Here is a 72,089-nt window from a genome sequence, read left to right as displayed (position 1 = left end):
ACCTCTTCATCATCTCTCCCCCCCCCTCTCTACACCTCTTCATCATCTCCTTCCCCCCCTCTACACCTCTTCATCATCTCCTCCCCCCCCTGTCTTTAATGAGACACTTGTGGTCTCTCCATTTGGCGCACAATAGCAGGAATGTCAACTTCAATGTTTGTGCATGCAATCTGTATCAGATGAAATAATGTTTCATCCGACAGCCTGTTTCTCTCCTTTGACTTGATGTGCTTCATGTTTGAGAAATTGCTCTCACGTATGTATGTGCTCCCAAACATACTGGCCATAGAGAGGGCAAAGTCCCTGAGGAGTGGGAAGCGGGGCTCAGGTAGCAGTTTCCAAAACGAAATTCCCCTCTCATTTCTCTTTGCTTGAAAAAAAGGATCTGACTGTAGCTCGCACAGTTCAAGCTGCAACGGTGGGGGCTGCTCTGACACCGTAGCGGTGAGGGGGCCGGCAAACAGCGCTATCCGTGACTGCATGCCGTTGAAATCTTCAAACCGATCATTGAATTGCATTTGCAGTGTTTCAATGTCGCTCCTGTACTTTCCGACGGCTCAGCCATCGGATTTCTGTGTGTAGCTGCAAGTCGCCATAATCAGTGTCCATCTCTTCCAAAAAGGAGACAAACTTTCTATGGTTTAGTGACCTGTTGCCTCCACGAATTAGATTGGTAACCTTGGTAACCAAATCCATAACATGGCTGTATTCAAGCTTCTTGGCACAGAGAGCCTCCTATATCAGATAAAAAAAAATAAAAACGATTTAACGACTCTCGCATATAATTTGACTACACTCGACTCACATTGGTCATTATAGTGACGCACAATAGATGGAAATTATGTTAGCGAACTTACCTGATGTATAATGCAGTGCAGTATTGGACACTCAACACCACTCTGCCTTAGAAGCCCGGCGAATCCATCGGTAACAACAGCCGACAGTTTATCAAAACCCCCATATTGCTGCACGGCACTTTCAACAGCGTTGAATATGTGCACACTAGGGCTGACCCCTATTAGTCAAATAGTCGACTAATCGATCGAAAGGAGCCATAGTTGACTGCCAACTCTTCTTAGTCGAATACAATACAAAAAAATTAAAAATAAAAAAATATTATACTTTTTTTTTTTTATATTGGCCTGGGGCCGCATGGAACGTCGGTGAGGGCCGCATGCGGCCCGCGGGCCGCCAGTTGCCCCTCCCTGGTCTAGTGTGTGAAATCCTCTTTCAGTGCCTCTGTGCCCGTTTTCTTAGGCAGTTAGCCTCGCTGGTATGCGCGCCATTAGCGTTAGTCACGCTTCTAGGCCTCTTTGCTTTTGGAAAGAATGATTTATAAAAATAAAAATTATAATCTCTCTTTTATTTATTTTTTGCATTCGACTAAGAGGTTGGCAGTCGACTACGGCTCCTTTTGATCGATTAGTCGACTATTCTACTAATCGAGGTCAGCCCTAAACATTTGTTGTGTTGGAATACAGCTACCATAGCATTATCTAAAACAGGGGTTCTCAACTTTTTCATACCGTGACCCCATTTTATTTAGGATTTTTTTTGGGGACCCCACACTTCATTTCAACGAATTAAGGATTATCAAAATAAAAGCACACATTGTTGAACTTGATCATGCATATTTATTAGAAAATGTAATATATATAGATTTATTTTATTTTATTTATTATTATTTTTTAATGCACTGTCACCTACCCGTGACCCCAATTTGGGTCGCGACCCGTACAGTAGTTTGAGAACCACTGATCTAAATATATATGATATAAAGATGTGCATTTCCAAATTCTTCACATAGCCTTCATAGAATATTGATATGGACAGATAGGCTTAAGTTGTGGTTAACTTGTGCTACATGGACTAAAACACTTTTCTCAAGAGTCTCCCTTCCTCTGACGTCCTCTGTGTCCCCCCCCCCCCAAACAGCCAAGACGAATACGTACAGAGAGAGTACCATATACCAGTATTTTTTACTCAAGTACTGTACTTAAAATGTCTAGCTACTTGTACTTTACGTGAGTATTTTCATTTTAGGGAACTTTATATACTTTTACTCCACTACATTTCAAAGTTCAAAGGGACGTAACAAGCATAACTGGACCACATACATCACCTTTAATGAGAGCAGCATAACTGGACCACACACCACTTTAACATGACCTTTAGACGTCAATGGATCGAGGGTTGAATGCTCCCAAGCACTGGAATACACAAACATCATGTAGAATGCACACTTTTACTTTAGATACTTAAGTACATTAAATAGCAAGTAGTTCTACTACTTTTATTTACTTACATAGAATTTGAATGGAGGACTTTTACCAGAGTACTCATTTATCTGGGTATTTCTACTTTTACTTAAGTAAAGGAACCGTGTACTTCCTCCACCACTGCCATATACAGTGATATACTACACTACTACTACTTATTATACTTATGTAACAGGTACTGAGACAGGCAACATAGAAAACAACAGTTCTGCTGCTATTATGATTGCACTGGAGAACCAATCGATTCATTGTGATTCATTCGTGACAGTGGCTCAGGAGGTAGAGCAGTCGTCTGGTAATCCGGAGGTTCCCGGTTCGATTCCCGCTCCTCCCGGGCAGCGTGTCAAAGTGTCCTTGAGCAAGACACTTAACCCCTAATTAGAGCTGCCGCGGTATTGCTGTTTTCCTTACCGCACACATTTGCAAAATATTTCCTACCGCTGCGGTATTACAGCACACAAAAAAAAATAAAAAAAAGTTTGAATGCATTTTTTTTTAGTAGTAGTCTACTCTTTATAGCATATAGCCTGCCTCTAGTCTAAATGTCTATCTTTAGAGGATGACTTTGCAGCATGAATATTGTTTGGGATTCGGCAAGCACGCATTAGTTATTGAAAGTGAAACACGGATTCGAAGTTTACCCTCTGGTCGTGCGCAGTTCACTCGGTGTCGCGGGCAGGGCTGGTTACCCCCCCCGACCCTTTCTTATTATTATTACTATAAAGTTACTACTTTATAATAAAGGCATTCGTTTTGTGGCATTAACATTATATAGTTATACGTTCAATAACATCACTGAGCGTATTTACCGGACGATAGCAAGGCAAGCAATACTCTATTCATATCTCAGTTCCTTTCTTTGCTCAGAGCGTGCTGAGTTGTCCCATTCTGCGGTCTGTTAATAAAGTTTTCAATCAGACAAGTGTATAGAACGAAGGGCTTTTATTATAACATTCGTTGCAGACAGTAAAATCATTATGTCTCGTTTAGTACTCCTGAAGAGCGATGGTAGTCCACGCCGGCGGAGACTTAAAGCTAACGTTATTAGCCATGTTGTGATGAGCTGACATTCAGGACGTAAAAAACGTGTGACGAGTCTCTCTTCTGACCAATCAGTGGTCTGCAATGTTTCACGTGACTTTTCTGGTACCCAATAGGGTCGCTTGGAACCTCGATAGAGAAGTAGGGTATATCTGCAGAGCCGCAAACCCAACGAGAGGAGGGTAATTTATTATTATTATTATAAAAAACAGCAGTGACACTGGTATTCAGCCTACTCTGCGGTGGCCGTGATGTAACAGCGATACCGCGGTAATGCGGTAATCGCGGCAGCTCTACCCCTAATTGCTCCCAATGTGCAGGTTGGCACCTTGCATGGTTGCCTCTGCCATCGACGTGTGAGTGAATGGGTAAAAAGATGTGAGGGGAAAATTGTAAAGCGCTTTGGATAAAAGCGCTATATAAATGCAGCCATTTATTTTCTACACACACACACACACAAACAATTGTGTCCAGCTCATGTTTACATTTGACAAAGCGATGTGCGCACCTTCATCAGCACCAATACTTAATACATCGGCAACGTTATGACTTCCTCAAGTTTCCATCTCAAGTCTGGAGAACAAAGGCCGACGGGCCGGAGCCAGAGGACAGCTCTCTCTTTATGTCCTGAGGTGGTTGTGGGACAGACACGTCCTGTTTGTCTGCACTAATCTCATCTGGGAAATACTTCTGAGCACAAACCTACCTCTCATGACCGACACACACGAGTACATGTCCACACACACACACACACACACACACACACACACACACACACACACACATGCTGGGCTTGCACCACACAAACACACAAACTACATATACGCAAACACACACACACACCTGTGTCCAGGTGATTTCTCCACCTGTTCTCAAGTCAAGGGTTTAGCGCCATCTGCTGGCGTCTCAGTGGCGCTTTAACCGTTAACCCTTTCACTACCACAGTACCAAAGGGCTAACCGTTTCACTGTCACAATACAGAAGGTTAACCCTTTCATTGCCACGCGACAAAGGGTTAACCATTTCACTACCACACTACAGAAGGTTAACCCTTTCACTACCACACTATACAGACGGTTGGGTTAACCTTCTGTAGTGTGGTAGTGGAAGGGTTAACCGTTAATAGAAACTATTTGACATTCTGTGATCCTTCCAGGACTCAAGCGAAGGCCTACAGGGCTCTAAACTTAGCACTGACTGCATGATAACGAGTATGAGCTTCACATTATCCCCTGCTTTGAATCCATAGAGGAATTGAGGATAGATATATACATACAAATAAAATAAAAAAGGATGTAGGGTGTGTGTAGTTATAGCACTATTTGATTGGCTGTTGTGTCAATATTGAGCCTTCTGATTGGGTGAGTGAGTCCAGAAAATAGGGAAACCCTTAAGACTTGTAAAAATTATAATAATTAAATACAATTATTATGATGAAATAATAATAATACATAAATAAATTATTATAAATATATATATATATATATATATATATATATATATATATATATATATGTATATATAATAATAAAATAATAATTTTCTTGTGTACATTTCTCTTCTACTTTCTCCTGGTCACACTGCCTCTCTTGCATGTACACACACACAGGGAGAGGAGTGTAAACATGCCCTTGTGCTTCAACTTGATTGGTTTATATGATCTTCCTTGAAATCAAACAACATAAGAGAGCGAGGATCATGAAAATGCACTTTGTGGAGGTTGTATGAGATTGTATGAGGTTGTACGAGGGAGGACCTTTATTCAGCTTGAAGACTACAGAACAACAAACAGAAAACTGTATTTGGGTGGAAACATGAACATAAAAGCGAGCCGTTTAACTGTTGGATACTTTTAAACACGGACCCTGAGTCTCTCTTCATATTTTCTCTCTCTTCACCCCATCTCTCTCCATCCCTCCCTCTCTATCTCTCTCTCATGATCTGAGAGTTTGCATTCATATTATTTACCAACCGATTAGCCACAAAGCTCGAACATGACGAATGGGATCCGTCCTCGCTAGACCTCATTTAAGGCCGAGCGACCTTATCGACCGGTTAAAATCCGGCCTTTGGCAAATCAATCAGGATCTGCCCTGGTGTCTGTCTCCCTCCCTCCCTCCCTCCCTCCCTCCCTCCCTCCCTCCCTCCACACAGATAGAGGAGAGAGAATGAGCTCAGAGGATGCTGTGTGCAGCAGCTAGCAGCCTATTTGTTTACTTTTGGCAGGAGGTTGCGGTTAAAGAAAAAACAAGAAACAAACAAACAAACAAACAGACACTTATTCCCCTCTATTTATCCCCACCACTCTTTTCATCCCTCCATCCCTCCTCCTCCTCCTCCTCCTCCTCCTCCTCCTCCCTGAATGTGAGCACAGACGTCGGTATCAAAGTCGGCTAGTTGTGCTCGACACAACAGGGGAAGACGCGGCCGGCTAGCATGGCGGCTAACAAGCGGCCCTTGTTTGTACACAGAGCGTCCAGCAGCGGGCCGGCCCCAGTTCTCATAGTGCCTGTAGTGTATTTACTGGGTTATTTTGGTCCAGGGGGGGGGGCAGGGCCCGGCCTAGCCCCCAGCTCATAGGCTGGGAAAGCCGCGTTCCTGTTGTGTCTGGCCAATCACAAGGCCCCTGTGTAGGAGGGGAGATCACTGTCCAAGACAGCCTTGTACTCTTTTGACAATGGCCTATGGAGAGAGAGGAGGCCGAACGCAAACACAAAACACACACCCTCAGCAGTCAGCACGCATATGCACGCACACCTCTGCACGCAAACACACCTCTGCACGCACACACACGCACACCCTCAGCACGCATATGCGCGCGCACACACACAAACACTCCACAAGCCCTTATCTACTTCTCCAACGTGCAAGTTGCCCATCTCTCACACCCTCAGTTGCCACGGTTGCAAAATAACAACAACAACACAAATAGATCATCATTAGATCTCTGCTCTGAAAGTTCATGTTGCACAGGGGTGGCGTGTGCACGTGTGACGAGGTTGAAACCTTGCAATGGTAGCTCCTCAGGAGAAACCCACTCCGAGGACAAATACACCCACTGCGCCGCCTGAACCGGATCCTTTTCAGGTGACGGACCGGATAAGACTGTGGCAGCTGAGAAGGAGGCTTCGCGGATTCGGGGCCATCGAAGTGCCTGGTAGTACCCAGCGACCACCGGTACGAGTGGTGCCTGTTGACTGGGATACTATGGTTGAGCCTAGCCTGACAAGACCTTCAAGACCCATGGACCGTACCCACTGGGTCTGAACTGGGGCTGCGCGTTGAGAAATAAACAAATAGCTTGTCGTCAATAAAGCCAATGTGACTTACTATGGTGATGCGATGGTGTCTAGCAGGGCTGGGCAATAAAATTGCGATCTCGATTCATAGACCTATGCAATCTCATTTCTAAATGACGATTTTTTTTTATTAAAAAGAAAGAAGTTTTGGCGGTTAGGTGGCGTAGCAGAGATTGCGTTCGTCACCAACCCCGGAGCTGTGAGCTGGATTCGCCTGTTCGAATCCAGCTCACAGCTCCGGGGTTGTCACCAGCTTGGCTGGCCGTCTGCACTAATACAATTGCCAGTATTAGAGGGTGGGAGAAGCTGGCGGGGTGGGTCCGGGTCGTTGTAAACAGCGACTCCTACAGTTCGGTCGGGGCGCCTGCTAAGCGCGGATAGGACTTGAGTGGGATAGTGTGATCCTTCCACACGCTACGCCCTCTCAATGAGAATCCGCGCTGCCAGGTGAAAAGAAGCGGTTGATTGGCTGGACGTGTGTCGGAGGAAGCACGTGATAGCCTCCACTCTCCCAGATGATCTGACTGTGGGGGGTAAGTGCGCAGCAACCAGGAAGGGGATTGGGAATTGGCATACGACTAACATTGGGATGGGAGAAAATCGGAGGGAAATGAAAAAAAAATTAAAAATTAAAAATCAATAAAAAGAAAGACGTTTTAAAACTTTTTACTTCACTTTTTTAAATGATGACGATTCTGACTTGAGTTATTTTGTATGTTACAAGAGACATTTAAGTTTAAGTCAAGCACTTTCATATATGTTATGTTTAAAGGGGAACTCCAACATTTTGGGAAATTAGCTTATTTAACATCTTCCCTGGAGTTAGACAAGAAGATACATACCTTTTTTGTCTCTGTGCGTGCATTTTAGCTTTGGGAATAGACGCTCCGTTAGCATAGCTTAGCTTCATCACTGGAAGTGAGGCAGGACAGTAGCCTTACAGTGCCTTACAGTGTATTGCAAGGTCTGACATTGACCAAACTTGATATGCATGACCTTGGTGGGCTCTAGGTCAACTCCTGAAAAGGGGGTCAATGTCAGACTTTGCAATCAAAAGTTAGGGGGCTAATAACCCTTGCCATAATTTCCCCCTAACTTTTGATTGCAAGGTCTGACATTGACCCCCTTTTCAGGAGTTGACCTAGAGCCCACCAAGGCCATGCATATCAAATTTGGTCAATGTCAGTGTCACTATAAGGCACTGTAAGGCTACTGTCCTGCCTCACTTCCAGTGATGAAGCTAAGCTATGCTAACGGAGCGTCTATTCCCAAAGCTAAAATGCACGCACAGAGACAAAAAAGGTATGTATCTTCTTGTCTAACTCCAGGGAAGATGTTAAATAAGCTAATTTCCCAAAATGTTGGAGTTCCCCTTTAAGTTTAAGTCAAGCACTTTGATATGTTATGTTGTCGGTTTAAGAAAGAGTGCAATAAAGGCTTTTATTGAATAAATAAGAATTGTGTGAGAGAATCGTGATCTCAATTCTTAGAGAGAAAAATCGTGATCCACATTTGAGCAGGAATCGCCCAGCCCTAGTTTCTTTTTTTAAACTTTGACCAGTCAGCTGGTTCTTTTTGCGTTTATCGCTTTTCTCTGGTCAAGTATGACCGATAGAAACAGGTTGAATGGGGGTACAGATGGGGGGAAAGACACTCTGAGAAAGTACGGCTTGTCCGGGAGTCGAACTCGCTACCCCAGATCCGTGACGCGCACGGTTGTCCCCGACGCCGAAATAGCGTTCGAGGTACGCGGTGAGCTACTGGAGCTCCCCTCCCAGCCCTAGTTTCTAGTGCCATCCGGATAACGGAAACCCTGGTGTCACCCCTCACGCTGCGATGAAATCCGGGGCGCTGTGATTACATTAAAATAATTACATTAATGTAAAGTACACAAGATTTCTTCATTTATTTATCTATGTGTTACCGAGGCGACAATCTGTCGGCGTGCCATCAGACTTGGGGCTTTCGTATTCAAGTTTAGAATAGCCGGCATGAGCAGTCCATGCTGGGAGATCTGTTGTTCGTACGGAAAGGGGAACAGAATCGTCCATTTCTTGTACTGTAATGTAATCACAGTACCAGGATTTGTGGCACGAGAGACAAGACCAGGGTTTACCGTTATCCGGTTTTAATGAACGTTTTTATTTTTAACCGGGGAAATCTGCTGAAGTCTGACATATTTAAATCTCTCTGGTCATAATGTTCTGTGAAAATAATTCCCTCTTATTTTTATTTGGTTACGGAGTAACATACGTCCACGGAGTGCTTGTTTTTGCCACTGAAACAGAAATATAGCTCAAACAAACAGAAGTCTCTCTGAAATCCTGTGAGGCGTGTGTGTTTACCTTGCGATGCAGCTGGATTTGTGAGATGTGTGTGTGTGTGTGTGTGTCTTGAGGAAAACAAACAAGGATTCCATGGACTGGAGTAACGTTACCACTAAACATTTGATGTGTTGGAATACGGCTACCTTCGCGTTATCTAAAAGATATAAACAATGGTTTGTGTTTGTGCATTTCCAAATTCTTCGCATAGCGTTCATCGATATGGAGACGGGCTTAAGTTGTGGCTAACTTGTGGTACATGGATGAAAACATTTTCCCCAAGAAATCTGCCATTCCATGAGTGGAGAGAGCTGCTGCACTGCAGAGTGGAGGTAAAGTAACGTTAATTATTACAGACAAATACAGAGGTTGTGGCTAGCCGTTAGTTGTGCTATATGGATCCAAACACGCAAGACATTCTGGTTGTACCAAAACCCTTTTCTCAAGAAATGTTCAGTACTGCAGAGTGGAGGTAAAGTAATGTTAATTATTACAAATGGTAACTGTGACTTGTTTTTTATCTACTTTTCAGGTGGCGGAATGGATAAGGCTGTGGTATTTGACACACCTCAAACGTCATACGCAGGAGCCTAGATCCTAGGAGAGCTAGATCCGGAGACGAAAGTGAGGATGGGTTGGTCACACCTTGCGTAAACCAGCAGCTACCATCACACACCTGACGTGGAAGCCGCAGGGGAAGCGGAAAGCCGAGAAAACAGCTGGAGGCGGGACACCGAGGCAGAGCTGAAGAGACATGGTACACCAGCATCGCCGATGGCCTATGCTCCGCTTGGGAGTTAATGGGCCTAAGAAGAAGAAGAATTTGACATACGTGGTCACATGGTTGGTGGTGGGAGGCAGTGGAAGGACAGGTGTCACGGAGAGGTCTGAGCCGCCCATTAACCTTGGGCGGAACAACACGGCTGTCAACATGACAAACTAGCCGGAGCCAGAGAGAAAGAGAGGGTTGACGACGCGTGGCACAGTAGGGGAGACAGTGGCTCGGTAGGTAGAGCAGTCGTCTGGTTATCCGGAGGTTCCCGGTTCGATTTCCGCTCCTCCCGGGCAGCGTGTCGAAGTGTCCTTGAGCAAGACACTTAACGCCTAATTGCCCCCGATGAGCAGGGTCGGCACCTTGCAAGGTCGCCTCCGCCGTCGATGTGTGAGTGAATGGGTGAAATGTGTGAGGAACAAATTGTAAAGCGCTTTGGATAAAAGCTGCTATATAAATGCAGCCATTTACCATTTACAACACCTCTGGGGCACTGTTGGCGAGCAACGGAGCTACATGTAGGATAATGAATTCATGATACACACAGTCCAGTGTTCTAATCAAGGCTCCATTGGCCGACTGGTGGGGGCGGGTGTAGAGTTCACCGACTTTGAGATCTAGTTCATTCTGCAGCTTCCCGGGCAAGTCACATTGTACTTGTTTGCAGATTTATGAATTCTGGGAGGGTTTCTTTGGCTATAAAGTCTGCTGCAGGAAATGCCGCAATCAGCTGCCATGTAGAGCCGCTATATGTTCCGCGAGTGGATTCATACCATGGCCCATGGGTGAATACTCGATTCTGATTGTGGTCGGTAGGTGACACACCTGTCTGATTGCCGTTCTAAATGAATGCGCCGACTACATAGTGTGGACTCGCTGCATGAGGTCTGTGTTATTCCGATTCCCGAGTGTCACGAGAGGGTCAATGTTGAATGCAAAACACGTGGAAAACATGAATAAATGCTTATTCTTTTTAAATGTTCTTTATCTTTATGGTGAAAGTGGGATAATACCCTTTGAGCTGAACATAAATAGGTTTGGGCGTTATCCCTGATGTATCGGCGGTTTCACTGGAATTCTGTGTATTTCCTATCAGTTATTGTATTAGCAAACACTGCAACAGGAGGTAAACCTGTGTCCATTTTGAATGTTTATGTTGTTGAAACCATCCATTCTGTCCTGCCAGATGCTAACTGCAGTAACAGTGATTTTGTAGTTACTGCAATTCTTAAAACCATTTTTCTCAAAAACTGAAACTTTTGAAACTTTGTCACAGGATAAAACAGATATTGAGATGTTCGATTTCAGAAATTTCAATTAAAGAAATTGTTGTTACTGCGGTTCGCTTCTGCAGGGCAGTATAGGCTTCCCTTCACCACACAAACCAGTAGACACTCGCCGCCACACACTCGTCTTAGTTTGAAATGCGCGAACTCGCAGATGTCACCACTGGTCATCGATAGAACCCACTGGTCAGTCACCGATAGAACCACTGGTCACCGATAATAGCGGAAGTTTTGGACCGACCTACTGGTGAGTAAAAACAAATGCAAGCATGTGTACATGCATGCACATGTGCGTGTGTGTGTGTAGCAGTGCATGTGCGTGTATCAGTGTGCGTGCGCTGTAACCAGCCACACAGCATTTCTTTTTGCATGGGCGAGAGTTGGTATGCAGAGAGTTTTGGAATGACAGGCGTTTGGGAGATGAGTTGGGAGATTAGGAGCACTGGTACACTAGCACACACGCACACACACACACACACACACACTCACTCACTCACTCTCTCTCACGGACGTCACACACAGAATGTGGGCCCTTCACAGCAAATTCCAACTCCCTCTCACTCTCATTCACTCTCTCTCTCTCATTCACTCTCTCCCTCTTTTTTCTTCCTCGCCAGAGGGGACTGATGGAGGGCAGGTCATTTTAAACTATGACTGATGTGTTTCTGGCCCCAGGTTGCAATTCGCTGACAGAGAGGAGAGAGAGAGAGAGAGAGAGAGAGAGAGAGAGATATGAAAAAGGAGAGAGATGAAAAGATAGAGAGAGAGGAGAAAGAGAGGTCATGACCGTCATGTTTTGACAAAGAGGTTAATAAGTGAAGAGGCCGCTGGTCAATGGGAGAAGCTTAAAGGAGAGAACAACCTTTATGTGTGTGTGTGTGTGTGCGTGCACTTGTGTATCGTCTATGAGGAGTCGCTGTGTGACAACATCCTGGACTCGTAGCCTCTTGAGCTAGTTCAGAAACGCATCCCTCTTCCTTTGACCCAATGCTCTGCTAGCTGGTCTACCGGCTGGCGCCACCATGGCTCTTCATTACAGAATGCAGCGGCCCGCCATGATCTCCAACCTACCAAAAGGTCAGCCCAAGGTCAAGCCACTTCTCAGAGAGCCGCACTGGCTTCCCATTGCTGCATGAATCCGCTTCGAGGTCCTTGACCTGGCATACCGTGCATTGCGTGCAACAAGGGGAACAGCTCCCGCCTACCTCCGGTCAATGGTCTCTAACTAACACACTCTCAAGACCCCTACGCTCTGCATCTTCTAACTACATACTCTCAAGACGCCTACACTCTGCATCTTCTAACTACACACCCTCAAGACACCTACGCTCTGCATCTTCTAACTACACACCCTCAAGACCCCTATGCTCTGCATCTTCTAACTACACACCCTCAAGACCCCTACGCTCTGAATCTTCTAACTACACACCCTCAAGACCCCTACTCTCTGCATCTTCTAACTACACACCCTCAAGACCCCTACGCTCTGCATCTTCTAACTACATACTCTCAAGACGCCTACACTCTGCATCTTCTAACTACACACCCTCAAGACCTCTACATCTTCTAACTACACACCCTCAAGACATCTACGCTCTGCATCTTCTAACTACACACCCTCAAGACCCCTATGCTCTGCATCTTCTAACTACACACCCTCAAGACCCCTACGCTCTGAATCTTCTAACTACACACCCTCAAGATCCCTCCACTCTACATCTTCTAACTATACACCCTCAAGACCTCTACATCTTCTGGCCGCCTCAGACTGTGATACTATGTCTATACTACTATGCCTAAACTACTATCTACTATGTACCAGGGTTCGAAATTAACGGGGGCTCGGGGCAAAATGCCCTTGAAAATGGACAAAATGCCCTCGAAAATCAGTTAAGGGGGGCATAAAATGCCCTCGACAGTTTACTAATTATATATATAATTATATATATGATCTACAGTGCGAGCATTTCCCTTGTATTTGCCACTAATAATATGTGTGTGTGCGCGACCCGGAAAAATCATTTACTCGAGACGAGTGAAGCTCCGCTGTTAATAGTCCCACATTACACAAGGCGCATAAACGTCCAATCACAGTAGCGCTGGAAAACAAAGTCACGGTACCGGCATAGGCAAGTTATACATTCAGAATCAGACAACGCAAAAAAATCAGCCAGCCATGAAGCCCATTGATTTTTATTTTGAGCAAAAGAGAGACGAGGAGAAAGAGGAATCCGGCTGACATGGCTTTTGAAGTGATTTTGCGGGTCCAGTCCCCACGGTATGTTGACAGAATTCGCAAAACACCTTATCGACTGAAGCATAAAAGTCATTAGGATACTGCTCTGCTCTGAATTTAGGGTTTAGTGGGGAATTTCTTCCGACGTTAACGTTAACGACGCACCGAAGCAGCTAGACGCTTGGACATTTCTCCGTGTTGTGTGTAACACGCAGTGGTCCACGCCTCCCTACCTCCTTGCAACAAACTTTCCACCCAAAAACGGAATTTCTATTTCATAATGAATTAAATAATTGTATAAAGAATTTTCAATGTTCTGTCATCTAATAATATATTCCATTACCTTTCCTATCTGTATCAAAGTCAAAATGTTGGTATCATAACAACACTACAACATACAAAAGCAGCTTGACAACCGATATCCTTTGCGTTTGATTGATTGAAAACTTTATTAACAGATTGCAGAATGGGTACAGTACAGCTCAATACACACAATTGTTAAGGGGATGCAGACCAGAGAAAGACTTTAGTCTTGTTTACATCAGGGTCCCCCATTTTCAATTCATAGTGTGCACACGCACAGTATAATATGCATGTGATAAATAGTTAATAAACTCTGTGTTACTTGAACAATTTTCACTGTGCTCCTAAATTTCTTTGTGTGCTCCTAAATTTTTATTTAGATTTGATTTATTAACATTTTATTTAGGAGCACATGTGCTCCTTGGGAAAAAGATTAGCGTAGAGCCCTATATATGGAGACATTAACATTACATTATCAAACATAGGGACGAAGACTAAAAAAAAGTCTCAACAATGTTTTATAATCCTTATGTTAATTTTCATCATAAAAATTCAGTGCCCCCGAAATACAAAAAAAAGCCCCCGAAAATCAATTATGGGGGGCAAAAAAAGCCCTTGAATTTTTATTTTTTTTTCTAACCCTGCTATGTACTATACTACTATGCCTATACTACTATCTACTATGTCTACAGTATACTACCATGCACTATGCCTATACTATTATTTACTATGCAGGGCTCTACAGTGCGACCATTTCACTTGCATTTGCCCCAAAAAAATTTATTTGTGCGAACCGGAAAGATTATTTAAGAGGACAGTGTGCGAGTAATAGTTTTGCGTAGTGGGCGTGTCAACGAGCAATTGTCATTTCATAATAAACACAGAGCGGCGCGGACCAGCTCCTTAACCCTTTCTCCGCCGGAAACGGCTTACGACGTGTTTCAAGTTCATGCAAATTCTGCCAGATCACGGCGTACAACGTTATTCTGATCATATTTCATATTTTCGCCATGGTATTCATATTTCCATCACGGAGGCTGGTCTGATGCTGTCTGAGCCAGCACAACTCTGCAACGCTTCAATACTGCCACCTGGTGGCAGATCGGCGAGTTGCAACCGGAAGTGGATCTCTTGTGATCCCGGTGCGTCTCCCTATTCCGTCTGGCCACTCGTATATCGTCGCAGGACTCAATACACACACCGTGGATATGGATCGTTGCCATAACTCAATAAACAACATGATTTGGGCGTGTATTCGTATTATACAAACCGGAAATAGATCGCCTCGATCCCCATCACATAACTGGGATCTGTTTGCTCCAGTATCATCGCCCAACGCTAAGAGGAGGATGCCGTGAGTTTCAGCGTGAGTGTTTATCATTATCGATACAAACTGCTCTGATCAATATATCACCCATACTACATGAAGCATTTAACGACAATCACAGAATTATAAACAACCCCCCCCCCCCCCCCCCCCCTCCGTTCATTATGATCAGTCATAACGTTTAGGACCATGTACAGTTGAAATTTTTAATATAGCGTCGATCGGTATCAAACTGCATTTGATGATCTAATATATGCATTTGTGCCTATATCTCACGTTCTGGGAAATACTGCAGAAAACGATAAAAACATATTTATACTCTAGATGGTATTTTCGTATGAATGTGTGAATGAAAAAGTTAAACGTTCCTACATCCTGAACGATAGATAATAGATGTTGAATGGGCCATAGTAATGTCAATTTAGCAATACAATTTAAAAAGTTATAGCCCTGCAAAGAAGGTGAACATCTCCATAGACTTACAGTGCTGGCAGAGATCAAACAGCGATGGATATAAGCGTGGCAGAGAATGTGTTAACAACTCATCTCGCGAGTCACATGTTACAAGGGAATGGGGAATGTTGTATAACCCCCCCCCCCCCCCCCCCCCCACAGTGGTGTGTTCAGTTGGTACGTCCCAGCAGGGACCAGGATGTAAGCTATATGATGCTCATGTTATTGTTTGCAATACAGACGCACAGTTGACACATGCTCTAGTCTCCTGTCTTGTTATTTCACACAAACATTACGCTGTTTCTATGTGCAACGTAAACTCTGTAAGCAACGGGTCCAATGGTCTGACATGCTTTGCATCCTCGCCATTCCTAAATACCCACGTTGTGCTAAACACTTTAACTAATGTTAGTCTCTCTCTCTCCAACCTATTTCATTCAAAAGGAAGATATTGGACAGTAGTTATAGTATATAGCTCAGCAGCTGTAGCAGAATAATTTTATTATTTACGTTTCAATAGCGTTTAAATTATAATGAATTAAAGAATTTTATACAGAATTTTCCATGTTCTGTCATCTAATAATATATTCCATTACCTTTCCTATCTGTATCGAAGTCAACATGTTGGTATTGTGACAAGTGACAACACTACAACATACAAAAGCAGCTTGACAACCGATATCCTTTGCGTCTAGTAGGCATGGGCCAATGTGTGATTTTGGTGGTATGTGCTATTGGACAGATGTTTGTCCCTTAATATGGTAGAAAAGGGGTAACCACTGCGCTCAGACAGGTGCGTAGTCCAATATTAATTATGCAAAAAATGGAGGTAGGGACCGCACTCTGAATATCGTTGGTTTTTATTTTCAAAGGACACAAAACATTTTCAGCCATCCGGCCTTCATCAGTGTGTAAATGACAACTGTGACAAACATAACTTAAGTAGGCTGTACTTGACACCAGGTGGGAACAATCGGCAATCAGTTAACAGTTAACAGGCTAGGTTGACGTCATGATTGGTAGCAGGGCTAGATTGACAAGTAGAATACATAATATCACAATATCACATAAATGTGTATGATGGTAATATATGAAAACACCAAATTGATACATATTACAATATTTACAGACTTGTATGGAAATAAAAAAAAGACAGTACATTGGAGTGCATCAGGTTGTTAAACCGTTCATTAAACAGTGTACTAGTTTTTCTCTCTCATACAGTAGATAACTTAGGGTAGCATCTATAGGAATGGAGCCAAAATTGGACTCTTCATTCATCCCAGATGGAATACATCGATTTGAGCCGATGTCAATACAATATATAATTTAATTTACAACTCTGTATGGAACAAAAAACAGTACATTGGGGGTATCAGGTTGTAAGACCGTTCATTAATCAGTGTACTAGTTTTTTGTTTATACAGTAGATAACTTATGATAGCTAGAGGAATGGAGTCAAATTGAACTCTTCATTCATCCCAACTGGATACATAGATTTGAGCCGATGAATCCATACACATTCTCGTTGCAAAAGCAGTTGTTCATGGTTGCCACCTCTTCTATTAAGAAAAACCATCTCTAGACCTATGCACTTGAGGTCATTAATTTTATGATCCATTTCGTTAAAATGTCGTGCCACAGGGGAATTAATGTCAGTCCGCTTTATATTGCTTCTGTGTTCGTTCAATCTGATTTTTAATTTGCGGGATGTCTGTCCAATATAGTATTTTTTACATGGGCAGAATAATAGATAAATTATGTGTGTGGAATTACATGTTATTAGCGATCTGATCTTGTAATCCTTCCCGGTGTGGGAGTCGTGAAATGTGTTTGTTTTGATCATGTGGCTGCAAGATGTGCATGATCTACATGGGAAGCTTCCATGAATAAAAGGTTCTGGCTTTGAATAAGAGTCCGCTCTGACAAGGCGGTCCTTCAGGTTTGTAGCTCTTTTATGTGTAAAACGTGGAGGGTGTTGGAAGCGATCATTTAACGTTCTATCCGATGATAGAATATGCCAGTGTTTCATGACTGTGGACTTGATAACGTAACTAAATGGATCATAAGTGAGGACATAATTAATGGTGCCTGGTGTTCTGTTTCTTTCTTTCTTTCGGAATAGTTCTTTTCTTTCGATTTGGTTTACTGTGGCCATGGCAGAGTTAAGACACTGCTTTGGGTAGCCCTTTTCATCAAAACGTCCCAACATATTTTCACTTTCGGAGTGGAACTCCTCCTGGGAGCTACAGATACGTTTGAGTCTATATAGTTGACTTACAGGCAAGCTTTTCTTTAAAGGCACTGGGTGGTGACTAGAAAACTGTAGGAGATTGTTTTTATCCGTTGGTTTTCTGTAGATAGTTGTGGCAATTAGGTTATTAATTTTAGTTAGTTTAACATCTAGGAAGTGAATGGATTCTCAGCTCTTTTCCATACTAAAAGTGATGGATTCTACACAAGAGTTCAAATATGACAAAAAGGATGACAGCTCTATTTCGTTTCCTGACCAGACCATGAAAACATCATCGATAAATCGAACAAAATATTTGATATGGGGTCCATATAACACATTGTTGTAAATGAAGTCCTCCTCGAACTTACCCATAAATAAACACGCATAGGCGCATGCGGATGGGGATCCCATAGCAGACCCATATTCCTGTTGGTAATAGGTATTTTCAAACATAAATACATTTCTATTCAATGTAAATTTCATCAGTTCCATGATAAATTCATGTGGGGGCGTTTGGTCTGGGTGTTTCCTTAGGAAATGGTTCAAAGCTTCTAGACCAAGGTTGTGGTTAATGTTGGAATATAGCGAAGTAACGTCTAGGGTTACAAGGATATCACTGTCACCAATATTTCTGACTAAATCTAGTTTAGATAGAAAATCAGAGGTATCTTTTATATACGAGGGAAGTTTCCAAACCAGTGGTTGGATGTGGTAGTCTACAAACTTGGAGGCATTCTCTGTGAGTGACCCTCTCCCCGATATTATAGGTCGGAGTGGAGGGTCGTTTGGGCATTTGTGCACCTTGGCTAAACCATAGATGACAGGTGTGATAGGGAACTCGTCCACCAGGAATTTTGCTTCTTTTGCAGTGACCCATTTATTTTCTTCAGCTCTTTTGATTATCTGTTTCAATTCTAGGTTGTAGTTATTCCTGGGATTCAGTAAAATTCTCTTATAATATTTGGTGTCAGTTAACATCTCTTTGATTTTTTCACTGTATCTAGGCGTATCCATTATAGAGATTCCACCGCCTTTGTCACAAGCCTTAATGGTGATATTTCTATTCTTGGCTAGTTGGTCTGCAGCCTTTCTTTCGGTTTGAGAGAATATTCCCTTAATATGCACACGCACAGATGTATGCATGTAATAAATAGTTTGTTAATAAACTCCGTGTTACATGAACATTTTTCACTGTGCTCCTAAATTTCTTTGATGCTAAATGTTTTCATTTAGGAGCACATGTGCTCCTTGGGGGAAAAGGTTAGCGTAGAGCCCTGCTATGTTTGCTACTATGCCTATACTACTACCTACTATGCACTCAAGAGTGAAGCACTCAAGTTCGGCACTGCTAGACCAACAATAACACAGACCCTCAGCTTTGTAAATTGCTTTGGATGAAAAGCGTAAATAGGAGGATGTCTGATTAAACTGGCAACACAGGATAAAACTGGCAACACAGGATCAAACTGACAACACAGGATCAAACTGACAACACAGGATCAAACTGACAACACAGGATCAAACTGGCAACACAGGAGTAAACTGGCAACACAGGATCAAACTGACAACACAGGAGTAAACTGACAACACAGGATCAAACTGACAACACAGGATCAAACTGACAACACAGGAGTAAACTGGCAACACAGGAGTAAACTGGCAACACAGGAGTAAACTGGCAACACAGGAGTAAACTGACAACACAGGAGTAAACTGACAACACAGGAGTAAACTGACAACACAGGATCAAACTGACAACACAGGATCAAACTGACAACACAGGATCAAACTGACAACACAGGATCAAACTGACAACACAGGAGTAAACTGACAACACAGGAGTAAACTGGCAACACAGGAGTAAACTGACAACACAGGATCAAACTGACAACTGGCAACACAGGATCAAACTGACAACACAGGAGTAAACTGGCAACACAGGATCAAACTGACAACACAGGACTAAACTGACACACAGAGGCAGGAATGCTGCGCCTAAAGACGTAACTTCATACCTAAACATGTACAGTTAGACGGAAGAGAAGACGGCGTGTCATCGACGGTGTAAACGTGGCCCCCCCGACCTCACCGTGACCAACTCAAGTGTGAGAGAGGAAGAGGATCATCGTCCCTCTCCGACATCAACAAAGCCGAGGCGTAGCATAAGAAGAACGTCGGTAATGAAATTGCTGTGGTCTTCTTTAGCGTTACTGATTCTAGCAGGATGAGTGCTCACTTCTGAGACAGTGGAGGAGGAGGAGGAGGTGGGGAGTTAACACAGACTATTGGAGAGGAGAGGAGGGAGCCCAGCGGTGATATCACATGGGTTTAAGTAGCTGAGGAATCCCTTTCCGTTTCATAAGCTACAGGGGTGGGAAAGGAAAACGTGCCTTTGCGTTTCCTAGGGGCCGCAAACGGTCTCGAGATGCAGTCGATACGTTTCAGATACAGGCATGATATTCAAATGATGACTAAACGAGAAGATTTGTCATTTTACATAAGGCCATTGAAATTAGTCTTTCTGCACAAGCCTCCCAATTATACACACACACACACACACACACTGTCCACTACCACACATAAGCATCTCTTCAGAGAGGTCAGAGCACAGGGTCGCCTGCAGTGCAGTGCCCCCTGGAACAGTGTTGGGGTTTGGTGCCTTTCTCAGGGGCACTTAGGCGGAGAACACAGTAGATAGTAATACCAGCCACTCTCCGGCTGCTAGCTCGCAACTGGAATACACGTTCCCGTCAGAAACTGGGATCGAACCAGCAACCGTTCTGTTACTTTCTATCCTCTCTACCTTCAGTACATTGTGTTTGCAGTTCGAATTCTAATCGTCGGGGGCGGCCGGGTAGCGCAACGGACTAAGCGTCTGTCTACCACCACAGAGACCGTGGGATCTAATCCAGCTGTGGTGCTTCCGGGTTGGCCGACCGTCCATACTGACACAATTGGCAGTGTTAGTGGGTGGGAAACCCGGCGAGGGTGGGTCCTGGTCGTTGTAAACAGCGACTCCTACAGTTCGGTCGGGGCGCCTGCACAGCAAGGGAAGGATCTAAGGGGGGGTAGTGTGACCTTCCACTCGTTACACTCTCCCAGTGAGAGTCCGCGCTGCCAGGTGAAAAGAAGCGGTGGGCTGGGTACACATGTGTCGGAGGAAACATGCGATAGTCTCCGCCCTCCCGGACCGACGGTAGGGCGTAGAGTGCGCAACGACCAGGAAGGGGATTGGGAATTGGCATAACGACTAACATTGGGATGGGAGAAAAAAACGGAAAAAGGAGGGGGGGGGGAAAGATAAATAAAAAAAGAAATTAAAAAAATTCTAATCGTCATTGACGAGTAAAGACAATAATTCCAACACTGATGACGGGCTGTGACAGGACATCACTGCAGTCCGTCAGTCAAAAGGGGATGTGAGCCCCTGGGGGCAGGCCCAACAAGAGGAAGTGGAGTCACGCATTCAGCACATGTCCCAAACCTGCTCCCACCCACTCTCCTCTCCTCTCCTCTCCTCTCCGAGGGATCATGTGTCCGTCTGTCACCTATCACATGCCAAGCCGTCATCCTCCCGTCCAGACTGTGAAATAAAACAACATGTGTCCTGCTGGTTTGTGGTCGCGCGGACCCAAGTGCAGGACAAACACGGACGAGGTTGAGACCAGCCGGTGGCTTGTTTATTGCAGGAATGCAGGCAGACATACAGGGGGGGACGGACACCGACTGACTGAGCTAAACTGGAAACAAACAAATGACCAAGAACTGGAACACAGGGAACAGAGACAAACGACTGGACAAAGACGTAAATGCACACAGGGAAATCTGGGGGGGAAGAGGGGTGACACCTGAGCTTGACACGGGGGCCGTGATGAGCGGGATGAGGAACAGCTGGGGGGCAGACGGGACACAGGGCGAGGAACAGCTGGGGGCTAGGGCTGAGCACAAACGTTCAAACGTTGGGACCTTCGTTCGTTATGTTGGCATTCGAATAAAAAAGAATTAAAAAAAATAAATTAAAAATTATATATATATTTTGTATGCGTCTATTCATTCTGTTTAAACCAATGGGGTTTTTCTTCACAGTTGCAGATAAAGATTAGGCTACACTAATATTATAGTATTAAAAAAAACTGAAGAGTTATTCATTAAAGAAAGTTGATTTAATAAAGAAAAGACTCATTTAATCAGATTAATCACTTTATTCAAATTGAGGATTTCGTTTGAGGATATGTTATTTGTATTTTTTTAACTTTATTTTGAAATGTCTTTTATTTGAATTTTTTTTATTTTTATTTTTTTATTTATTAAAAAACGAAGGTTCGAACGTCCGTTCGAAAAACCCTGACGAAGTTCGAATCCCAAAAACAGGATGAGGAACAGACGAGACACGTAACAAGGAACAGCTGGGGGCAGACGGGACACGTGACGAGGAACAGCTGGGGGCAGACGGGACACGTGACGAGGAACAGCTGGGGGCAGACGGGACACATGATGAGGAACAGCTGGGGGCAGACGGGACACAGGATGAGGAACAGCTGGGGGCAGAGGGGACACAGGATGAGGAACAGCTGGGGGCAGGCGGGACACAGGATGAGGAACAGCTGGGGGCAGACGGGACACGTGACGAGGAACAGCTGGGGGGAGACGGGACACAGGATGAGGAACAGCTGGGGGCAGACGGGACACAGAATGAGGAACAGCTGGGGGCAGACGGGACACATGATGAGGAACAGCTGGGGGCAGACGGGACACAGGATGAGGAACAGCTGGGGGCAGACGGGACACAGGACGAGGAACAGCTGGGGGCAGACGGGACACGTGACGAGGAACAGCTGGGGGCAGACGGGACACAGGACTGCACGTAGGGAAACACTGGGGACATCTACTGGACAAGGGGAGAAACACAAGGAAAGGGGCTCGAGACACGAGAGGGAGAAACGGGAATCGTGTAGTTCGTTAAAAAGGGGAAACAGAGTATTATTGAATTTCAATATTAAAATTTGTCTAATTTCAGCCTCATTCATATTCAAAATGGTATCGTTAGTAGCGGTCGACCGATATGGGTTTTTCAAATATTTAAAGAGCAGGGGGTTGCACTCTACTTATTAAATCAACAATTACATCAAGTTAAAAATAAATACATATTTCTTTGGAATCAATTCACACTTACAGGATTGAGAAAAAGGGGGAGCGCTAATATTTTTGGTAATCTGCCATGTACAGACGGTTATTGGCCAAGACTGGCTATGTCAAAATGCCAAATATCTCCCAGATTAATCAGTCTATCACTAATTCTTAGGGATACTTAATGGCCCTAATATATATATATATATATATATAGAGGCTACATGTAGATAGAGAAAGGCGAAGTCCCTCCCCTTCCGCTGGACCACCATTTTGGAAAGAATATGAACAGTGGTCGACAGCCAGAGACAGATTATATATATATATATATATATATAATGAATTGTGCCACGCATATGACGTTTGTCAATTTAAAGTGTAATTGTCAGCTAGCTAATGTTACATTATACTATCAAAAGCTTGTCAATCAACTTTCTTGGCTTGCAAAATGATCCTTTGAATTGACAAATGTCATTATGGGTAATTCGTGGCACAACTCAAACGAGGTTAGTGGGAGGAGAGGGACTCTATTAGACCGTTCCCTGGTCAGGTCACAAGATGGAATACCTAAAGTCTCTCTCAAGAGAAGCCCGCTCACTCCACCGCCATCTTGATAACGGCAACTAACGAACACCTGACCCCCTTCTACACATGCTGCCGGCCAGCGGCTTCTGCCACGGAGTCCTTAGTCACCATGGCAATCGCTCAGTCACCGCAGAGATGGCGATTCATTCCAAAAACTAGGGACGGGACTTTCTAGCAAAAGTGCTATTCGAAAAGCGCTGGTTCTCAAGATCGAATATTATATACTAATTATATTATAAAATAATAATAATAATAATAATATTAATTCTCTCTTTCTTTTAATAAAAAATATATTGTTATTTTCTGTTTCAGTTTAAATTCAGTTAAAATGTTCAGTTTGTTAAATTCAGTTATTCTTTTTAATAGAATGGATCATTCAGATAATCCTTCAGAACGTTGATCGGCTCAGCTGACCGACAATAAATCAAAATGACACCGTTCACCATCGTAGCCTATAATAACAGCATTGCATTGGCCCATCAGCCGGTTTTAATAAACAAACAGAAACAGTAGCATGTGCATCTTTTAGATCAATTAGGCTGCCTCTAAATATAAAAAGGAATGAAATAAGAATGGTTTGCTTAAAAAAAAGAAAAAAAAGTATTCTATAAATCTTTTTTTTTTTTTTTGATTTTCGTTTTTCTGACATGAAAATCAAATGTAGGTATGGGATCGAATATTCGATCTAATATTCGATCCCATCCCTACCAAAAACTTCTTTAAAATTCACGTTTCACCTGAAAATGCAGTCGTTTAGATTATAGATTTTTACTCAACGTAAAATAACATTACATTAAATTATTTTCTCTGGACATGTTTATTTTTTATAGCGAGTAGTTTCGCTCCGTCTCCTCATTATATAGAGTGTCTCTGAGAATATATACCGGTCCCTAGTTATAGGATATCTGCCCATATGCCATGCAGATGAGACTGTGTTTACACACACCTGCTCTTTTACACTAGAGTACACGCTCCGACCCTGGCCAGCATGTCTGTGTGTATGTGCGCGTGTGTATGCGTCTGTGTGATTGTGTGTGTGTATGTGCGTGTGTGTGTGTGCGTGTGTATGTGTGTGGACTGTGTATGGACTGTGTATGTATGTGTCTGTGTGTGTGTAAGTGGACGTCTCTGTTTACTTGGAGGAAATTAACCCCGTCATCTTCACTTCCCAGCGGACTCGACTCCAATGAGGCTGAAGACGCACTTTTCCACATGCAGAGCAAACAGGACACAGCGCTAACAAGACGCACTGAAACCAGATCATCAGGTTCAGCACCCAGCCTGCGCGCACGACGCGAGCACACAGACGACGCACTAACACACACAGGGCCAGGGAATACAAACGTGGTAGTATCACCGGAGGTTTTATTATTATTCCATGGGATCAAAACAACAAGTCGTTATCAAACCAGAACGGCTCGGCTAATTTTCCTGTGAGATTTGAAACCCGACACCATTGTTATCCCTCGCTGGCCAACAGAGTTGCAGCTGTGTGAGGTTTGTAGAGAGAGAGAGAGAGCGAGAGCGAGGGAGGGGGAGAGAGAGATAGCGAGAGAGAGAGAGAGATAGAGAGAGAGCGAGAGAGTTAGCAGTCAGTCCGGCTTCACTGTTGCTCTACATATCGGCAGGCGACCTCTGACCTTGCTGACAGTGACCTCGCAACTCAGTGTGCATACGCACCCCTGAGCCCTCGCACTGTGAACCCTGCCCCCCCCCCCCCCCCCCCCACTGCACTGCTCACATCTGGCCCTTTCTCAGAGTGTTTGTGGAGAGAGAGACATCAGGGGAGAGAAGGAGAGAGACATCAGGGGAGAGAGACATCAGGGGAGAGAGACAGGGGAGAGAAAGAGAGACATCAGGGGAGAGAAAGAGAGAGAAATCAGGAGAGAGAAAGAGGGTAGAGGGAGGGAGAGAGACAGACAGAATGGGCTAGGTAGAGGGAGAGAGAGAGAGAGACAGAAGGGGAGAGAATGAGGGGAGAGAGGGAAAGAGACATCAGGGGAGAGGGAGGGAGAGACAGAATGGGATAGAAAGAGGTAGATGGAGAGAGAGACAGAAGGAGAGAACAAGGGGGGAGGGAGAGAGAAAGAGGTAGAGGGAGAGAGAGAGAAAGAGAGAGAGACACACAGAAGGGGAGAGGGGGAGAGAAAGAGACAGAAGGGAAGAGAGAGGGTAGAGGGAGAGAAAGAGAGAGAGAGACAGAAGGGGCGATAAAGAGGGTAGAGAGGGAGAGAGGCCGAAGGGGAGAGAGGGAGAGAGAGAGAAAGAGGGTAGGGAGGGAGGGAGAGAAAGAGAGAGACACCCAGCAAGGGAGAAAAGAGGGTAGAGAGGGAGGGAGAGAGAAAGAGCAGGGGAGATAAAGAGGGGAGGGAGGGAGAGAGAGAGAGAGCAGGGGAGAGAGGTAGAGAGAGACCGAGGGGAAGAAGGTAGAGAGGGAGAGAGAGAGAGAGAGAGAGAGAGAGAGAGAGAGAGAGAGAGAGAGGCTGAGGGAGAGAAGAGGGAATCTAGATCAGGTTGCACATTTACAGAAAGAGTTTTAAACTAACCAAACAAACAGCGTACCGTCCTCCTGGTGAAAAGCTGCTGACTGACTATGAAAAACAATGGAGTCTTCTCCCCCGCGGCAGCCAAGGAACACGACACGCTTTGTCGCATTTAGTAAATTGTTGACGTCCAAATAGATTTTCATCAATAAGGCTGTTGACAGCCAACATCTGACACCGTGATAAACAGTATAGCTGGCTGCAGTAACGAGACAGGCTCTCTCTCTTCTATGGGACATTGCAAAGGGATTTAAGATTATTATTCAACATTAAATAATTCAATCGTTTTTGTGTAGTTTTTTTTTTTTTTTACAATTTGTAGTATTGCACAATGTTACAGAATTACAGTCATATAAATAATATTGGGCTGGTGGCAATGTCCTTGTCCAGTTGACCTACTCTTCTGATTCAATAAAGCAATAAGAAAAGGTATTCATTCCCATATTCAAACGCATCCAATAAACATGGGCCTATGAACACACACACACACACACACACACACACACACACACACATTCTTTGTGTCTTGCCAGCGGAATGGAAAATCAGAATTAACCTTGCTGTGACATGGCTGATGTTCAACTAACTTGCACGCTAGTAGTCACTGCTCACCTAATGGGAAAGGGGCCTCTGCCCCACATAGACTATTTTACATAAACATGCCTGCAACAAAACATACACTATGAGGTGTGCGTGTGTGTATGTGTGCGCATGCATGTCAGAGGTTCATTAATCACTGCGATGCGTCACAACAGAAGTATATCCCCTGACCTCCAGATGTACCTGCGACAAAGAGGAACTTTCTGCAGTGAAACTGCGCGTATCTATAGAAACAATCTGCAGCTACCAGAGCGATAATGTGGAGGCTCTCTCTCTCTCTCTCTGCCTTCTGTTGTGTTTATCTCTCCACGGTATCAGTCTGCCAGCCTGTTTGTTTACCCAGGTGAGAGACTATAGGCTACACACACGTCTTATCTAAAAGGGAGGGGGAAAGATGGAAGTGCAAAAGGACGACAGTAGTGATGCACGATATATCGGCCGCCGATATAATATCGGCAGAGTCATTTTTTTTTACACATCGGTATCGTTCCGATATCAAGATAGGGCCGATATAAAATAAATATATATTTTTTTGCATGTTTTAGTCTTAAATAGTTTCAAAATATCAGTCATTTCTGAAAATAAGTTACAAAAGTTAAAAAATAAATGCGTTTTGGAAAGTAGCTCTTTATTTGATTATCATAAAAAAGTGTTTTCTATACAGAGATATCAACATCGGTAAATATTGGTATCGGCCAGAACAGCAATATTAATATCGGTTATCGGCAGGGGCGTCCATTTGGTATGGCACTCGCCATACATTGGCAAATAAAAATGTAAAAAAAAAAATTACAAAAAATGTACAATTTTTTATGTTGATTTAGAATTCGAATGTCAACATTATGAACGAAGCTTCGAACTATTCGGTACAGCCCTAGCATGTTTTGATATTGTCAATTATCTCACTTTTACTAGGTGACTTTTACTGCGACTAACTGAAATATGCCCAAAAAAAAGGAAAATGGACATAGGGAAGTTTTTTTTATCAAAGGGCAGCAGAGACAAGTGATACAGGGACACAGGTAAGGTCTGGCTTAGTGATTATAACAGTGCAGTTCAGCATTCAGTAACTCATACTTTTTGTGAATGTGTTTTTGATACTACATTCTGTTGAACACACACCTCAAAACCGTACCTATGGAAAATTGGCTCAAAAGCAAGAAAAGTAATAGACAGTTATGATATTACATTCTGCATAATTCGTATGCAAAATATTGTGGTTCCCTGCTTTAGTCTGTTGACACATTTCTATACTAAAAATGCTTGTGTAGTCCTGTGTCATACCCAAATGTCATATAACTGAATTGTATAGAAACAACTCACCAAAAGTGACTATAGCACAACTGATTTGACAAACAAAATCCACCTTCACCCCCCCCCCCCCCCCCCCCCCCCCCCCTCTCCTCGCCATACCTTGCCTTTTACTGAAAGGACGCCACTGGTTATCGGTATCGGACAAAATTTTCACATCGGTGCATAACTAGACGACAGGTGTTGATGAACCCGCCCAGCAGTGACACCTAGAGAGGCTCTGCTCGCTTGTGATTGGAAGGCCACCAACCCACCCAACGCCCACCCCCCACCCCCCCAAAAAAACAGTCCCTTCTCATATTTATTGTCGTTCCTCCATCGATCCACCTATAGTTTCATTACCGTTTGTAAATCATGACACCTACACCCTTGAAATGAACGCTGAACATGTCAGTAAGACTAAATAAATGAAGAAAGACATTTTTAATAGTAACTTTTACTATCATGCACTTTGCTACTGAATAATCTCCAATTATTACCTACTATGCTAATATTTCTTTACTACTATGCACTCAAGACTGTAGCTGAGAGAGGTGTGCCCTTCCTGCCAACCTGCTGTTACACAGAACTTGTAAGTCGCTTTGGAGAAAAAGTGTCAGCTAAATGACTCAATGTAAATCTCACTAACTGAACATTATTGATGTTATTGGCTACAGTAATGTTAATTTTTTTGCATGAAATGTTTTTTTGACGTTATTTTCCTGTAACCTGCACAACATTTTTGGAATACATTCCTCTCCAAGTGGCAAATAGCTACTGTTCCCTACATGCTGATTAAAAAGGTGCTGTAAGTGGTATTTTTTTGTTTGTTAAAATAATATCGCTACACTCAGACAGCCATCACTGCTATAGAGTGTGTGGTCAGTAACATGAGTCTCTCAGTCCCTCCTGCACTGCAGTAAACACAAAATACATTTTCTGGAATCCCTTCCCACTTTATCCAATCAGGGGAGAGAACTCCACACAATGGTCTGACCAAAACATTTATAAAAACAAGTTTTAAGCCAGTAAAATAATAATAATAATAACAACAAAGAAAAATAATCTGCTAGAGCCATAAGGAAATCTGGCTTGGAGGGCGGCTAGGTGGTGTAGTGGGCAAGGCACTCGCCACCAGTGTGGAGACGCTAGGATTCGCGTGTTCGAATCCAGCTCTCCACATTGTTTTCAGTTTAGCTGGTCGTCCGCAGTAATACACATTGGCCGTATTACGGGGAGGGAAAACTGAAAACAGGATACCAGAAAATGTATTCTCCGTTTACTGCAGAGCGGAGGGACTGGGAGACCCATGCTACTGACCAGACACTATATCAGTGATGGCTGTCGGAATGTAAAGCCATTTAACACTTATTGCAACTAAATAAATATTACTTACAGCACCTTTAAGGACACACCTCATCCATTCCAAAATCCATATCAGAGTTCATCATACAGTAGGCACTGATCTCAAATAGCTTTTATGGTAGAGGTTCGGCCCATTCCCAAGGTTGAACCCTCCGAACCTTCTATTCCTGGCTACCGCGTTTGTGCATAGCCGGCATACTGGTGTTTAGAGACACGGCGTAGCCTGGACCAACGGTCATGAGAATAATATGATGTATATATGATGTATATATCATGCCAGTTAGGGTACCTTGTGTATACGGTTTAGTATATATTAGGGGTGTAAAGGTACACGTATCCGTACTGAACCGTTTCAGTGTGTACCGTACCGTACGGCTGTGTAGTATACCAAACGAATACAACAGTATGTTAACCACTAACGACCACCCACCGGGGGCTGTTTTTTTCACAATCTAATATTATTATTTAAAAGAAAATGTTGATTATTAATTTCAATATAGAATATTCGTTGACAGCCCTACAAGTACAATTAGTTACTGCAAACTACATCACCCCTGAGTGGAACATGGAAAGCCAAACTTTCCCCCACTGTACCGAAAACCCGTACCGAACCTTGACGTCAAAACCGAGGTACGTACCGTACCGTGGTTTTTGTGTACCGTTACACCCCTAGTATATATATATATTCAGATTCTAATTATTTACTGCCCATATTTATTGCAACGTATACTATAACTGATAGGGCATGCAGACCTCATCTGCAACTTTGATTACACCGTTTACTTTCTCATATCCAGAGTTAATTATATTGTTTACACAGTGTTTTTCCCCACAATTTCATTGCCTATATTTATGTATTTCTACTATTACCCTGCCCATACCTGTACCTCTCCTCCCCCCTCCCTCATGCTACTATGACACACTAATTTCGCCAAGGGGATCAATAAAGGAATATCTTATATGAATACAGAATCTGAGATCATGAGAGAGAGAGAGAGAGAGAGAGAGAAAAGAAAAAACGAGGTTTGAAGAAATGAATGAATGTTACTGTTTTATCTTATATCTTGGGTGCATTTCTAATAAATTAACTAAGTGCAAAAGCAGAGATGAGTCAACGTGAAAAGAGATTTCCTCAAAACACCAAGCTTTTCAAAACAAAACAAAAAAAAGCGTTGCAATCATCAGTTCCAGTCAATTGGACCGTTAACCACTCTGCTCCTTTGACCTTTGAACCTTATTCTGTGTGCTCCAAGAACGGAGGATGTTCAGAAGGGACAGGTCTGGGGGTCAGGGACCAAGGTCAAATGTCAAACCGTGCGTTAGTGCGACATGAGGTGGCATACAGATCCTAAAGTGGCAAACTGGTGGAAAAAGACTTCAGACCTCAGACAGGCACCTATAGGTCAACAGTTATAGGCAATTTTATTATACTACAAAAAGCATAATTATAGTCACCCCACCCAGCCCTATTCGTCATCAACTGAACTCGGCTCAGTCTCAATCATCACAACTCCCATTAAAAAAAATAAAAGGGGATAAGTAAGCGGGAGTGTTTGGTCTTGGCAATAATGACCGTGCGTAATTGCGCGATTGCGCAAAAGGCATAATAATACCATGTCATCCCTTAGTTTCCATACAGGACCCGTGCGCGTGCGCACAGACATATAAGGCATGTAAATAAAGCCCACTGAGGGGCAGGGAGAGGGAGCGAGGGGGCAGTAATGGCTGAAGTGAAGTGCGCTGCCTGTCACTGTGCCGCGCTCTTTTGGCTCCATGGCATGCAGGACTTTCCAGCAAAGTTCTCGTTACATAAGCAAAGCCCCCAAGTATCACACAATCATAGTTTATACATAGCAGAATTCCCCGGCTGAGATCATGTCGTTGTTAGGTCCTGCCCCTCGCTGCTGCTTGGTAAGGTTAATCAAGCGGTATAGCTCATGAATGGCAAAAGAAAAGAAAAAAGAAAAGCAACCAGATATTCGATGTTGACAGATACTGTCTATCTCCTGTATGTCGTCGTGTGTGTCATGTTATGATGAATTGAAAATGGAGGACCCTGGTGTAAACAAGACGAAAGTCTTTCTCTGGTCTGCAACCCTTAACAATTGTGTGTATTGAGCCGTACTGTTGTACCCATTCTGCAATCTGTTAATAAAGTTTTCAATCAATCAAACAGAAAAAGCACACACTCTACCACCAAGCTTTTAGAACTTCCCAAAGGTGTCCGCACGCCTATTGCATTACGACACACAACAATTATTTAAAGCAACGTTTGGCTACACCCTCCTCCAATAAGTAGCCCACTTCAGTACTAATATCATAATCAGAAGAATCAGGTCTTTATTATAGTAGTTTCCACATACAAGGAATTTGATTGGGTCGTTTTTGGTGCGACATTAACGGACAGAGAATTACAGTAGAACAAAAAAAACAAAAAAAGTGGAATAAAAATACAACGGGATATAAACTCAATTAGAATAGAAGCATCAATATAATATAATATAATTATACAAATAAAATAAAAAGCCCAGGGCTGTGTGCAACTGTGCACGATGCATCAGCTCGGTAATATGTATCTCAAAGCTATTAATTTAGTGTGGTATACCACGAGTTATTATTTGAGTCCAGTGCTCTGTGCAATAATAATAATAAGTCCTGGTGAATTAAAATGTTGGGAGAAATAATAATAACAATAATGCTCTGTATGCACGGCGGGCACTAGTCTTCAGAGCCTTTTCATTCACACTGTGCGTGTTTTCCAGAGGTGGCTATTATAATATATGCCGTTGTATCGGGGGTTTGAAGTGGAGTGGTTAGAATATCACTTACCCCGCTTTGAAGGTCAGGCAGAAAGAAGTTACGACTCGGGTTCAGGAGAGTGCGCGCGTCGGTCCGGTCCCGCTATATACGCGCACTAATAATAGGCGATCAAAGAGAAAGTGTAAAAAGCAAAAGCGCAAAAAAGCGTCTTATTAACGTGTGGTTGTTGACAAACACGCACGCACACGCACACACCCTGCTTGCTGGTATAATTCGGTGGCCGATTTGTTTTCCTTTTCCTCGGGTCGAGATGTGTTGTCACAACTCAGAGCGCGTCTACGGTCACCTGCTGTGCCTCTGTGCGCTTATTAGCGACAACCCGGCGGCCACCAATTACAACGCGCGCGGGGCGCCTGGGAAATGTAGTTTTTATATTCGACGGCTGCACTTCCGCGTTACATGGAGATCGTGAGGGGGAGGGCGGGGGGAATAGAGCGCGTGGGGATCAAATTAATTAAAATGTTGATTAGAGCCTTGACGTAAGTGGTTGTTTGTACTACACGCCGTAGCTACTACAACCACATACGGCAAGGCTCTCTAATCAACAAAATCATTCACGACGCGCTCGCTCTCCCCCTTCTTCACCCCCTCCCTCCTCCCACGAACTCGAAATACCGGAAGTGTTGCGGTGGTCTATTTTCGGGTAAATGATGACGTGATGTTCGCCGACCCCACGGTGCCTGGACAAGGTTGCGCGGCGCGCCAAGTGCCTGCCCGCGTCTACAAACAAACAAATATACCATTACCCACCCACCCCAAATCAGAATTCACACATGTTGTTGTTGTAGGCTAGGATCTATGACAGTTCGATAATATTCAATATGGCGAACATATTTCCAAGTTAGAAAACATGGAGCAGAGAGTGGGTGGCCTAATTTTTGACATTTTTACATCCACTTAAGTTTTATTGTAATTGGGGGGGGGGGGGCAACTAAACTCAGCCACCTTTTCATTTGGGAAGAATAGTTTATCCACCTTTACAAATTTAATTGAAATGCACATGCCTACAGTACATTACAGTGAGTATAAGTAAAATAGGGTATTTTCTAATCTATACTGTGGTCAGTAACTAGAGTTCATAATTTACTAGCACCCGTAAATATCTGCTAACGAACTAAAAGAATGATATTTGTAAATTTTTAACAAGGATCCCTCAAATTTGATTACCAAAGAGGTGTGACAAAGATATGTACTGGAGACAGGATATTTCACAGTTGACCAAACTTTATTTATTATTTGTATTATCATATAGACATAGCACTTAAACAGTGAATGGAAATTAAATGATCATAAACAAACTATAAATAACACTGTTTCCAAATAGCCGCAAGCTCTTTTTTCTACGTTATATACTGTAAAATATTTCTTGCATAGGATGAGCCAATATCCGCTGACTGATATATCGCCTGGCCTTCTATAATTTACCTTTTATTGGGCTACTGTGTCACTGCTGTCAACAGCGTTGTTCTTTCCAGCAGCTGTCTCTCGATGGCATCCAGGCGGCTGGCTTTCTTGATTGTAGCTTTGGGGAACACTTGTTCACGTTCTAAGGCTAAATGACACAGGCTCAAAGGACTACATTCTAATTAAGTATTAGGGTGGACTTTCCTCCGGATTTATCAGTTGGACTGGAGTCTGTTTATTGTTGCGATTGGGCAATGTCTCCCACTCTAACCGCTACGGTCGGTTAGGCAACACAGCCCACCTGCTCTTCTACTTAACCCACTTTCAAATACAGCTTTCAACTACCTGGAGTTCATATATTTCATTGGTTTGATTGCATTTCATAAGATGCCTTTCACAGAATGTTTAAAAAAAGATATACTAATCTTGTACCGTCTTATGTATACCACTAGTATGCAATCTGCTACTAAGGAATCTACCTTGAATGAATGAATGAATGAATGAATGAATGAATGAATGAATGAATGAATGAATGAATGACTATATTATTGCCTATATTATACCTACTATGCTTCTTCTTCTTTTCGTGTCCATATACAAAGCTATTCAGCTTACTGTATATAACGTCCAGCCAGTGCTTGGTACATTGCTGTCCCTTGATGTTGTAGAGTGATAGGTCCTTTGCTGTCCATGCTGTCCCTCCGTCCAGCTAGCGACCATGCTGTCCCCGTCTAGCTAGTGACCATGCTGTCCCCGTCCAGCTAGCGACCATGCTGTCCCCGTCCAGCTAGCGACCATGCTGTCCCCCCGTCCAGCTAGCGACCATGCTGTCCCCCCTTCCAGCTAGCGACCATGCTGTCCCCCCGTCCAGCTAGTGACCATGCTGTCCCCCCGTCCAGCTAGCGACCATGCTGTCCCTCCGTCCAGCTAGTGACCATGCTGTCCCTCCGTCCAGCTAGCGACCATGCTGTCCCTCCGTCCAGCTAGTGACCATGCTGTCCCCGTCCAGCTAGCGACCATGCTGTCCCCCCGTCCAGCTAGCGACCATGCTGTCCCTCCGTCCAGCTAGCGACCATGCTGTCCCCGTCCAGCTAGCGACTATGCTGTCCCCCCGTCCAGCTAGCGACCATGCTGTCCCCCCGTCCAGCTAGCGACCATGCTGTCCCTCCGTCCAGCTAGCGACCATGCTGTCCCCCCGTCCAGCTAGCGACCATGCTGTCCCTCCGTCCAGCTAGTGACCATGCTGTCCCTCCGTCCAGCTAGCGACCATGCTGTCCCTCCGTCCAGCTAGCGACCATGCTGTCCCTCCGTCCAGCTAGCGACCATGCTATCCCTCCGTCCAGCTAGCGACCATGCTGTCCCCGTCCAGCTAGTGACCATGCTGTCCCCCCGTCCAGCTAGCGACCATGCTATCCCCCCGTCCAGCTAGTGACCATGCTGTCCCCCCGTCCAGCTAGCGACCATGCTGTCCCCCCGTCCAGCTAGCGACCATGCTGTCCCCGTCCAGCTAGTGACCATGCTATCCCCCCGTCCAGCTAGCGACCATGCTGTCCCTCCGTCCAGATAGCGACCATGCTGTCCCCCCGTCCAGCTAGTGACCATGCTGTCCCCCCGTCCAGCTAGTGACCATGCTGTCCCTCTGTCCAGCTAGCGACCATGCTGTCCCCGTCCAGCTAGCGACCATGCTGTCCCCCCGTCCAGCTAGTGACCATGCTGTCCCTCCGTCCAGCTAGCGACCATGCTGTCCCCGTCCAGCTAGTGACCATGCTGTCCCCGTCCAGCTAGCGACCATGCTGTCCCTCCGTCCAGCTAGCGACCATGCTGTCCCCCCGTCCAGCTAGCGACCATGCTGTCCCCCCGTCCAGCTAGTGACCATGCTGTCCCCGTCCAGCTAGCGACCATGCTGTCCCCCCGTCCAGCTAGCGACCATGCTGTCCCTCCGTCCAGCTAGTGACCATGCTGTCCCCGTCCAGCTAGCGACCATGCTGTCCCTCCGTCCAGCTAGCGACCATGCTGTCCCTCCGTCCAGCTAGCGACCATGCTGTCCCCCCGTCCAGCTAGCGACCATGCTGTCCCCCGTCCAGCTAGTGACCATGCTGTCCCTCCGTCCAGCTAGCGACCATGCTGTCCCCCCGTCCAGCTAGCGACCATGCTGTCCCCCCGTCCAGCTAGCGACCATGCTGTCCCTCCGTCCAGCTAGCGACCATGCTGTCCCTGTCGTCTGCCATCAACAACGCTGTTTCTTCTAAGGGTTGGGCTCCTCATTCACTTCCATTCATTTTAGGGATCTGGTCTAAATCACGCCTCAAAACAAATTTTTTTCTTTTGGTTTTCACAGTTTGAGAGACCTGTCTTTTCTATGTGACATATTGTATGTTTTATTGTGTATTTGTCCCCTCCTTTTTCCGTTTTTTCTCCCATCCCAATGTTAGTTGTTATGCCAATTCCCAATCCCCTTCCTGGTCGTTGCGCACTCTACCCCCTACCGTCGGTCTGGGAGGGCGGAGACTATCACAATGTATCACATGCTTCCTCCGACACATGTGTACCCAGCCCACCGCTTCTTTTCACCTGGCAGCGCGGACTCTCACTGGGGGAGTGTAACGTGTGGAAGGGTCACACTACCTCTACCAGATCCTTCCCTTGCTGTGGGACTTGTACAGAACTTTGTTCAACTTTAAGTATATAAATATACTTAATTGTTATGTATAGACTTGGTCCCCCAAATTAATGGAAGTGAATGAGGAGCAGTGATGTGGACAGCAGACGACGGGGGCAGCAGTGGTTGCTAGCATACTTGTAGAAACACTTAGTGGATAGAGGTTAGACAAGTTCTACCAAAGCGAAATATCCCTTTAAAAACTGAAAAGGTAGGGAGTTGTCTAAGCTATGCACATCAGCTGTAGTTGTTCACCAGTACCACCACTAGAGTGAAGTAAGGATATGGTCTTATGACCACATAGCAAAAACTGAAATGGGGGTCTCGGTATCTCAAACACCACCCGGAGGAAAGTACAGTTCCCTGTAGGACACTGTATACACACCTCATACTATAGTCTACCCATATACTCTGTATGATAGCATGTACAACAGTGCTGTATATAAAGAATATTTACATTTATATTTACCACATAGTATCTGTCTAAATATACCTGCATAATAGTCCTTTCACATATCCCCAACCTACTTTTACTAGTTACGCTGCTGGCCAGTATAACTTACTACCATAGTGTTTTTATACCTGTATCACTGTACATATTAATACAACTCTGTACATACATCGGATTACACATACTGTATAAATTATGTCTGTGATGTGTCTAAATTATTAAAATATGTCTTGTTTGCCGACAACAAGTTTGTATTGCTCTGGAAACAATTTGGAACAGCTCCTGAATGTAGTGGAGAAGGAACTGAGATCACAAAAAAAGTGGTTTGACATAAATAAGTTGTCACTGAATCGAAGCAAAACAAACTATATAATATTTTATTATAACATAACTGTATTAAAATTGTGACAAAGGGAAAAAAAACATATATATATATAAAAAAAAATGTGTATACGTTTTGTACATAAAACTATGAAACTTTTGTAACCTTTTGTTTTTGCAAAATGATCTACTGAATTATGTTTCTTTTTAGTATTTGGTTTTTTTATAAATAATGTAATGTAATGTAAATAGGATTTAATTATAAGCCTCGGCTTCAGCCTACACCTTTTCGTTTTTTCTTTTTAATGTTCTACTACTATGCTTTGTAAAGGAAGACCAAAATAAAATCATTCATTCATTCATTAGCACTACACTCAGTAGTACTAATTAATATATTTTATACCCAGTTTAATCACCTGTACATTGTATATTGCTGTTGCACTTACATCGCAAATGTTACATTTGCACTCTGGTTGGATGCCAAACTTATTTTCAATGTATTATACTTGTACTGTATGATGACAATACATTTGAATCTAATCTAATCCAACTGTGCATGGGAGGCAGAAATGTATGTTCAACATAAGTAATACCACATCGGACCACAAGAGGGAAGCGACGTCAACGTGATGTCTATAAATGACCTCTATTATTACACCAGCGCTCAATAAAAAGAAGACAGATGGCTGTTTGAATTGGCAGTCTTCAGTTTTATTTCAGTGCAGTACATTGGTTTATCAGTGGAAGTCACACGATCTAATATTAGACCACATTGCTAAAAACAATCGCCAACCCATGCCTGCTGCCAGAAACAACTGTCTGTCATCTGCTACAGGCTACTACCATTCCCCTGCTTTTAGTATAACGGTGGTCGTTGAAGAGAAATCCTTTTTTTATTCATATATTTGCTCACAACACGATTATGTACAAATCTATTCAACTCAATTGAAGCCTACTGCATCGGATGATATAAACACTGACAGATGCGACACTATATATACACACCTCCTTCCTTTGTACACCATCGATCAAGTATGAACGGCATGACTCTATTCTGCTAAACGTTTGGAATGTATGACTGGCCGCTTTAAACGGAGATCCGACGCAAACGCAATTATGATGAATTGAAAATGGGGGACCCTGATGTAAACAAGACGAAAGTCTTTCTCTGGTCTGCATCCCCTTAACAATTGTGTGTATTGAGCCGTACTGTATTGTACCCATTCTGCAATCTGTTAATAAAGTTTTCAATCAATCAATCAAAACGCGACGCCTTGGGCGACCTGGAGGGTGTTCTGCGAGGCGTCAGTAGAGAGCTACGATCCAGAGGGTGTTCTGTGAGGCATCAGTAGAGAGCTACGACCGGGAGGGTGTTCTGCGAGGCGTCAGTAGAGAGCTACGATCGGGAGGGTGTTCTGCGAGGCGTCAGTGGAGAGCTACGACCCGGAGGGTGTTCTGCGAGGCGTCAGTGGAGAGCTACAGGCCCGCAGCACCTGCCTCGGTAGAGAGGAAGTAAAGGATCTAGCTAGAAGTCGAGGAGGGACGACGCTCGCGTGGCGACGTCAGACATGTGCGTGATGTTCTGAGGTAAAGTCCTCTCTTTGGCCCCTGCGATCTCTAGAGCAGTGTCGTTAATACTTACTACGGAGGAAACTGTAGCTGCGTCCAATAAAATACGTTAAAACAATAGAACGCGTGGCTTTACAACGGGGGGAATTAAAAGAGCAGCTGATGCAGCTTATTTTAAATTAAGAGCTTTTAGGAGCGTGTCCCCCAGTGAGGATACTGGACACTGAGGGAGGACGGCGAGAAGACATTGTCCACGTGTCCATCAGTTTCCATTGCTCTTCTGTCAGGAAATGGACTCCAAAAATGTAGGTTTGATATGCAATAAGGCTTAATAAGGTGCATTCTTCCTCTCTGTGTGTGTATGTTTATATTTGTGTGTGTGCAGGCAGGGGTGCAGTGGTAATTTCAGAAGTGACTGTACTATGTTGTTTATAATGACGTCACGTGCACGCACACTCCCGCACGTGCGCATGCATGCGCATACACGTTCCCTCGCATGCGCACAGAACAGATGATTATTATGCATAGTAGGAAACATGTTTGTATAGGAAATTACTAGTTTTAGTTTAGTTTTTGTAAATATTGCCTTGAAATAGAGAAGCTGAAAAAGGTAGCAGGATGTAGCCTTCAATATATAAAGAAATTATATTGTCAACAGATATGGTTGAAAAACAATTTAAATGTAATTGTAGATACAATATTGTAGTTACAATTTCTTTAATTGAATTAACTTAAACTAGAAAAGTAAATACAAACTAAATTAACAATGTAACTTACAGTTTACAGAAGGACAGTTTCCTTCTGAAGCACAACTTAAGAAATGTCTCATCCTTCCAGTCGGGACCATTACATAGTGAGAGCTCCACAGCTCAAGCAAACCCCCACAGGGCTTGTATTTTGGTTTGGCGAGTCGAGTGAAAGTTGTGAACGCATTTTTGTGTGCATGCGCGTGCATGTGCGTGCTTCTGCTCAGAAAAGTGGTGGAACGGCGTGGTACCGCGTGGCATGAGCACTGCACCTCTGTGTGTGTGTGCATGTGTATGTTTATATATGTATGTGTGTGTGTGTGTGTGTGTGTGTGTGTGTAGAGGAGGAAAAGCCGCTGGAACTGAAGAGTCCTCTATAAGTCAGAGTACTATATATAAGTCAGAGTACTATATATATATATATAAGTCAGAGTACTATATATATATATATATATATAAGTCAGAGTACTATATATATATAAGTCAGAGTACTATATATAAGTCAGAGTAAAATATCACAAAAAATCTGGAACTTCCAATCAGAATGAATGTGTGGGGACGGGAAATATATATTAAAACTCAATATATTACGATACAAAAATGTGATGATGCATATCAGCACGTCGCAAAATCAGCGACATTTTAGCGTTCCGTAGTAGTAATCAGACATTTGATTAAGTCATCACTTTTACAAGCTCTCCATCGCCCATTACGCAGTTTGTACTGCAGAGGGCGCAATCACTATTTTTGTATGCAATCAATTTTGCTTGCATATCAAATTGTGAACCGGATTGTAACGCGCATCGGATCGGATCGTGAGATGTAGAGATTTCTAGGTGGAACCCAGCAGGAGGTTCTCTCTAGTGGGGAACTGAAGACAGGGTTCTATGAGTAAGGGGAGGAGGGGTACTGTGCATTTAGAGGGTTCTAGATGGAACACAGCAAGATTCTAGGAGGTTCTCTCTAGTGGGGAACTGGGGACAGGGTTCTATGAGTAAGGGGAGGAGGGGCACTGTGCATTTAGAGGGTTCTAGATGAGGGTTCTAGGTTCTATGTGTAGGGCGAGGAGGGGTACTGTGGATGTAGAGGGTTCTAGATGAGGGTTCTGGGTTCTATGTGTAGGGCGAGGAGGGGTACTGTGGATGTAGAGGGTTCTAGATGAGGGTTCTGGGTTCTATGTGTAGGGCGAGGAGGGGTACTGTGGATGTAGGGTTCTAGATGAGGGTTCTGGGTTCTATGTGTAGGGCGAGGAGGGGTACTGTGGATGCCACCAGTCCATGAGTTTGACACTGTGTACAGGGTCCAGCACCACCGGCGTCGCCCCCGGGTCCCCCCTCTTCCTTCCCCGCTGGAGCGGCGAGTCCTGGAACACCAGCCGGACGCGGTGGTGACGCATGTCCGTGCTGACGTTGATGGTGAACTGAGGAGAGGCAGAGACAGACCAATCAGAGATCAGGGACAGAGGAGAGGTAGAGACAGACCAATCAGAGATCAGAGACAGAGGAGAGGCAGAGACAGGCAGACCAATCAGAGATCAGAGACAGAGGAGAGGCAGAGACAGACAGACCAATCAGAGATCAGAGACAGAGGAGAGGCAGAGACAGACCAATCAGAGATCAGAGAGAGACCAATCAGAGATCAGAGGAGAGGCAGAGACAGACCAATCAGAGATCAGAGACAGAGGAGAGGCAGACCAATCAGAGATCAGAGACAGACCAATCAGAGATCAGGGACAGAGGAGAGGCAGAGACAGACCAATCAGAGATCAGGGACAGAGGAGAGGCAGAGACAGACCAATCAGAGATCAGAGACAGAGGAGAGGCAGAGACAGACCAATCAGAGATCAGAGAGAGACCAATCAGAGATCAGAGACAGAGGAGAGGCAGAGACAGACCAATCAGAGATCAGAGACAGAGGAGAGGCAGAGAGACAGACCAATAATAATAATAATAATAATAATAATAATAATAATAATAATAATAATAATATAATAATAATAATAATAATAATAATAATAATAATAATAATAATAATAATAATAATAATAATAATAATAATAATAATAATAATAATAATAATAATAATAATAATAATAATAATAATATTTTGGGATCCCAAAGTGCTACACTACAGGGTTAAAACATAGTTTAAAAAAAATCAGAGATCAGGTACAGAGGAGAGGCAGAGACAAACAGACCAATCAGAGATCAGGGACAGAGGAGAGGCAGACCAATCAGAGATCAGAGACAGGGGAGAGGCAGACCAATCAGAGATCAGGGACAGAGGAGAGGCAGACCAATCAGAGATCAGGGACAGAGGAGAGGCAGAGACAGCCCAATCAGAGATCAGAGACAGAGGAGGGACAGGTGATAATACTTGAATACTTGTCATTATATTTGACAACTGCACACAACACCACGCCACACGAGAGGGAGCACCACAGCCTGAATCACAGAAGCACATGACCATGAGAGTAAAACTGCTATTATACCGGTTTTCATCGATTGTTTTTATGGACAAACACTTGTTGTTTTGCTGTTGCAGGACCGAAGCAGGAAACAAAAAGGTGTTTCTAGGTCACAAGTGCATCATCGGGAGATTTTGTTGCTCAGCCAATCACAATGTGGTATAGATTGGAATATAGACGTGAACCAACACACTGTCCAGCTAGGGGGGCCGAGGGGAATGTTCCGTCCTATTCGACTTAACTATAATAATAATAATGATATTTATATATTACATTTGTAGTGGGGCTTTATATTTGTGGAACAAATCTCAAGGCGCTACAGTGTAGAACAGTGGTCACCAACCCGTCGATCTTGATCGACTGGTCGATCTTTGAGACTGTCCCTGTAGATCTTTCCATGAAAATTAAAAATTATTATTATTATTATTTTTTTTTTTTTTAGATCTTACCCTGAGAGTCCACATTACAGTTCTACTTTTGTTTTGATGTGAAAATGATGCTGCACTTAGCACTGACTGCACTTAGCACTGACTGAGAAAGTACACATTACAGTTCTACTTTATAAAATGCTAATTGTAAATATGTTTGTCAATGTTAATAATATGAGAAAGTCCACATTACAGTTCTACTTTTGTTTTGATGTGAAAAGTGATGCTGCATAAGATGACTGCACTTAGCACTGACTGAGAAAGTACACATTACAGTTCTACTTTGACGTTTAATGTTGGACCAAAGCATTGCATGTAATTAGAATACAGGCAAATAAAAGTAATTTAGTTTAAAGTACAATCTTGGCTGTCTTTTTCTCTCAACGCTTCAATAGGTAGATCTTGCCTTCACCAAAAAAAAAAAAAGGTGATCTTGGGCTTAAAAAGGTTGGTGACCACTGGTGTAGAAGAACATAAAAACTAGTAAGAGAGTAGAAAGAACATGAAATAAGTAGGGCTAAAACTAGTAAAAAGAACATATTCTATACTATATATAAGTCACAGTACTATATCGCCTCACAAAAAAACAGGAAATAATTGGAAAGAAATCTGAAACTTGGAGAAACCTCCAAATCGGAATGAATAGTGAATAAATATTGATGCTAGATGGACCACGGCATTCAAATGTATCGTACAGAGCAAGGCTTTTTTTAATTTATTTTTTAAACGCTGCCATGTGTAAAAGGGATGGTCCTTTAGCCCCGTTTGCTACGTACCGGCAATGCCGCGGATCGGCAGAGTCCTTCATTCCGTCTCGAAGGGGAAACGGCACGGATTGAGCCGAGGAAGGACTCTACCGATGCCATGGCATCACCGGTGAGCAGCCAATCACAGTGGCTCGGGAGTAGGGCTGCACGATTTTGGGAAATAATCTAATTGCGATTATTCTGACAGATATTGCGATTGCGATTTGCGATGCGATTATAACATATTTAAAAAAAAATTTACAAGAAGAATGTTGCTGCTTTCTGTAGTCGGGTCCCAACTGCAAAATTACTGTATTACCCTGTATTATACACTTTTACTATCATGTAGACTATTCTGCTTTGTGTTTACATGTGATGTATTGTATACATGCACATTTATTATGTTCTTGTGTGATGTATCGCACATTTTATTGCTGTGTGATGTATTGCAAATGTTATTGCTGTCATCTTGGCCAGGTCTACCTTGCAAAGGAGATCTTGTATCTCAATGGGACTTCCTGGTTAAATAAAAAAAAAAAAAAAAAGGAAATGTTTTTTTTTTTTTTTTTTTAATTGCAGGCTTGGCGATTTGATAATTGCATCATTCCAAATCGCGATTTCGATTAAAAAACGATTAATCGTGCAGCCCTACTCGGGAGGTAGAGGTAGTTCGATTCCCGCTCCTCCCGGGCAGCGTGTCGATGTGTCCTTGAGCAAGACACTTAACCCCTAATTGCTCCCGATGTGCATGTTGGCACCTTGCATGGTCGCCTCCGCCGTCGGTGAGTGAATGGGTAAAAATGTGAGCAACAAATTGTAAAGCACTTTGGATAAAAGCGCTATATAAAAAAGCAGCCATTTACCATTTACCAATCAGGCCTAGGGGTCCAAGAAGCTCCCTTTAAACCCGAAGCAACAATAATACTGACCAAGGTGAGGGTCACGCCCCTAATACTGACCACGGTGAGGGTCACGCCCATAATACTGACCAAGGTGAGGGTCACGCCCCTAATACTAACCACGGTGAGGGTCACGCCCATAATACTGACCAAGGTGAGGGTCACGCCCATAATACTGACCAAGGTGAGGGTCACGCCCATAATACTGACCACGGTGAAGGTCACGCCCATAATACTGACCACGGTGAGGGTCACGCCCATAATACTGACCAAGGTGAGGGTCACGCCCATAATACTGACCAAGGTGAGGGTCATGCCCATAATACTGACCAGGGTGAGGGTCATGCCCATGACCACGGGGGTGAAGATGAAGTTGAGGGTGGTGACCTGGAGCAGGTAGCAGTCAGAGTCTGTGTTGGAGTGCACGTCTTCATACTGCCTGGGCCGGAGGAGGGACGTCACACTGCCATTCTTACTGTAGCCCTGCTGGGGGAGAGGGGGGGGGGGGGAGAGACAGTTATCATGACACAGTGACCATTGAGCCAAAAGCACTGTTAGAGAGAGAGACAGTAGTGGAGTACGAGGGTAGAGAAGAGAGAGAAAAAGGGAAGAGGGAGGGAAAGAGAGACAGAAGGGGAGAGAAAGAGGGGAGAAGGAGGGAGATAAAGAGGGTAGAGGGAAGAGGGAGAAAGAGAGACAGACGTTGAAAGAAAGAGGGTAGAGAGGGAGAGAGAGGGGTAGAGACAGAGAGAATGAGGGTAGAGAGGGAGAGAAATAGACACAGCAGGGGAGAAAAAGAGGGTAGAGTGAGGAGAGAGAGAGCAGGAGAGAAAGAGGGTAGAGGGAAGGGAGAGAGAGCAGGGGAGAGAAAGAGGGTAGAGTGAGGGGAGAGAGAGCAGGGGAGAGAAAAAGGGTAGAGTGAGGAGAGAGAGAGCAGGAGAGAAAGAGGGTAGAGGGAAGGGAGAGAGAGCAGGGGAGAGAAAGAGGGTAGAGTGAGGGGAGAGAGAGCAGGGGAGAGAAAGAGGGTAGAGTGAGGGGAGAGAGAGCAGGGGAGAGAAAGAGGGTAGAGTGAGGGGAGAGAGAGCAGGGGAGAGAAAGAGGGTAGAGGGAGGGGAGAGAGAGCAGGGGAGAGAAAGAGGGTAGAGTGAGGGGAGAGAGAGCAGGGGAGAGAAAGAGGGGAGAGTGAGGGGAGAGAGCAGGGGAGAGAAAGAGGGTAGAGTGAGGGGAGAGAGAGCAGGGGAGAGAAAGAGGGTAGAGGGAGGGGAGAGAGAGCAGGGGAGAGAAAGAGGGTAGAGGGAGGGGAGAGAGAGCAGGGGAGAGAAATAGGGTAGAGGGAGGGGAGAGAGAGCAGGGGAGAGAAAGAGGGGAGAGTGAGGGGAGAGAGAGCAGGGGAGAGAAAGAGGGTAGAGGGAGGGGAAAGAGCAGAGGAGAGAAAGAGGGTAGAGTGAGGGGAGAGAGAGCAGGGGAGAGAAAGAGGGTAGAGTGATGGGAGAGAGAGCAGGGGAGAGAAAGAGGGTAGAGTGAGGGGAGAGAGAGCAGGGGAGAGAAAGAGGGTAGAGTGAGGGGAGAGAGAGCAGGGGAGAGAAAGAGGGGAGAGTGAGGGGAGAGAGAGCAGGGGAGAGAAAGAGGGTAGAGGGAAGGGAGAGAGAGGGAGAGAGAGAGCGATTGATTTGTCAAAGGCCACATTATAACTCTGACCAGTCAATAAGGTAAATCGGCCTTCATTGAGGTCTAGCGAGGACGGATATCATTCGTCATTTTGGAGCTACTGGGAATGTCTGATCACCAAGCGTGTCCGACTCCTACCACCCAACCTGCACGGACTACAACGTATAACATATATCATGCCAGTTAGGGTACCTTATGTATACTGCACCTGTGTGTATGGTTTACTTACTCATAGTAAACATATATTCAGATTCTAAGTGTTTTATTGCCCATATGTATTGTAACGTACAATATAACTGATGCATACATACACTACAAACCCTCATTCTGCACCTTTTATTACAGTTTACTTGCTCATATTCAGAGCTAAATTATATTGTTTACACTGGTTATTATTATTATTTTTTATTATTTTCTCCCTTCTTTTTCCGTTTTTCTCCCATCCCAATGTTAGTCGTTATGCCAATTCCCAATCCCCTTCCTGGTCGTTGCGCACTCTACCCCCTACCGTCGGTCTGGGAGGGCGGAGACTATCACATGCTTCCTCCGACACATGTGTACCCAGCCCACCGCTTCTTTTCACCTGGCAGCGCAGACTCTCACTGGGAGAGTGTAACGTGTGGAAGGTCACACTACCTCCCCCAGATCCTTCCCTTGCTGTGCAGGCGCCCCGACCGAACTGTAGGAGTCGCTGTTTACAACGACCAGGACCCACCCACCAGCTTCCCTCCTGCTGACTCTGCCAATTGTGTTAGTATGGACGGTCGGCCAAGCCGGAGGCACCACAGCCGGATACGATCCCACTAGCTCTGTGGTGGTAGACAGACGCTTAGTCCGCTACGCTACCCGGCCGCCCTACACTGGTTATTTTTACTATAATCGTATTGCCTATATTTATGTCTTCTACTATTACCCTGACCATACCTGTACCTCCCCTTCCCCATGCTGCTATGACACCCACATTTTCCCAAGGGGATCAATAAAGGAATATCTTATAATATGAATGCAAAATCTGAGATCATGAGAGAGAGAGAGAGGGGGGGGGGATAGAGAGATAAACAGGTTTTGAAGATCAAATAGATGAATGTACCGGTTTTAGAAACTTGAAGTTGAACTCCCACAAGGCGTCTGTACGAGTGCCCGCCACCTTGGAGATCCAGAACAGCAGACACTGTAGAAGGAAACACAACAGTACCATCGAACATCAGTACCATCGAACATCAGTATCATCTAACATCAGCACCATCTAACATCAGCATCTCTAAAAACATCCCTCAAAAGGTTTTCGGATGCGTGTGAAACATTTGAATATTTTCATGATTATGTGTTACCGAATCCTCCATGGCTTGAAATCAAAAGTCAGCACAGCACAGAAGTACAGTTTATAGCCACACAAAAAAGGAAGGGTAATAATACCAGCTCGCAACTGCCCATTGTTTTGCATTTAGCTACTTTTCAAGACCCGTCCTTAGGGCAGGTTGGCAATGGACTGCATTTATATAGCACTTTTATCCAAAGCGCTTTACAACTCATACCTTGCATTCACCCATTCACCCGACGGCAGAGGCGACAACTTGCTCATCAGGAACAGTTAGGGGTTAAAGGGGAACTATCTTATAAATGGCCTTTTTCAGTGTTTAGCATTGTTTCCTAGCTATGTGGACTTATATTAATATGATCTATGTCTCTAATTCTCATATTGGCGCATTCTTCCAATTCTCCTCTCACAATATTCACCCTCACTGAACTGAGTCATCTGAAAATGTGCTGATTTGTGATGTCAGAGAGACTCGGCTGCATGAGACTCTGCTGAGACTCACACACACTCCACACAGTTCCCACCGTGGTTTAGGAGCCCAGGCTCAAAACGGCTTAAGATCTTGAGGTAGAAAAATGCTGTTTTTGAGGACTTGATTAGAAATACAAAACAATGAATTAAAAAAAATACAAAATTACAGAGGTGTTCCATAAACTCACAGGAATTGTGTAAAAGTGCCCAAATAGTGAAAGAAATTGTAAAATAGTTCCCCTTTAAGTGTCTTGCTCAAGGACACTTCGACATGCTGACGGGAGGAGCCGGAATCTAACCAGGAACCTTCCGATTACCAGACAACCGCTCTACCTCATTTGCCACTGTCGCCCATACAGGGCCCTTGTTTAGGGGCACTTATTAGGGAGGTATTGGGCCCCGTCTGCACCAGGCATCGAACCAGCAACCATTAAATTACCAGGCAGCGAGCCCCCCCCCCCCCCCCCCCCCCCCACAGCCAATCTGCTGCCATCACAATAATTAGACTTTTGACTGTTCACCTTCATTAGTAATAACTTTATTTATATAGCACCTTTCATACATGGATTGCAGCTCAAAGTGCTTCACAGCAAATAGCATACAATTAACATAGCCATAAAATTTGCATACAGTTGACTGTATAAAAGCAATGCATAAGGTGCAATATAGAAAGTGCAGACATAAGAATAGGCATAAAATAAGTACAATAAGTACAGTGTTGCTCGAAAGCATGTGACACCCCCCGAACAGCCAGTCCCCAAAAACACCACACACACACACACAATTAGTCCATTTACCTTGGAGTTGAACAAGGTCGTGGGCGTGGATTCAGGCAGGGCGGGGATTTTGGAGACGCGTAAGCTGAAGGGCTCGTACAGATGGAAGAGCGAGCGAATCACGCGGGCCCGCAGACAGAGCATCCGGGCCACGGAGTTAGGCTGGAGACGGAACGGTAGCAGAACCTCCAGACTGTAGTGCCTGTAGGAGAGAGGGTTCGAGGGAGGGGAGGGTCTTGTTATAGACGTTTTTACATTCAGTCATTTAGCTGAATCCAAAGCGAATTTACAAGTTCTGTACAACAGGTCAGCAGGAAGGTTACAACTCTGATGATGAGATGTCAAAGGAAACGTAGCTGGTTTTATTTTGACTGTTTTTGACTGAAGTGGTCCCTTTGCTATTGCACTGTTATGTAGCAGTAGGGCTGGGCGATTAATCGATTTTTCAATTAATTCGAATTAATGATCTAGGACGATTTTGAAAAATTAAAATCGATTTCAAAAAAATAATAATAATAATTTTCACCCTTTATTTTACAAAAAGTGATGTTTGGTGAAAGTTAGATTTGCACTTTATTAATCCCAATAGGGCAATTCATTCTAGTTTGATGATCAAGAGGCAAGTTTTTTTTAAGTGAAGATTGGTGAAAGTTAGGTTTGCACTTCAATCCCAATAGGGAAATTCATCTTGGTTTGATAATTTTTTTGTGTCAAAAAAAAAAGGGGGGGGTTATTTGAATGATAGGTTTGCCTAGGCGTTTCTAGTTTTCAAGAGAAAAAAATCAATTAAAATCGGAAATCGGATTTTATTTTTAGGCCATATCGCCCAGCCCTATGTAGCAGTTATAGTTTAAATTGTTTAAAACGCGCATTCGCTCTGTGTGTGACTACATTTTACGTTATCCGTAATGATGTTACACACTAGCATACCGTTTACATTGATTGATGGTAACGATTAGAATTGCAAATATGAACTTTATACAGTGTTACATTAGTTTGTTAGCTTATCACATTACCGTGATATGATATACGATACATTTCTTTATATTGCGCCCCTCAACCAATAGTCACATCGGCCCGGGGCACAGCCCAAAAAACAAACAAAAAAACATAAAGACAGGAAACAATAAGAAAAAAAAATAATAAGAAAGAAATGTGATAAATAATAATACATGCAGGTCAACCAAGCAGACAGAGAACAGACGGACACTGGTCATGTACTACAGTACAACACAAAAACTAGCTCAAGGATTTTTTTTCCATGTCGAAAAGGTGGGTTTTAAGCATGGCCTTAAAAGTCCGTAGAGTGTTTGCAGATTTTATGTTTAGCGCCGGGAGCTTGTTCCAGAGTTTTCGGCGCTGCGACTGTGAACGCTCGGTTTCCCTTCGCCACCGGTCTTGAACCCGGAAGTGAGGCTGAAGAAATGTCTCTGTCACCAGAGCGGAACTCACCTCCTGTAGAGCCGGGTCCAGAAGGCGGCGGTGCAGGTGACGGTCCAGGCGTTCCTGCAGATCAGAGCAAATCGACACACGTCCTCTGGCCGGATGTAGGAGGACAGGACCAGCCAGATGTCTACTGGGTACTCTCCCCCCTCACTGCCCTCGTTGCTCTCTGAGAGACACAAGACGCCAGCAACATCATTGCCCAGTCAATTAAAAGGTAGAAATCTGTAATGCCGTCAAACAGCCACCTCTCTGGGTAGTAGGGGTGGGGGGGGAATCGATACGTAGTAGTATCGCGATACTTTGCGTGGCGATACTATATCGATATGTAATTATTCATAAAAAAAAAAAAAAAATGTATAAGGAAGTTGAAGAAAATTGTTAATTTCAATACCTGTAATAGTACAGTAGTCCACACACACGCACATGTGTGCATTCAGTTAAGTTGGAATATGACTGTAATACAAACAGTTCAGTTTGTCAGGTACATGCAACACAGATTACAGTGTTTACATCTGTCTGCTTGAGAAAATACCATGTTCTGCAATAAAAATTATTGAAGTGAGATGAACAGACTGAACTTTATTTTATTAGATAAAACATGTTGACAAAGTTTAACTTTGCAGTTGAAAAAAGGTAATAAATCGCAATATATCGCAATATTAATATTGCAATACTCAGCATATCGCAATACATTTAGTATCGCAATACTATCGTATCGTGACTCAAGTATCGTGATAGTATCGTATCGTGAGGCCTCTGGTGATTCCCACCCATACTGGGTAGCATGTGCTTTGATAACTTTTTTTTGTTTTGGTCCGATGAGTGGGTTGGGGGTTTAGTAACGCGTTATATTGTGCATTTCTCCAGACCTCTCTTGGCAGAGCCTGGCCAGCACTGCAGTAGCAACTCCTCCCCCCATCCCTACTGATACACAACCCACACATCAGATAAAAACAAAAGATATAAACAAAACCCAATACCAAGGGGCTCTTTTGCCTCGAGGTTGCCGTTTGACGACGTCACATATTCTACCTTTAAATATCAATACAATATACATCCAATATAATGTCAAAATAAATAAATAAACAGTTTTTATAATAAAACACAAGATATTTGTGTCCTAATGATATATATATATATATGCATCGATGAGAATGTTTGTCAGGGTGGAACAAGACAGAACCAACTTCCTTTGAGTGAACAAAAATAACCGGTGATTCCCTCACAACATACTGTACGTGTAAAGTTTTGAAATAAATCTCCAACAACGACGTAAGGTTTAAAATCTTGCAGTTATCCCATAAAACGTACATCTATTCATAGTAATCCCATGACAATATGGCGCAACGCCACAGTTCATTGGTTCCCGTCTGCAATCGAAAACTAGTATAAATAGATATTTTCCTGGGCTACTGCAGCTATCTCTGGGCTCTATTCTCTTACGGTTCCCAAAACTGACTAAACACAGTGAGAGTGCCCCCTATGGGTCAATGTAAAATACAGTAAAATGACAAGATGAGAACCTACATCACATGCCGTATGAGCCATAAACATTACAATAACGGTTCCGCTCTGTGTCAGAAACGGCGATCATACGAGATGACGGTGAGATGGCGGTGAGATGGAGAATACCTTTCCTCCTCTTGTTCTTCTTCTTGCGGGCCACTTTGGCCTCATTCTCTGCATTCTCCGAGTCTTCCTCGGGGTCGAGGTCATCGCTGCTGTCCAGGGTGTCCCCGGCGACGCTCGAAGCAGACGAGAGGACGTCCCGCACGGCCCCCTGGGACGCCTCCAGGCCGCATAGTAATTTCACTGAAACACACAGGGTTCGTTTTGACGCATGTTGCCCCGTTCACGGGGTAAGGACGTCATCAACACTTCAGTCTAAGATCCTCACTAGTTATAGGAACAAGAGAAGAGGGCATAGAATGTCTATGAAGAGAGAGAGACTTCAGTCTGAGAGAGAGAAAGAGAGAGACTTCAATAATGCATGCAGGGCAGAACTCGGCCAATACCCCCTAATCATTCAAATTCAAAAGCGAGCCATAAAATTTTACACACACCTCCAATCAAGTGACCCCCACTCCTACCACTACAAAGCCCTTCAGAGCCAAGAGATGAACCCAGATAAGAGTCCCCTCTGCCAGCTAGTCAGAAATCTCTGCCCACAAATGCCTCAGGACAGATACCAAAAAATCTGGCCCAACCAAATAACCTCAAAACAAAAAGAAAACTATATAGAATTTTGGAACAAATCAACCAAATCTCAAAGAAAATTAGAATTCTATTTGACCCTAAACAGAGAGTACATGGTGGCAGAATACCTGACTACTGTGAGTGAGATAAAATTAAGAAAAACATTGACACGGTACAGAATGTGTGGACACAGTCTAGCCATAGAAACAGGCCGTTACAGGCAAAACTGGCTGCCCAGAGAGGCCAGGCTGTGTTCACTTTGCCATCAGGGGGACATTGAGACAGAACTTCACTTCCTGCTATACTGTGAGAAATACAAGGACCTAAGAGAAGTCTTCTTTGATAAAATAAACAAAATTGATGCACAGTTTATCCATCTCCCTGATCACCAAAAGCTACTATACATGTGTGGGGAGAAAAGTCAGTGTACAGCATTAGCTGCAAAATATGTAGACGGTTGTCACAAAATAAGAGAACAAGCCCTGTAAAATGTATCTGAATGGCCACACTTGAAAAATGACTACCCGATCAAGTGACTATTTTGTAAATTAATATGTTTCTTGTTGATTGTCCTTACTGTTATTACTAATGTTATGATATTTTATTGCTTAATATATATGTTATTGTTTGTATGTTGAACTTGCTTTGGCAATAAGTATGTTAATATTTCATGCCAATAAAGCCTATTTGAATTGAATTGAATTGAATTGACTTCAGTCTAAGAGAGAGAGACTTCAGTCTAAGATCCTTGCTAGTTAGTGCTAGTTATAGTTATAAGAACAAGAGAAAAGGGCTTAGAATGTCTATGAAGAGAGAGAGAGAGACTTCAGTCTGAGAGAGAGAGAGAGAGAGAGAGAGAGAGAGAGAGAGAGAGAGAGAGAGAGAGAGAGAGAGAGAGAGAGAGAGAGAGAGAGAGAGAGAGAGAAAGAGAGAAAGAGAGACAGAGAGAAAGAGAGACAGAGAGAGAGACTTCTGTCTAAGATCCTTGCTAGTTATAGGGACAAGAGAAGAGGGCTTAGAATGTGAGAAGAGAGAAGAGAGAGAGACTTCAGTATAAGATCCTTGCTAGTTATAGTGCTAGTTATAGTTATAAGAACAAGAGAAAAGGGCTTAGAATGTCTATGAATAGAGAGAGAGACTTCAGTCTGAGAGAGACTTCAGTCTAAGATCCTTGCTAGTTATAGGGACAAGAGAAGAGGGCTGTCTAAGAATGTCTATGAAGAGAGAGACAGATAATTTATGAATCCCCTCTGAGAAATTTGTCACAGCAGCATTAAGGTCAAAGTAATCAACATACTTTTTAACACTACACCATCTTTTTTTAAATCTATTTATTACAAAGGGATTTGCACTACATCCAACCTCATTTTTGCATTTAAAAAAATGTAGTTTGTATTTTATACCTCATGCATTTTGTACTTTAGTTTGTATATTGTATATTTTGTATAGTGTTTGGACTTTATACTTTTCACTTTATTTGACTATATAAAGCACATTATCAGGGGGCTCATACAGAAACAAGCATTTCACTGTAATGTACGTGTACTTCATGTACTTCAATTGGGTGGGAGAAAAGGCTAAATGTAAAATAAGAATATAACCAAAAGCCTTATTACTGATATGACATAATGTACCTTCTTTTTCAACAGCATTCGCAACAGCCTTCTTCAGTCTCCCCGACTTCACAACGGCTGGGTCAGCGTTGGCATAATCAGCCACGGTCACTAAGAGAGGGAGAGGGAGCGAGAGAGAGAGAGAGAGAGAGAGAGAGAGAGGTGAGGTTATCAGATGACTCAACCATATTGACTTCATCCTTGGTAGACACTCAACACTATTCCCTTTCAAAACCATGTTTTTCTACCAGTGGATAGTGAGGCGGCTCTTTAAAACACGTTTCTGTATACTGAAAGTACAGCTCAATTACACACAATTATTAAGGGGATGCAGACCAGAGAAAGACTTTCGTCTTGTTTACATCAGGGTCCCCCATTTTCAATTCATAATGACATTTATGTCATACACAACATACAGATATATATAATGACATTTATGACATACATACATGACATACAGATATACAGTACTGTCTACTACACATCGCACAATGTATACTGACTGAGGAAATAAAGACAATAGCTTAGATGCATTTTGTATCTGCTTCTAAGTGACATTGTATCATAACCATAATAGACCTCATTGTTTGCTTTTTGTACTCTAGTTTCTATATTGTAGCTATATTTTGTATAGTGTTTGGACTTCATTATTTTAACTTTTTTACTGTATATGAAGCACATTCTCAGGGGGCTCATACAGAACCAAGCATGTCACTGTAATGTACGTGCACCTTATAATGTGATCAATAAAACAAAAACTTGAGACAAAAAAAAAACGTAAAATGGTCAATTGGGAGGACGTTTTGCGTTGTGTGAAGACTCCCAGTCCCCAATTGATTGATTGAGTGATTGATTGAAAATGTTATTAACAGATTGCAGAATGGGTACAATACAGTACAGCTAAATTGAATACACACAATTGTTAGGCAGACCAGAGAAAGACTTTCGTCTTGTTTTACATTAGGGTCCCCCAGGTTCAATTCACCAAGCAGTTGCTCAAAAAAGGAAAAGTCAGCCGAGGTCGAATCGCTGACTGTTGTTGTTTAAGAAAAATAAACATTGATGATAACAGCTGGTTTATGATGAATTGAAAATAGGGGACCCTGATGTAAACAAGAGGAAAGTCTTTCTCTGGTCTGCATCCCCTTAACAATTGTGTGTATTGAGCTGTACTGTACTGTACCGTACCCACTCTGCAATCTGTTAATAAAGTTTTCAATCAATCAATTCAATCAGCTTTGGCCTTGGCCTGGGTAAGGCCTTGATTACGCCTACATTTCTTCAAGGTGCAAGTAGTCGGGAGTCTCAGTCTTGATAACTTCGAGACATCGCCAAATAATCCACCTCGTAGCAGATGAGTCAGGTCGTGTTAGTTAGTGGTGTAATAATCCAATAATAACGCAGCTCGGTCCAACAGGCTACTGTACACCGGCTAATAATACACATCATTATGTTACCTGACTCTGAACAGACGTCCCCGGCCTTAAACTTCAGCCGTTTTCGGTTCCCTTTCTTGGGCATGACGGTATCAACGGTCTTCGGACACTTAACGGGCCACTGAGTCCTGCCATGTCTCTATGACAAGCAGAGGCGAAGAGAAAGATAGAAAAATGAGAGAGAAATTGAAAAATGTTCCTCCGGGATCTTCAGCCATCATGGAATGACGTGTATCGGGTAATAACGCGAGAGTATAGTTTCCTGCTCACCGCGGAGACATCCGATGAAAGAAACAACAGCGAGAGTATAGTTTCCTGCTCACCGCGGAGACATCCGATGAAAGAAACAACACCAGTCAAATGGGGTCATTAAACGAAATCTGCAATGTAGAAAAAAGGAGCACCAAACCAAACAGACTTTAATGGAAATATTTATTCCTAGTAGTAATGATATTTTGAGGTTTGTTTCTGATTGTTCTATTCTAGTGCCCCCCACAGGCCACAGCCCACCCACCCACCCAATCACCTCCAATGTACAGTTCCCCCCAAATAATACCCTACTTTATACTATATTATTGTCATTCGTTTAATGTAAAGTCAGTCTTACATTGGCACTGCTTTAACGTTGCATTTACCCACTTTGACAACCTAGGATGGCTTAGAGTAGACGACAGAGTACAGCAACTTGCAATGGGCCTGGTCTACAAGATACACTACACGACCAAGGTGCCCATGTACATGACAAAATACTTCCCAAAGGTCAGTGAATACCACTACCAAAGGAATGTGAATCACTACCCACTTTCAAAAACACTCTCAAAAAACACCTAAGGGAGACTGCAACTCGAAACTGGCCCCTGTAAATGTCCGAACACAACCCCCTCCAATGTACAGTAAATTACCAAGTATGGTCTTGTCAATAATCCAATGTACAGTTTTGTTTGTACAGTTGTACAGTGTCCCCCACCCACCCCTCCTACCCCCCCCCCCCCCCACTCCTACCCAACCCCCCCCCCCCCCCCCCCCCCCACCTCCAATGTACAGTGCCCCCCCACCCCCACCTACCCAATCCAATGTACAGTTTCTACGTCAAATGTATATACTTTTTTTTTTCTGGACTCTTTTTGTATCACAAACAGTACTGTAATTGCAAATCTGGTATGTCATAAATGTATAGATGTAGCAGTATGTCATGTATGTCATATATGTTACGATGAATTGAAAATGGGGGACCCAGATGTAAAAAAGACGAAAGTCTTTCTCTGGTCTGCATCCCCTTAACAATTGTATGTATTGAGCTGTACTGTACTGTACCCATTCTGCAATCTGTTAATAAAGTTTTCAATCAATCAATCAATCAAACCCATAATCCATTGCTGTATTAGACCCATGTGCCAGTATAAAATTCAATTATACTCATCTCATACTCGTCTTATACTCATTAGGGCTGGTTGTTAGGCCCGACGCGCAGCGGAGGGTCGTTAGACCCCCCTAGGTGTGATCTAATTAGTATAACACACGACTTCAAGTGATGTAATGCTTTTATACAATGGCCCAATTCACCCAACCGTATTGCTATACAATAAACACACAGTAATTGAAGCATAATGGGGATTTTTTCACAAATGCGGGGCGAAATATCCAGTTTTTTCAAATCCCAATGTTGACAGCTATGTTTCTACGTCAAATGTATATACTCTCTTTTTTAGACGCTTTTTGTATCACAAACAGTACTGTATTTGTAAATCTGGTATGTCATAAATGTATAGATGTAGCAGTACTGTCAGATCTGTATGTCATGTATGTCTTGTTATTATGATGAATTGAAAATGGGGGAACCTGATGTAAACAAGACGAAAGTCTTTCTCTGGTCTGCATCCCCTTAACAATTGTGTGTATTGAGCCGTACTGTATTGTACCCATTCTGCAATCTGTTAATAAAGTTTTCAATCAATCAATCAAAACCCCAGTGCGTGAGGTCGGACATTTCCGAGTTTGTGGTGTGTATACTACTGTATATGTTCACATAATAGAGCCCTATATATATACGCCATCATCTACATGCTCCACAGAGCGTACACGCACCTGGAGAAGCCGCACAGCTCAGTGAGGATTATGTTCTTTGATTTCTCCAGCGCCTTCAACACCATCCAGCCGTCACTGCCAGCAGAGAAGCTCTCTGCGATGCAGCTGGAGCATGGCTTGGTGGCCTGGATCAAGGACTACCTCACTGAGAGACTGCAGTACGTCAGACTAAAGGACAGTCAGTCTGACGTACTGGTGAGCAACACCGGCGCCCCCCAAGGAACTGTGCTGTCACCCTTCCTCTTCACCCTCTATACCTCAGACTTCTGCCGCAACTCAAGCGGGTGCCACCTGCAGAAGTTCTCAGACGACTCCTCCATCGTAAGCTACATCACCGACGATGATGAGGAGGAGTACAGAGCCCTGGTGGAGAGCTTTGTGGGGTGGAGCGACAGCAACCACCTCCAACTCAACACCAGTAAGACCAAGTAGCTGGTGGTGGACTTCCGGAGGGGCAAGAAGAGGCCCCCCCCGATTCCCATCACCATCCGAGGGGTGGAGGTGGAGGTGGTGGACTCATATAAGTTCATTGGGGTACACCTGAACAATAAACTGGACTGGTCGGATAACACAGAGGCCCTCTACAGGAAGGGACAGAGCAGGCTGTTCTTCCTGAGGAGACTCAGGTCCTTCAACGTGTGCAATAGACTGCTGCAGTCATTTTAACAGTCTGTAGTGGCCAGCGTCCTCTTCTATGCTGTGGCATGCTGGGGAGGCTACATCAACTCAAGGGACACCAACAAGCTCAACAAGCTGGTGAGGAAGGCTAGCTCTGTGGTGGGAGTCAAGCTACCTAGACTAGAGGTGATGGCAGAGAGGGGGATGAGAAGGAAGCTGGCTGCCATCTTGGAGAACCCCTACTAGTGCACTGCAACCTTGCCCAGGCCCGACGGGGCCCGGCCCGGCCCGGCGGGTTCGGGCTGGGTAGGGCTTTTTTTTTAATAAATAATTGGGGCTCGGCCGGGCCCGGGCACCGCCGTTTTAAATGTTTTTTAATTTTTTTATTGCGTTTTTTTTTTATTTATTTTTTCATATAACTAGGGTTATAGGATAACCTTCGTTTTAAGATTCGTTTTCTCTTTTGCGCCAGAGAAACATTTGGATGTAATTACTGCAGCGCGCAGGGAGAACTCAGGGGACAAGTTCAACTCGATTGGTTGTGTTGGAATCATGGGCGGAGTTTATGGGGGTGCAGGGGGTGCATTGCACCCCCTGGTGGCTGGGGGTGAAATTGCTTAAAAAAAAAAAATAAAAATAAAAAATAAAGATTATTTTTATTTTAATAAAATTATAATAATTGTGAGAAACAAATCTGAATTCTATTATGTTTTGTTTTACAATACATTCATTTTATAGTAGTAATCATGTCACATTATAAGGCGAACCTTCTGTAGTGTGGCAGTGAAAGGGTTAACGCGCGGCCAAGCACCAAGCAGCAGCAGCAGAATGCCCCGCGCGATAGATTGTAACGCTTGTACAAAGCCACTTATTCTGAGATGATAATTAATGTATCTGGATAACCAATGCACGGATTTTGTCGAGGCAGGTAGCGTTATTTCGGGAAAATTGATATCTATAGTCTGGTATATTTTTCGTCCACGAAAAATGGAGGCTGTAATAATTATTATTGCTCGAGACCGAGAGTCTCTATGAATAATAATAATTAGAGCCTCCATTTTTCAAGTCAGTTAAAAATGATCCCCCGTAGTGCTGTGTGTGAGTGTGTGTGTGTGCTGCTGTACTACCTAAATAAAATAAAAAATTAGGGGTTAGGGCATTGTAAAAACGCTAAAATAATAAAATAAAGGTCAAAAAAATCGCGCGCGCCGGCTGCGCGTGAGCGCGGGTATCGTTCGCCAAGCAGTCGCACCCCCTGGCGTCAAGTTCAAACTACGCCTATGGTTGGAATATAGCCAGTTGGCGAACGTTTTAATTTGTTCTTGGGATGTATGTAGCTGGTTGGCGAAGTTTTGTTAACGGTGTTCACCGCGTTGCTGACGTCGTGGTGAGTGATGTTTATTATTTGCTGGGTCGACTCGCTACCTGTTTTGTTGTGCTTTTCATTACGTTGCTCTGCTCGAAATCTGATTTCTGTTTTCTGTTTGTTTGTTTGACTGAGTAGGCTATTGTGTGTCGTGTGTGTGTGTGTGTGTGTGTGTGTGTGTGTGTGTGTGTGTGTGTGTGTGTGTGTGTGTGTGTGTGTGTGTGTGTGTGTGTGTGTGTGTGTGTGTGTGTGTGTGTGTGTGTCAAAGAAGATTCTATAGCCTTCAATACGTTTTACAAGGCTGATGTGTGAGTCAGTCTATAAGCGAGCACTGGGAGAGACGGCATTGCGAAACAGGCTATGTAAATGCTTCTTAGTTTTGTTTATTTATTACGTTCATATAAAACTGTGTTTCGAATATTTAAAACAAATACAAATTTGTTTTATATTTTAATAATAATAATAATTTTTTTCGGGTTTTCACGCGGGCTAGGGCTTAAAATATTATTTACAGTCGGGCTTATTTTCGGGCAGGGCCTGAAGTTCACGGGCTCGGGCAGGGCTCAGGCTTTATTTCAAGGCCCTTGCAGACCACTAACCCCTACCACCCCCTCTACGACGAGCTAGTCAAGATGAGAAGCTCGTTCAGCCACAGACTCATACCCCCCCGACACTCAACTAACAGTCCTTCATACCAGCGGCCATCAGGCTCCACAACAGTGGGCAGCGACTAGCGGCCTCCAGGCTCCACAACAGGGGGCAGCGACTGCTGCCAGACATTGACCTGGGACTAATAGGAACCCAAGGAGGACAATAACACTACCTTAGGCATACTGCACCTTATGTGGATACTGTGATACTGTGAATAATGTATATTTCAGTGGATACTGTGATACTGTGAATAATGTATATTTCAGTAGATAGTAAATTATAACACTACCTTATGCATACTGCACCTTATGTGACACTGTGAATATATTTTTCAGTTAGTTAGATAGAAAATTATATTGACCTATTTGTTTACACTACTTGTGTTGTTTTTACTACCTGTACCCCCCCCCCCCTTCCCCCATGCTGCTATGATGCCTGAATTTCCCCAAGGGGACCAATAAAGGAATATCTTATCTTATCTTACACAAATATATTCCATTGCAGAATGGGAAATCTACCTCTCGTCTCCTCCCGACTCGTCAATCGCCCTGCCAATCTTCTCTGACACATGACACAGCATGGCAACAAGAATAACTATGAATGATAGGCTTGTTTGTTTGTTTGTGTGTCTCTTGATTGTCCAATCAATGAGTGTTGCTATACAAGTCGCGCGAAGGAGGCGACGCACCTGTCACTTCTGTCAGAGCTCACGGTCAAGTCAACGTTATGCTTATGCTGGCCCAGCCAACACGTTAACGCTGGTATCGATCGGTCTACACTCTACATCTGTATCATCTGTTTTCTTTTTAGATTTGTATTCTATTTTAGTTCATAATGGCATCCCGCGATCCGGACCGGGGTGAAGAAGATGTAATCGCTCGGCTGTTAAACAGCAATGCGGTGCTGTCTGCAGAGTCTGGTGATAGATGGCGCCAGCTTATTAGTGATTACTTTTTTGCACCGGGACCTGATCAAACTATTAATAAATCAGACTCGGACTCGGACTCATCCAGTGACACTGAGACAACCTCAGATTCAGACTCTGTGGGACCGCTGCAGCTCTCGGTCTCGGATAGTGATGAAGAAGAGACGAGCGAGATGGAGCGAGATGGAGCGAGATGGAGAACCTCTTTTTTTAATAGACCCGACAGCTGGAGTGCTTCAAAGACTACAGGGCGAATACGCAAGTGTTGAGGTTGGATGCGATCTCGAAAAGGCTAGTTTATTTGCTTGTACCTGCAAGCTTAACAAAGGGCAAGCCTGCTGTACGCGGTTTACTCCTGAAGATATGGTGAAAATGTGCGACCAGATTCAAGAGCTGACTGCTGGTAAGAACTTATCCACTTCGCGAGAGAGAGAGAGAGAGAGAGAGAGAGAGAGAGAGAGAGAGAGAGAGAGAGAGAGAGAGAGAGAGAGAGAGAGTGTGTCTATCTCTCTCTCTCTCTGTATCTGTGTGTGTCTCTCTCTCTATCTATCTCTCTCTCTGGTGTATAACAGCTTGTTGCTGCAGGGTTTGAATAGTTACTAGGTGAAAGAAATAACATGTAAAGATGTCAAATTATTCTATTTGCTCCGTGTGTGTGTGTGTGTGTGTGTGTGTGTGTGTGTGTGTGTGTGTGTGTGTGTGCAAGAAACAGAGCGAGTGAGTGAGAGAACTTGATCAACTTCAGAACTGTAAACTGTGATAATGCTGCACATAAATTGTGTGTGTGATGTACATGTATGTTTTTAACTGATGGCAGTGAATAACGGTAATTTTGGTGTAATGTCCCAGGTGAAAAACACATGTTCCTGTTAGGAAAAATTAGCAGCACCATGAACCTCTCCAAAGACACTGCATGTTCCAAAAGGAAAGATCAGAAAGAGAGGAAGCATCAGAGGACGTCTTATTTCATAGATGGCCAACAAATATGCAGAGAAACATTCAAGTTTCTTCATGTGTAAGTATTATTTTTGTATTAAAGACATTGGAACAAATCAATGCCCGGTACTGGGTCCACAACTTTAAAAGCATGCTGTAACATTGCCCAACAATACATTTTCTGAAAGCTACAAGTGTTTTGTTTTAGAATATAATCACCAATGATTACTTACTCTTGTGACAATGATAAATAAATGCATTATATTCTATTTACAAAAGTTAAAAACTAGTCCAATGTCATTCATAGATTTCCTTAACGATCATAACAAACTCCCCTCTGCATCCTATACAGTTCATTGCTTTGTGTTTGCACAATAAATAGATTGTTATTTCTCACGTTCTTATTTGGCTTAATGTCCATGTTTATGTGTTTCAGAATTTCACAAGACAAGCTCACGGCAACCATCAAATTCTACAAGGAGTATGGTGTGGCTCCCAGGATAAAGAGGGGTGGGGTCGCTTGGCCAACAAGAAGGTGCTTCTATATGAAGACATCAGGAGGATCGTGAGATTCATCAGCAACTTTGCAGATGACTGTGCCATGTCACTCCCAGGACGCATTCCCGGCTTCAAGAGGGCAGACATCCGTGTGCTTCCAACAACGGAGACTAAGTCCTCTGTGTGGCGGAAGTACAAGGCGTCAATGCATGAAACTGGTGTGTATGTCTTAATATTTTCTTTGTCTTAAGATACTTGTTATTATGACTGCAGACATACAAACAGGTGACACATTTTTTTATTATTATTAAAGGAAACACCAGAAATGTTACATTTAACACACACATAAATTATACATACTCATCTATCAATATTTTATGAATGTATATTTTTTGTGTTGATAAAAATGATTCAAAATGAAAATAAATGCTTTCATTGCATTTGATTGATTAATTAGTGTTATTTGACAATAATAATGATTAATGGCTCATTATAAATTAGGCCCTTGATTTGCTTAAGTGGACTACTGCTACTACGAACCTGTCTTATTTTATCACTGTGTGTTCACTGTTCAGGTTATCGTGCTGCTGGCAACAGCACTTTCCGGAAGATGTGGTGCCAACTTCTGCCATACATTGTAATTGGCAAACCAATGACGGACCTCTGCTGGCAGTGTCAAAAACATAACGTGGCCATATATCGGAGCTCCAACCTGCCCGAATGTGTGAAGTCTGCCAAACTTCAGAAGCAGGAGGAACACCTACGCCTGGTGGGAAAGGAGCGGGACATCTTACGGGGGATGACCGACAGATGCAAGGTGGTGGTAGAGGATCTCTCTGCTAAGCTTGGCCCTAACCCACCATGCAGTAGAGATTTAACTGTACATTACAGTTTTGACTTTGCACAGCAGGTTAGTTTAATTACTGTAATTGAATTATCACCCATTTGTAATTTACAATATTCTTTCATTCAGCTGATACATTTCTTCATTTAATGTTGCAGGTCCACTACCCCAGTGACCCTCTTCAGCCTGGCCCAGTATATTTTCTTGTGCCAAGAAAGTGTGGAGTATTTGGTGTTTGTTGCGAGGGAGTACCCCAGCAGGTAAACTACCTGATCGACGAGGCCCACTGCAGCAGCAAAGGGTCTAATGCAGTGATCAGCTACCTCCACCATTTTTTTGCACACTATGGCCTTGGGGAGAGGCATCTGCAGCTGCACTGCGACAATTGTTCCGGGCAGAACAAGAACAGATACCTGCTCTGGTACTGTGCTTGGCGCTGCATGGTGGGCCTGCATGACACCATCTCACTGAACTTCCTCTTGGTGGGTCACACCAAGTTTGCCCCTGAGTACTGCTACATCTATACATTTATGACATACCAGATTTGCAAATACAGTACTGTTTGTGATACGAAATGAGTCCAGAAAAGAGAGTATATACATTTGACGTAGAAACTGTATTGGAGGAGGTTGGGGGGGGGGGGTTGGGTAGGAGGGGTGGGTGGGGGACACTGTACAACTGTACAAGCAAAACTGTACATTGGAATATTGACAAGACCATACTTGGTAATTTACTGTACATTGGAGGGGGTTGTGTTAGGACATTTACAGGGGCCAGTTTCGAATTGCAGTCTCCCGTAGGTGTTTTTTGAGAGTGTTTTTGAAAGTGGGTAGTGATTCACATTCCTTTACAGCTTTGGGTAGGGCGTTCCACATTGATGTGGCATAATTGCGAAACGTGTTTAGTCCCTTGTTTGAGCCGAATCTGGGTTTAACATGATTTGTGGAGCTCCCTCTGGTGTTGTGATCGTGGTATTCACTGACCTTTGGGAAGTATTTTGACATGTACATGGGTACCTTGGTCGTGTAGTGTATCTTGTAGACCAGGCCCATTGCAAGTTGCTGTACTCTGTCGTCTACTCTAAGCCACCCTAGGTTGTCAAAGTGGGCAGGGGTGAGGTGGGTTCTAGGAGTAAGGTCAAGCAGTAGTCTGACCAGTTTGTTTTGAGATGTTTGTAATTTTGTTTTTAGCGCCTTTGAGGTGCTTTGGTACCATGAGGTGCAAGCATAGTCGTAGTACCCTTGAATGAGTGCTCCTGCCAGAGTCTTCAGGGTATTCTTGTTTACCAGTGAGGAGATCCGGTACAAGAATCGAGTTCGTTGGTTGACTCTTTTTATTACATTGGATGCCATTTTGTCACCGGAAAGATTTGCCTCTAGGATGGAACCCAGGTAGGTAATTTCTTCTTTCCTTGTGACAATATTGTCACCCACTGTAACTGAGAAGCCGTCGGTCTTGCTGAGTTTGTTATTTGAACCAAAGAGAATGGACTCTGTTTTGCCCATGTGTAATGATAGTTTGTTATCAGCGAGCCATATGCAGATTTTGCCTAGTTCTGAGCTGAGGGTTTTTTCAACCTGTAACTTGTTCTTGTCAGAGACCAGCAGGGCTGAGTCGTCCGCAAACAGGAACAAGTTGCAGTCACAAGCTGACAACATGTCATTTGCATAAATTAGGAACAGTAGGGGCGTCATTTTGGTATGGCAAGGTATGGCACTCGCCATACCTTGGCAAATAAAAAATGAAAAAAAATAAAAAACGTTTTTATTTTTTTTTGTTTACAATTTTTTATGTTGATTTAGAATTTGAATGTCAACGTTATGAACGAGGCTTCGAACAATTCGGTACAGCCATAGCATGTTTTGATATTGTCAATCTCACTTTTACTATGTGACTTTTACTGTGACTAACTGAAATATGCCAAAAAAAAGGGAAAATGGACATACAGACGTTTTTTAATCATGAGGGCAGCAGAGACAAGTGATACAGGGACACAGGTAAGGTCTGGCTTAGTGATTATAACAGTGCAGTTCAGCATTCAGTAACCCATACTTTTTGTGAATGTGTTTTTGATACTATATTCTGTTGAACACACACCTCAAAACCGTACCTACGGAAAATTGGCTCAATTGCAAGAAAATTATAGACAGTTATGATATTACATTCTGCATAATTTGTATGCAAAATATTGTGGTTGACACATTTCTATATTAAAAATGCTTGTGTAGTCCTGTGTCATACCTAAATGTCATACAAGTGAATTGTATAGAAACAACTCACCAAAACTCACCAAACTGATTTGACAAAAAAAATCCACCTAGGGGGGGAAACCCCCCCTTCGCCCCCCCCCTCCCTCCTCGCCATACCTTGGCTTTTACTGAAATGACGCCGACCTAGGATGCTTCCTTGTGGAACACCACAGCTCACTGTGGGGGGGGGGGATAGGGTATCGTTTACCTCCACCATCTGCTCTCTCCCCTCCAGGTAGGATTGCATCCAGCTCACTGATAGACTATCAAAACCAATTGCTTTTAGCTTGTCAATCAGAATGGTGTGATTGACAGTGTCGAAGGCCTTTTGTAGGTCCAGCATGACCATGCCACAGTATTTGCTCACGTCCACCTCTTGTTTGATGTGGTCGTTTAAATAGAGAAGGCATGTGTCAATGGAGTGGGATGTTCTGAAGCCAGATTGGAATTCGTAGATTAGATTTTTAAATTTTAAAGATACATAAAGCCGTTACTGATGATCGGGGAATTATAAACGACCCCCCCCCCCTTTCCTCCACGCATGATGAAGCATAACGTATACGATCATAGTTGCATTTTTTAATATAGCGTGTATAGGGAATAATCGGCAATCGATCATCTATATGCGTTTAGGCCTATAACTCACGTTCTAGGAATTACTGCAGAAAACGATAAAAACATACTTATATTCTAGAAGGTATTTTTGTATGAATGTATGAATGAAAAGGTATAACGTTCCTACATCCTGAACGATAGATAATCGATGTTGAATGGGCCATAGTAATGTTAATGTCAATATATATACCAATACAATTTAAAAAGTTATAGCCCTGCAAAGAAGGTGAGCCACTCCATAGATTTATAGCGCTGGCAGAGAGGGGCATTAGATGGGTACAATGCTCGGCAGGCAAGTGTTAAGGGGATGCAGACCAGAGAAAGACGTTTGTCTTGTACATCAGGGTCCCCCATTTTCAATTCATAGTGAATGCAAGATGCAACTGATGCAGTTGACGAGGACCCACCGAACGCACCATCAACACCATGCGAAGCTAGCGACGGTCACGTGATAACACGGAACTCAGGAAGGAAGGAGTGTTTTGTGATGATGATGGTGTTACTTATTATCCGTCTTATCGTTCAGTTTAATAACGTTACAGTTTAATCCGTTCAATGAATCATCAACGTTGAATTATAGGTTCGTTCCCCCATTTAACTGATCGATTGTGTGGATATTGGATTTGAACTCGGTCGGTGCGCTTAGTTGATCACTTGCATTATTATTACCTAATTCGGTTATTATAGCCAGGTTTTCTCTCTCGACCATGGCAGTGAATTGGCCCGAGAGGATCGCAGTCTTCTCCCGAAGTCCATCCAAATTCCTGTCCTGCACAACCTCGGAGTGTTTTCTTGCCGACGTGCTGCGTGAGCTTAGAGATGACAGAGTCAGTGACAACATCAAGGTAATTGATCATGTCATATGCAAAGCAAGAAAATGCATTGTGAATGAATGAATTAAACAGTACGGCTCAATACACACAATTGTTAAGGGGATGTAGACCAGACCCACCCACCCCTCCTACCCAACCCCCCCCCCCCCCCCCCCCACCCAACCACCTCAAATGTACAGCCCCCCCCCCACCTACCCAACCTCCAATGTACAGTTTCAAATGTATATACTCTTTTTTCTGGACTCTTTTCGTATCACAAACAGTACTGTATTTGCAAATCTGGTATGTCATAAATGTATAGATGTAGCAGTACTGTCTATCTGTATGTCATGTATGTCATATATGTTACGATTAATTGAAAATGGGGGACCCTGATGTAAACAAGACGAAAGTCTTTATCTGGTCTGCATCCCCTTAACAATTGTATGTATTGAGCTGTACTGTACTGTACCCATTCTGCAATCTATTAATAAAGTTTTCAATCAATCAATCCCCATTTTCAATTCATAGTGACATTTATGACATACACAACATACATGACATCATGACATTTATGGCATAGGGACATACATGACATACAGGTATATAGTACTGTTACATTTGTGACATATATGATATGCAAATTATACAGTACTGTTACCCATAGATCCTACATATGATGGGGAGGAGACTGTACATTAGGAGGGGGGGGGGGGTGGGAGAGAAATATACATACGGTGGGGAGATAATATATACATGTGGTGGGGAGGAGACTGTACATTAGGACGGGGGGGGGGGGGGTTTGGACATTTACGGTGGCCAGTTTTGAATTGCAGCCTCCCGTAGGTGCTCTTTTAGAGCGGTTTTGAATGTGGGTAGCGATTCACATTCCTTGTCTGTTCTGTTTTCTTGCCATGTAATCACCGATGGCTCCATGGTTCTCTCTTCCAACTAAGGTCCTGCTGCTGTCCCCGCTCTGCGAGTACCCAACGCGGCTCTGCCCCTCAGTCTCGGTGGGCGAGGAGACCGCCCTGGAGCTCGTGTCCGTGTTCCTCCAGTGTCCTCCCAAGTCCTCCCAGCTCCGGTGCCACCTCCTCCTAGCGCTCACCTCTGTGCTCCTCTGCTCCTCCTGCGTGAGCGCCCACTCCCGTGCCTCTCGAGATTTCACGGGCCTCCTCCTTCAGATAACCCAGGACACCGGTGATCTCAACGCCGGCGCCGCCGCACAGCGTTCTCTGCGGTCAACCGCTTGCGAGTGCCTGCGGGAGCTGGAGGCCTGTTGCCCGGGTCTGCTCTCCCAGCACCTGGAACTCCTGAGTGCCCTTAGACAGCAGGAAACCGCCAGGCTTCACCAGGCCTACACGGGGCTCCACACTCTGGGATTAAGGAACGCCGTGTACCTGCTCACCCAGCAGAGAGGAGCCGGCGCTGTGGCGCTTAAAGCTCTCCTGGGGGGCAACGAGGCAGACACGTGGGAAGCGGACCCAGACTCTGGCTCGCTGACGTGGAGAGATGCGGCCGTGCCCTCTCCCCTCACCCTGGGTCCCATGGGGAGGGTGCCCACTCTTCAGACCGGAGCGGATTGTAAGGAGCTGCGCTCGCTCCTCTCCGCGCTCCTGGAGGAGTCCTACCTCCTCTCGCCCCTCTCCCAGGCCGCGCTGCTCCACTGTCTGATAGAGGTGGTTGCCATGGTGCCCGGCGTTTCCCCGGGGATCTTCAGAGCTCAGCTACTCCGACTGCTGGGCACGAGTGAGGTAGGTCTACAGGGCACGGATAAGAATATACTTGTTTATACGCCTGAGTCTCCTGAACACGGAGAGACCGATCCCAAGTCGATCGGCACTTTCTCGGCCGAGCTATAGTCACTTTTCCGCACCTACTCCCGAACTCCGCACGCGCAGATTGATACACCTAGATCTCTGGACAATCCAGAGACACTCCGTGGGCAATCTGCGCATGTGGAGTTCGGGAGTAGGTGCCGATCGACTTGGGATTGGTCTCTCCGTGTTCAGGAGACTCGGGGCGTATAAAAGTCTATGGGATCATGTCTCCCACACCCCACAGCCGTAGCTACAACCACTTAATGTCAAGGCTCTCATCCACATTCATTAATTTTCTCCCCCCGCTCTCTCTCCCATGAGCTCAATGTGTTTTGATTGATTGAAAACTTTATTAACAGATTGCAGAATGGGTACAGAATACAGTACGGCTCAATACAAACAATTGTTAAGAGGATGCAGACCTGAAAAAGACTTTGGTCTTGTTTACATCAGGGTTCCCCGCAGAAGTGCAGTGGTCTATTGTAAACAACAGGCCTTGATGACCCTCTTTTCTTTTCTAAAAATAAAATCTAATTTCAGGTGTGCCTCCTCCACGCCACTCTGCTGATGAAGGCCGCATTCACAGACAGCCTCTTCAGCGCCGAGGACGAAGCCTTCGTCCTCAAGCGCCTGGTGGGGCTGGCGCAGCACCCGCTGGTGAGTAAGCCCGAGAAGCTCTTCTACGTGGACTGCATCCTGCACTTCCCCGAGAACAGGCCGATCGGCTGCGGTGACGGCGACGAGACCCTGCCCGTGCTGCTGACCCCCCGGCTGGCGTCCGCCCTGGTGCCCACCGTGTTCAACGACAGCGCCGGCATGCTGGCGCGGCTCAACCTCCTGTCGCTGGTCTACCTGGAGGAGGGCGAGGAAGGGGAGGGCGAGGGAGGCAGAGGGCTGGCCTACCTCTACGAGCACCTCGCCTCTCTGCTCGCCATCGTGGAGAACCGGGGCAGCCGAGAGACGGTCGTGACGTTCTTCAGGGCCTCCTTCCTCTTCCTCTCCCACTTCTGCCACGTGGAGCGGTACTCCGCGAGTCTGACCGGGAGACTGTGCGAGCTCTACCTCGGACAGACCCAGCTGGCCCCGCACCTCATCAACCTGGCCGACCGGACCCAGGACAGGCTGGAGGAGTCGGGCTGGGCCATGGGGCTCCTGGGGGCCCTACAGACAGCCATCACCACGGCGCCTCTGGCCCGGCTCACCTTGCAAGACCTCCGCTGCCATCTGAAGATTTTGGCTCGGGTGGCGGAGGAAGGGGACATCTCGCAGAAGAGCACGCTCAGCTTCCTGTTCAGCGTCACCACTTCCTCTTCCTTCTTGCTGTGCGTGGACGGCGACTGGCGTCTGGGTAGCGGCGTGCTCGGAGTGTGCGGGCGGCTGCTCCTGCACCCCAGCCTGGACGCGCTGCTCACCCCTCTGGCCGACCTCCTGCAGCATCTCACCTGCCACTACGGGGACACGGACATCCAGGACCACGCCCGCCTCTACTACACCCTCCTCACCACCCTCTCCCGCGAGAAGCTGGGCGGGGTGCTGGCCCAGGGCGGGACCGAGGGAGGGCGGCAGGCCAAGGCGCGCTCGCTGTCCTCCATTGTGGCAGAGAGCGAGGAGCTGATCAGCACTTTGACCATCCAACAAACGGAGAGAGCGATATTTGAGCTGGTCAAACTGGACACTCGCGAATCGGAACGGGTAGTAACGGGTGATGATGGTTCAGGGCGGGAACTTAACGTTGAATTGCATGCGGAACCGGATAATTCTGAGAAACCTCCGGGTCTGGAGAGACCCGTGACGGAGGCCTACAGAGCCCAGTTCCACAGCCCCGACTTCGCCTCAGAGATCACCCTCCTCTACCAGCTGAACCACGGCGACGTTCACGACCCCCGCTTCGACGAGCTCTTCAGCATCCGCCTGCACTTTGACCTCACGGACGACCACTACGAGGAAGTGAGCGACATCAGTGTCCCGTGTCTGTTCCGGGAAAGGGCCCCCCCGGTGGTCAGGCTCAGACTGCGGCCTAGGCGGCCCTACCCCACCGTCCTCCACGCCGGCGCCGTCTTCACCACTCGGGACGGGTTCTCCTGGCACACGGTGTTGGCCGACATCCGGGTGGATTTCTCCCAGGCGTTCCTGCCTCTGCCCGTCCCCCTGGCCTGGGGAAGTGAGAACCGCTCGAGGGCGTTCGAGGGACTATGGACGGAGCTGTGCTCCGGGAAGTGCGCAGAGGGGGATCTGGCGGACTGCGCTGCCAGCTTGTTCTGTTGCGAGCTGGAGGAGGCGGCAGCAGCGGCGCTGGGCGTCTTGGTCGAGAAGCACTTCCTGCCGTACCTGATACCGGACGTGTCCGATGAAGACGAGGAGTACAAGGTGCTGCTCTTCCTCCCGCCGCAGTGTCACGTCCTGCTGAGGATCAGCACAGGGGAGGATGCTGTGCAGTTCAGCATCGCCACGGATAACTGGGAGCTCCTGCCTTACATTAACTCTTATCTACAGACTATTACCACCAAGCCCTCGCAGGAAGTCATTGCTGACAGTTGACAATGAGATGTACAGATCTAGGCTTCTTTTAATGAAATAAGACTTTTTAACTGTCGTGTCCAGTGTTTCATGTTGCAGTGCCTTAGCGACTTTGTCGTCTCCTTTCTAAATGGAATTGACTGCGGAACAAAATAGAATTGATCAAAATAACGATCACTGCACTCTTGAATAATGACTTGAGTAAAAGCGTTTATTGTAATTTATCTTCTGAATAAAATCACATTTTACTTTTTGTCTGAAAGTTCTATTTGAATGAACCACAAAATACATAAAAGGTATTGTATTAGAGTCGCACAGGAACACAGCTCACTGGATTGTTCAACAGTAGAGGTATTCTCAGCGTAAAAAAAGGAATCCTACAAAATCATAAGGATGTATAACATTCCTTTAGTGTAAATAGGGATGGGTACCGAATTCGGTACTTTTGAGGTACCGAACCGAAACACGTCGGTACTACCGAGTATCGAATCAAGTGAGATACCGAATATTTTTTTTTTATTTTTTTTACTTTTTTCTTTTCATGTCAACATTCACACGCACAATATATGCTTACCTAGGATTTGACTTGATTGACAACAAAGCAGTCGGAGCAATGACAAGCCGAAAACTGTCGAAATTGTAGTTATTTGAAGTTTGGATTCTTTTTTTTACGACTGAGGTAGGTAAATAAAATTTTTGAGACTAAAGTACCGAAAAAAGGTACCGTTGGGTACCGGTATCGATTCACAGGTACCGGTATCGGTTCAAATGTGAAAGGTACCCATCCCTAAGTGTAACAGAGAAGATGTCTTGGAAGTTACTACCCCCAGTGCGTCGTAAATGGTGCATTTATATAATCGCTTTTATCCAAAGCGCTTTACAATTTGTTCCTCACATTTTACCCATTCACTCAGACACAGACGGCAGAGGCAACCATGCAAAGTGCCCAATCTGCTCATCAGGAGCAGTTAGGGGTGAAGTGTCTTGCTCGAGGACACTTCGACAAGCTGCCCGGGAATCGAACCGGGAACCATCTGATTACCAGACGACGATCTACCTCCCGAGCCACTGTCGCCTGCGTCGTAACTGTACACACAGGCTGGTTCCAAGACGTCACATCGGTCTGAGAGAAGCATTGAGCATAGGAAATGTGCAAGGACCAGCGTTTTCTGTTGTGGATGGTTAAAGTCTTTGTCTGCATGTTGCGGATTAAAGGTTTTTAGTTTCAAGACCCTGTGTGCAGCCTGTCTGACGGAACCCGGGACTCTGTAAGCTAATGATTATGCATCAATTAGACTACAGCCAGAGTATTTCATACCACTTAAGAGCACGCCAACTTTTTGGGAAATTAGCTTATTTGCCATCTACCCTGGAGTTAGACAAGCAGATGCATACCCTTTTCTTCTCTGTGCATGCATTAGGCTTAGGGAACAGCCGCACCGTTAGCCTAGCTTAGCGTCATTCACTGGAAGTAGGTGTGCCAGTGTAGCCTAGTTCCCAACAGTCCCGAAATACACTCAAACGTTCTTGTAAACATGTTGTATTTACCACGTGGAGGCAGCAGTGGTTCTGCAAAATATTGTTCAGAGTATAATTTGCTTAGAAAATGAAAATGTACCAAAATTTCATGTGGTAAATACACAGGTCACAACA

At 44.3% G+C, this 72,089-nt stretch overlaps 2 protein-coding genes across 3 annotated transcripts; one reads left to right on the top strand and one right to left on the bottom strand.

Annotated features, from left to right (window-relative positions):
- Positions 1 to 38,949: 38,949 nt before the first annotated feature.
- On the bottom strand, positions 38,950 to 54,698 carry tmem183a (transmembrane protein 183A). 2 transcript variants are annotated; one of them, XM_084316793.1, is made up of 8 exons: positions 54,522 to 54,698; positions 53,086 to 53,175; positions 50,888 to 51,067; positions 49,262 to 49,421; positions 47,831 to 48,011; positions 46,335 to 46,415; positions 43,907 to 44,062; positions 38,950 to 40,456 (listed from the first exon to the last, which is right to left on the bottom strand). In XM_084316793.1, the coding sequence occupies exons 1-8, from the start codon at positions 54,583 to 54,585 to the stop codon at positions 40,271 to 40,273; spliced, it is 1,098 nt and encodes a 365-aa protein (XP_084172919.1). In that variant the 5' UTR covers positions 54,586 to 54,698; the 3' UTR covers positions 38,950 to 40,270. The 2 variants fall into 2 exon arrangements, with proteins under 2 accessions (XP_084172919.1, XP_084172920.1); XM_084316794.1 differs by having other exon boundaries at positions 43,907 to 44,059.
- An 11,064-nt stretch (positions 54,699 to 65,762) lies between these two features.
- On the top strand, positions 65,763 to 70,689 carry ap5b1 (adaptor related protein complex 5 subunit beta 1). Its single transcript, XM_084316429.1, has 3 exons — positions 65,763 to 66,132; positions 67,056 to 67,853; positions 68,460 to 70,689. Exons 1-3 carry the CDS (start codon positions 65,995 to 65,997, stop codon positions 70,455 to 70,457), a joined length of 2,934 nt encoding a protein of 977 aa, XP_084172555.1. The 5' UTR covers positions 65,763 to 65,994; the 3' UTR covers positions 70,458 to 70,689.
- Positions 70,690 to 72,089: the final 1,400 nt, after the last annotated feature.

This window comes from Notolepis coatsorum (assembly GCF_963971535.1).
Source record: "Notolepis coatsorum genome assembly, chromosome: 6".
NCBI classification, from domain to species: domain Eukaryota; kingdom Metazoa; phylum Chordata; class Actinopteri; order Aulopiformes; family Paralepididae; genus Notolepis; species Notolepis coatsorum.
The sequence above is the reverse complement of the archived record's forward strand: the minus strand, read 5'-3'. Positions and strand labels throughout refer to the sequence as shown.

Excerpts from the sequence above, each read along its gene's own strand:
- tmem183a (XM_084316793.1), bottom strand. The coding sequence starts at position 54,585 with ATGCCCAAGAAAGGGAACCGAAAACGGCTGAAGTTTAAGGCCGGGGAC. Across the intron at positions 53,176-54,521 it reads GGACGTCTGTTCAGAGTCAG|TGACCGTGGCTGATTATGCC; the intron begins GTAACATAATGA and ends TCCCTCTCTTAG. Across the intron at positions 40,457-43,906 it reads TGGGCATGACCCTCACCCTG|TTCACCATCAACGTCAGCAC; the intron begins GTCAGTATTATG and ends GCCTCTCCTCAG.
- ap5b1 (XM_084316429.1), top strand. The coding sequence starts at position 65,995 with ATGGCAGTGAATTGGCCCGAGAGGATCGCAGTCTTCTCCCGAAGTCCA. Across the intron at positions 66,133-67,055 it reads GAGTCAGTGACAACATCAAG|GTCCTGCTGCTGTCCCCGCT; the intron begins GTAATTGATCAT and ends CTTCCAACTAAG. Across the intron at positions 67,854-68,459 it reads GACTGCTGGGCACGAGTGAG|GTGTGCCTCCTCCACGCCAC; the intron begins GTAGGTCTACAG and ends ATCTAATTTCAG.